General features: G+C 48.3%; 1 long non-coding RNA gene across 1 annotated transcript; it reads right to left on the bottom strand.

The window, feature by feature from the left end:
* Positions 1–12,308: 12,308 nt before the first annotated feature.
* Positions 12,309–40,611, bottom strand: LOC138854059 (uncharacterized). The gene is made up of 3 exons (XR_011393255.1): positions 40,476–40,611; positions 12,801–12,952; positions 12,309–12,667 (listed from the first exon to the last, which is right to left on the bottom strand). It is a non-coding gene; the product is annotated as an uncharacterized lncRNA (long non-coding RNA).
* Between the last annotated feature and the right edge of the window lie 31,478 nt (positions 40,612–72,089).

Below are 72,089 nucleotides of genomic sequence, written 5' to 3'. Positions count from 1 at the left end.
ACCCACCACCAATGACGCACCAGTACTGACCCACCACCACTGAGACACAATTACAGACCCGCCACCACTGACACACCAGTACTGACCCACCACCACTGAGACACCAGTACTTACCCACCACCACTGGCACACCAGTACTGACCCACCACCACTGACACACCAATACTGACCCATCACCACTGACACACCACCACTGACACACCAGTATTGACCCACTACCACTGATACACGAGTACTGACCCACCACCACTGAGACCAGTACTGACCCACCACCACTGACACACCAGTAATGACCCACCACCACTGAGACACCAGTACTGACACACCACCACTGACACACCAGTACTGGCCCACCACCACTGACACGCCAGTACTGGTTCACCACCACTGACCCACCACCACTAACACACCAGTACTGACCCACCACCACTGACACACCAGTACTGACCCACCACTTCTGACACCCTCCACTGACCTATCACCACTAACCCACTACCACTGACCCACCACTACCACTGACCCACCACTACCACTGACCCACCATTACCACTGACCCACCATGACCACTGACCCACCACTACCACTGACCCACCACCACTGACCCACCACTACCACTAACCCACCACTGTCACTAACGCACCACTACCACTGACCCACCACCACCACTAACCCACCACTACCACTGACCCACCACCACCACTGACTCAACACTACCACTGACCCACCACCACTAACCCACCACCACTAACCCACCACCACTGACCCACCACTACCACTGACCCACCACTGCCACTGACTCACCACCACCACTAACCCACTACCACTGACCCACCACTACCACTGACCCACCACTACCACTGATCCACCACTACCACTGACCCACCACTACAACTGACCCACCACCACCACTGACTCAACACTACCACTGACCCACCACCACTAACCCACCACCACTGACCCACTACCACTGACCCACCACTGCCACTGACTCACCACCACCACTAACCCACCACCACTGACCCACCACTACCACTAACCCACCACCACTGACCCACCACTACCACTAACCCACCACCACTGACCCACCACTACCACTGACCCACCACCACCACTGACCCACCACTACCACTGACCCACCACTACCACTAACCCACCACCACTGACCCACCACTACCACTGACCCACCACCACCACTGACCCACCACTACCACTGACCCACCACTACCACTGACCCACCACTGGTCTCGCTACATTAACGTCTGGCCAGAGATTGCAGTTCCGCTCAATTTCGTTGTGATCTTTGTTATTCCAGCGTACCGGAAGTTAGCCGGTGCAGAGCGCTGCGGCTTGATAGTTCGGTAGCGGAAAAAAGCGGCATGGGTAAGGCCGGTATCGAAAAAAGTTGTACCGGTGAAGCCGGTAGCTAAAAAAAAAATGGCAGGTACCAGGTTCTTCAGGTACCGAGGGAAAACCTGTACCAGCAAGACTAGAAGTAATTGACTGTGTGTGACCCGTTCACTACCAGTCAAGAATACTCTCACCCCTGAAATAGAGATTACAGTGTATATATACTGAGATGTACACACACACAGTTTTAAGAAGAGGTATGATCAAGCTCGTGGAGCAGGAAGAGAGTGACCTAGTAGCGACCAGTGAAGAGGCAGGGCCAGGAGTTATGAATTGACCCCTGCAACCACAATTAGATGAGTACACGCACATAAGAAGGAGCACCGCAGCAGGCCTACTGCCCTATGCTACACAAGTCCAAGCCACCTATTGGCCCAAGCCACCTACTGGTCCAACTCATCTACTGGCCCAAGCCAGTCAGGTCCAAGCCACCTACTGGTCCAAGCCACCTACTAGTCCAAATCACCTACTGACCCAAGCGAGTCAGGTCCAAGTCACCTACTGGCCCAAGCCACCTACTGGTCCAAGTCACCTACTGGCCCAAGCCACCTACTGGTCCAAATCACCTACTGGCTAAAGCCAGTCAGGTCCAAGTCACCTACTGGCCCAAGCCAGTCAGGTTCAAGCCACCTACTGGCCCAAGCCACCTACTGGTCCAAGTGACCTACTGGCCCAAGCCACCTACTGGTCCAAGTCACCTACTGGCCCAAGTCAGTCAGGTCCAAGTCACCTACTGACCCAAGCCAGTCAGGTCCAAGTCATCTACTGGCCCAAGCCACGTACTGGTCCAAGTCACCCTCTGGCCCAAGGCAGTCAGGTCCAAGTCACCTGCTGGCCCAACCCAGTCAAATCCAAGACACTTACTGGCCCAAGCCACCTACTGGTCCAAGTCACGTACTGGTCCAAGTCACCTACTGGCCCAAGGCACCTACTGGTCCAAGTCACCCTCTGGTCCAAGTCACCTACTGGCCCAAGCCAGTCAGGTCCAAGTCACCTACTGGCCCAAGCCACCTACTGGTCCAAGTCACGTACTGGTCCAAGTCACCTACTGGCCCAAGGCACCTACTGGTCCAAGTCACCCTTTGGCCCAAGCCAGTCAGGTCCAAGTCACCTACTGGCCCAAACCAGTCAGGTCCAAGTCACCTACTGGCCCAAGCCACCTACTGGTCCAAGTCACCTACTGGCCCAAGTCAGTCAGGTCCAAGTCACCTACTGACCCAAGCCAGTCAGGTCCAAGTCATCTACTGGCCCAAGCCACGTACTGGTCCAAGTCACCCTCTGGCCCAAGCCAGTCAGGTCCAAGTCACCTGCTGGCCCAACCCAGTCAAATCCAAGTCACTTACTGGCCCAAGCCACCTACTGGTCCAAGTCACCTACTGGTCCAAGTCACCTACTGGCCCAAGGCACCTACTGGTCCAAGTCACCCTCTGGTCCAAGTCACCTACTGGCCCAAGCCAGTCAGATCCAAGTCACCTACTGGCCCAAGCCACCTACTGGTCCAAGTCACGTACTGGTCCAAGTCACCTACTGGCCCAAGGCACCTACTGGTCCAAGTCACCCTCTGGTCCAAGTCACCTACTGACCCAAGCCAGTCAGATCCAAGTCACCTACTGACCCAAGCCACCTACTGGTCCAAGTCACGTACTGGTCCAAGTCACCTACTGGCCCAAGGCACCTACTGGTCCAAGTCACCCTCTGGCCCAAGCCAGTCAGGTCCAAGTCACCTACTGGCCCAAGCCAGTCAGGTCCAAGTCACCTACTGGCCCAAGCCACCTACTGGTCCAAGTCACCTACTGGCCCAAGGCACCTACTGGTCGAACTCACCTACTGGCCCAAGTCACCTACTGGTCCAACTCACCTACTGGCCCAAGGCACCTACTGGTCCAAGTCACCTACTGGTCCAACTCACCTACTGGCCCAAGCCACCTACTGGTCCAACTCACCTACTGGCCCAAGGCACCTACTGGTCCAACTCACCTACTGGCCCAAGTCACCTACTGGTCCAAGTCACCTACTGGTCCAAGTCACCTACTGGTCCAAGCCAGTCAGGTGCAAGTCACATCTTGTTATGCTGTATAATATCACTAACTCGGACATAATTACCACATATTTGCAGTCTTCCTGACGACAGTGTCTTAAAAGAATCATAAATTAACCATCGCTAGGAGGCTGTTATATGTTTTTATTGTTTACAGTGGTAAAAAACAGAGGTGTCTGGACACCAGTCATCACTTTAACACAGCTCTACGTGGGTAGCTTTAACACAGCTCTACGTGGGTAGCTTTAACACAGCTGTACGTGGGTACCTTTAACACAGCTGTACGTGGGTAGCTTTAACACAGCTCTACGTGGGTAGCTTTAACACACCTCTACGTGGGTAGCTTTAACACACCTCTACGTGGGTAGCTTTAACACAGCTGTACGTGGGTACCTTTAACACAGCTGTACGTGGGTAGCTTTAACACAGCTCTACGTGGGTAGCTTTAACACACCTCTACGTGGGTAGCTTTAACACACCTCTACGTGGGTAGCTTTAACACAGCTCTACGTGGGTAGCTTTAACACAGCTCTACGTAGGTAGCTTTAACACAGCTCTACGTGGGTAGCTTTAACACACCTCTACTTGGGTAGCTTTAACACAGCTGTACGTGGGTACCTTTAACACAGCTCTACGTGGGTAGCTTTAACACAGCTCTACGTGGGTAGCTTTAACACACCTCTACGTGGGTAGCTTTAACACAGCTCTACGTGGGTAGCTTTAACACAGCTCTACGTGGGTAGCTTTAGCACACCTCTACGTGGGTAGCTTTAACACAGCTCTACGTGGGTAGCTTTAACACAGCTCTACGTGGGTAGCTTTAACACAGCTCTACGTGGGTAGCTTTAACACAGCTCTACGTAGGTAGCTTTAACACAGCTCTACGTGGGTAGCTTTAACACAGCTCTACTTGGGTAGCTTTAACACAGCTCTACTTGGGTAGCTTTAACACAGCTCTACGTGGGTAGCTTTAACACAGCTCTACGTGGGTAGCTTTAACACAGCTCTACTTGGGTAGCTTTAACACAGCTCTACGTGGGTAGCTTTAACACAGCTCTACGTGGGTAGCTTTAACACAGCTCTACGTGGGTAGCTTTAACACAGCTCTACGTGGGTAGCTTTAACACAGTTCTACGTGGATAGCTTTAACACAGCTCTACGTGGGTAGCTTTAACACAGCTCTACGTGGGTAGCTTTAACACAGCTCTACGTGGGTAGCTTTAACACAGCTCTACGTGGGTAGCTTTAACACAGCTCTACGTGGGTAGCTTTAACACAGCTCTGCGTGGGTAGCTTTAATACAGCTCTACATGGGTAGCTTTAACACAGCTCTACGTGTGTAGCTTTAACACAGCTCTACTTGGGTAGCTTTAACACAGCTCTACGTGGGTAGCTTTAACACAGCTCTACGTGGGTAGCTTTAACACAGCTCTACTTGGGTAGCTTTAACACAGCTCTACGTGGGTAGTTTTAACACAGCTCTACATGGGTAGCTTTAACACAGCTCTACATGGGTAGCTTTAACACAGCTCTACGTGGGTAGCTTTAACACAGCTCTACGTGGGTAGCTTTAACACAGCTCTACTTGGGTAGCTGTAACACAGCTCTACGTGGGTAGCTTTAACACAGCTCTACGTGGGTAGCTTTAACACAGCTCTACGTGGGTAGCTTTAACACAGCTCTACGTGGGTAGCTTTAACACAGCTCTACGTGGGTAGCTTTAACACAGCTCTACGTGGGTAGCCTTAACACAGCTCTACGTGGGTAGCTTTAACACAGCTCTACGTGGGTAGCTTTAACACAGCTCTACGTGGGTAGCTTTAACACAGCTCTACGTGGGTAGCTTTAACACAGCTCTACGTGGGTAGCTTTAACACAGCTCTACGTGGGTAGCTTTAACACAGCTCTACGTGGGTAGCTTTAACACAGCTCTACGTGGGTAGCTTTAACACAGCTCTACGTGGGTAGCTTTAACACAGCTCTACTTGGGTAGCTTTAACACAGCTCTACTTGGGTAGCTTTAACACAGCTCTACGTGGGTAGCTTTAACACAGCTCTACGTGGGTAGCTTTAACACAGCTCTACTTGGGTAGCTTTAACACAGCTCTACGTGGGTAGCTTTAACACAGCTCTACATGGGTAGCTTTAACACAGCTCTACGTGGGTAGCTTTAACACAGCTCTACGTGGGTAGCTTTAACACAGCTCTACGTGGGTAGCTTTAACACAGCTCTACGTGGGTAGCTTTAACACAGCTCTACGTGGGTAGCTTTAACGCAGCTCTACGTGGGTAGCTTTAACACAGCTCTACTTGGGTAGCTTTAACACAGCTCTACGTGGGTAGCTTTAACACAGCTCTACGTGGGTAGCTTTGACACAGCTCTACTTGGGTAGCTTTAACACAGCTCTACGTGGGTAGCTTTAACACAGCTCTACATGGGTAGCTTTAACAGCTCTACGTGGGTAGCTTTAACACAGCTCTACGTGGGTAGCTTTAACACAGCTCTACGTGGGTAGCTTTAACACAGCTCTACTTGGGTAGCTTTAACACAGCTCTACGTGGGTAGCTTTAACACAGCTGTACGTGGGTAGCTTTAACACAGCTCTACGTGGGTAGCTTTAACACAGCTGTACGTGGGTAGCTTTAATACAGCTCTACGTGGGTAGCTTTAACACAGCTGTACGTGGGTAGCTTTAGCACAGCTCTACGTGGGTAGCTTTAACACAGCTCTACGTGGGTAGATTTAATACAGCTCTACGTGGGTAGCTTTAATACACCTCTTCGTGGGTAGCTTTAACACAGCTGTACGTGGGTAGCTTTAACACAGCTCTACGTGGGTAGCTTTAATACAGCTCTAGATGGGTAGCTTTAATACAGCTGTACGTGGGTAGCTTTAGCACAGCTCTACGTGGGTAGCTTTAACACAGCTCTACGTGGGTAGCTTAACACAGCTCTACGTGGGTAGCTTTAATACAGCTCTACGTGAGTAGCTTTAACACAGCTCTACTTGGGTAGCTTTAACACAGCTGTACGTGGGTAGCTTTAGCACAGCTCTACGTGGGTAGCTTAACACAGCTCTACGTGGGTAGCTTTAATACAGCTCTACGTGAGTAGCTTTAATACAGCTCTACATGGGTAGCTTTAACACAGCTGTACGTGGGTAGCTTTAGCACAGCTCTACGTGGGTAGCTTAACACAGCTCTACGTGGGTAGCTTTAATACAGCTCTACGTGAGTAGCTTTAACACAGCTCTACTTGGGTAGCTTTAACACACCTCTTCGTGGGTAGCTTAACACAGCTCTACGTGGGTAGCTTTAATACAGCTCTACGTGAGTAGCTTTAACACAGCTCTACTTGGGTAGCTTTAACACAGCTGTACGTGGGTAGCTTTAGCACAGCTCTACTTGGGTAGCTTTAACACAGCTGTACGTGGGTAGCTTTAGCACAGCTCTACTTGGGTAGCTTTAACACAGCTGTACGTGGGTAGCTCTGAATGATGGTCAACCCATGTACGTGTAGGGTTGTCCGCACATCGTCTTGGTGGATACATGGGTTGATCAGGTTGTATTAATGTTGGTAGAATTACGGACAGTATGTTAGGTAAGAGACACAAGTACAACTAATGTGACATTTTACTGTGGCAACGTTTCGCTCTCCAGGAGCTTTGTCAAGCCGTTACCTGGAGAAGAGTGAACATTAAAATGGTATGAAATACCGACAGATTGTTAGGTAAGACACATATGCAACAGTTAGGTATCTTTATTTCGAAACGTTTCGCCTACACAGTAGGCTTCTTCAGTCGAGTACAGAAAGGTTGATAGAAGCAGAAGATACTTGAAGACGATGTAATCAGTCCATCACCCTTAAAGTTTTGAGGTGGTCAGTCCCTCAGTCTGGAGAAGAGCATTGTTCCGTTGTCTGAAACAATATGAAGGCCCCATTCTGTCACTTCAACTTCATATTGTTTCAGACAACGGAACAATGCTCTTCTCCAGACTGAGGGACTGACCACCTCAAAACTTTAAGGGTGATGGACTGATTACATCGTCTTCAAGTATCTTCTGCTTCTATCAACCTTTCTGTACTCGACTGAAGAAGCCTACTGTGTAGGCGAAACGTTTCGAAATAAAGATACCTAACTGTTGCATATGTGTCTTACCTAACAACCTGGAGAAGAGTTCAACTCCGTGGAGCTGAACTCTTCTCCATGCTGAGGGACTGACCACCTCAAATACTTTTTCTCCAAGGTTGATGGACTGATTACATCATCTCCATTTCACCACTATTCCTGCTACCCCTGTATTTGACCAAAGAAGCCTACTGTTTAGGCGAAACGTTTCGCCAGTAAACATACCCAGCTGTTGCACATGTGTCTGAAACACAGGTGTCAGTATAAGTTGGCTGGGCTCCTGTGTGTTCCTCATCATGTCAGGTTTTACCACGGCCATGTATGTGACTTCCTGGTGTGATCTTCTTGTTCATTATCACCCAAAATGTTCTTGAACATCAAAATGGTATACAATACCGACAGATTGTTAGGTAAGACACATATGCAACAGTTAGACAACTTTATTCCGAAACGTTTCGCCTACACAGTAGGCTTCTTCAGTCGAATACAGAAAATAGGCAGGAACAGTAGAGATGTGAAGACGATGTAATCAGTCCATCACCCTTGTAGTCGTAGAATTTGAGGTTGTCAGTCCCTCGGCCTGGAGAAGTTCAGTTCCATACTCAGGAACTATCTGAAGATCAAGCGACAGTGCGGAGACTTAAATACTGTCGGAAGGAGAGGTGCAGAGTAGTAGTAGTAGTGAGAATGTAGTGGCTACATTCTCACTACTACTACTACTACTACTCTGCACCTCTCCTTCCGACAGTATTTAAGTCTCCGCACTGTCGCTTGATCTTCAGATAGTTCCTGACTATGGAACTGAACTTCTCCAGGCTGAGGGACTGACATATGTGTCTTACCTAACAAAATGTTCTTCATCGGAAGTTCTTAATATATGATCACACAAACAATATTATTATTATTATTATTATAGCCAAGGGGAAGAGCTAAACCCGTAGGATTATACAGCACACAAACAATAATCTTGTAAATGAATGGTGCAGAGAACCGACATGTTGATAAATTAGACACATGTGCAACTCTTGGGTATCTTTATTGAGGAAACGTTTCGCCACACAGTGGCTTCATCAGTCCATGCAAAGGAGAATCTTGAACAGGAGGAGAATGAGGTAATCAGTCCCTCAGCCTTGAGTCGATGTGACACCACCTACGAGTGCTGCACCTCTCCTGCCTAAGGTTTATAAGCTCCTTCTCCACACTTATGCTATATTCTATTCAAGATTGATGGACTGAACACATCGACTCAAGGCTGAGGGACTGATTACCTCATTCTCCTCCTGTTCTTCAAGATTCTCCTTTGTATGGACTGATGAAGCCACTGTGTGGCGAAACGTTTCCTCAATAAAGATACCCAAGAGTTGCACATGTGTCTAATTTATTAACAATAATCTTCATAGAGCCTATTTACACTTCACCTGTTTTCATTTTGCTGCATTTATCGATTATTTCTTTGTGTAATTTATCATTATTAAATTTCATTCATGGGAAATTTACTTCATATTCTCAGTTTATGTAAATTCTTTTATCAGATTTTGCGGTCATCTTGAGTTTTTTTTTTTCATTATCTGCAAACATATTCGAATATTTTTTTATTCGCTCTGTTAGATCAGTTAAACTAAAAACATCACCGGCACCAGCACTGACCCTTGTGGGAGCCCACTAATTATATTACCCCAGGGAAGGAAGGAGGGAGTGAGAGGGAGAGGGTGTGAAGGAAGTAAAATAGGAAGGAAAGAAGGAGGAAGGGATGGATTGACGGAGAAAATGTTTATTCATTGAGGGAGAAGGTGGCGTAGGTCAGGGGTGACGTAGGTCAGGAGTGACGTAGGTCAGGAGTGACGTAGGTCAGGAGTGACGTAGGTCAGGAGTGGTTTAGGTCAGGAGAACAGAGCGTCAGGTAATGACGTACAAGGCTGATCTAGCTAGTTGTTGTGTTGTACCGTGGTTCCTGCTAGTGAGCTCGTGGCGCTAACTTCTCTTACGGTACTCTTCTTCCTTTGTAAATACTTCCAGAAAGTGTGATAAATTTAGAGGTGAGTATTGGCTTCAGTGTTGAGTGGTGGGAGAGTCTTGTAGTGAGACAGGGTGGGTGGTGTGAGACAGTCTTGAAGGCATGGAGCGGGACACCTTAGATATAGATTGTGTCAGTCTTGAAAGGGTGGAGTGAGACAGTTTTGGAGTAGTGGAGTAAGACAGTCGTGCATTCAAAGAGACTGGAGGAATGGCTGGCTGGAGTGAGAGTTGGGGTAAGGAACATCATCACTCCAGGAAGTGGCTGGGCTGGTGTCAACATTCACTATTTGTTAATGAACTTGCATGTTGGCTCAACATTTTTTGCTAACATCTACGCGAAGCTGCAATTCCTGGATAACACAATGGTAATAGCAATCAGCGATGGTGCCATCCTCACCATTGTGTTGAGAGTGGCCGCTTGTATTGTACTTCACGATGCGCTAAACTCAAGTCGGTCATCCAGCGAAACGAGTGTTGGAGGCTTGATCCACCGTTTCGCCAACCAGGGGTTCACCAGTCTGAACACGGAGGCGTGAGGACGGAGCCTTCTACAGTGGAAAACTATAAAAGACACGTAGAGATGCAGCAATTGTGGACGTGGTCACATGTGGGTGGGGGCTGTCAGAGGGTCCACAGTTTAAGTATTAGATTGATAAATACCCTGGTGGGTGAAAGTGTCTCTCAGTAGAAACCCAGGTATTACACCTGTGTCTTAATCATCAACCTCTCATTGTGTACCTTTGAACTAATGAGGTTAACAGTAGTTGAGATAGATGTAGGAAAGGCAGAGGTAGTTGAGGTAGATGTAGGAAAGGCAGAGGTAGTTGAGGTAGATGTAGGAAAGGCAGAGGTAGTTGAGGTAGATGTAGGAAAGGCAGAGGTAGTTGAGGTAGATGTAGGAAAGGCCGAGGTAGTTGAGGTAGATGTAGGAAAGGCAGAGGTAGTTGAGGTAGATGTAGGAAAGGCAGAGGTAGTTGAGGTAGATGTAGGAAAGGCAGAGGTAGTTGAGGTAGATGTAGGAAAGGCAGAGGTAGTTGAGGTAGATGTAGGAAAGGCAGAGGTAGTTGAGGTAGATGTAGGAAAGGACCATAGTGGTCCTCTACACAGTGCAAGATAACTCAAAGCTCTACACACCGCGAGATAACTAGATAAAGCTCTATAAAGCGCGAAACTTTTGTTCTTCAGCACTGGTGTTTGTACCATGCCCGGGACGCCACTAACCTCTGAAGACCACAGGTAGGAGAGTAAAAGCCATGGCCGCCAGTGTTTCTGATAGAGGCATTTCATTTGCGGCTCCTGAATACCCGTGAATCTTTCTTGCATAATTGATCATATATATCGCTAGTGTTTCCTTATCGTGGAAATCTATGGTTCCGCTCATGCGATTTTTTATTTCTCTTCGCGGGTGACAGCGCCAGCATATAGTCGGTCGGCGGCGGTCGGTCAAAACTGTTGACTGAACGAAATGGTCGGGAATTACACGTGTTCCGAGGTTAATTGTTATATATGAGGCTCGCAGCGGAGACGGAACCCCTCTTTACTTGTCGTATTAGGAATTTATCACATGCTATGGGGTTTCAATTATATATATATGTGCTGTGAAATGAATGTATGTGTGGTCATCTTTTATTGGGCTGGCGAACACTTGACTTCTTCTTGGCTTCTAAAACTCTTAGGAAGCGCACAATATCTGGGTTTTATTTCATTGTAATATTAGTTCATTAGTGTGCAAACCTTTAACTTTAGACTGTTTCCTCCCCTGATGATTATTTCATATTTGAACTCTGGAGAAAATATTGTTTTTGATTGTTGCCCTAACGAGTGGGTGAGCACCTGGCTGTCTCCCAGAGTCTAAGTCAGACTGTTGAAACCAACGAGTGGGTGAGCACCTGGCTGTCTCCCAGAGTCTAAGTCAGACTGTTGAAACCAACGAGTGGGTGAGCACCTGGCTGTCTCCCAGAGTCTAAGTCAGACTGTTGAAACCAACGAGTGGGTGAGCACCTGGCTGTCTCCCAGAGTCTAAGTCAGGCTGTTGAAACCAACGAGTGGGTGAGCACCTGGCTGTCTCCCAGAGTCTAAGTCAGGCTGTTGAAACCAACGAGTGGGTGAGCACCTGGCTGTCTCCCAGAGTCTAAGTCAGGCTGTTGAAACCAACGAGAGGGTGAGCACCTAGCTGTCTCCCAGAGTCTAAGTCAGGCTGTTGAAACCAACGAGAGGGTGAGCACCTGGCTGTCTCCCAGAGTCTAAGTCAGGCTGTTGAAACCAACGAGAGGGTGAGCACCTGGCTGTCTCCCAGAGTCTAAGTCAGACTGTTGAAACCAACGAGTGGGTGAGCACCTGACTGTCTCCCAGAGTCTAAGTCAGACTGTTGAAACCAACGAGTGGGTGAGCACCTGACTGTCTCCCAGAGTCTAAGTCAGACTGTTGAAACCAACGAGTGGGTGAGCACCTAGCTGTCTCCCCCGGAGACTAAGTCAGACTGTTAGACCACTGTTGTCTGCACCATAAAAACTACACGTACCCTGGACCAACATTCCTGGCTGCATCCACCCTCTCCTTCGTGCCATAATACTGGTACTTATTATTATCAGCTAGTTGAAATTTAACACATAAAGGAAAAAATAGAGCATTATATATTGTGGGAGAATTATCAGAGTTTGTTGATTCTTATATCGCTGTATATTTTACTGATATCACTGTATATTTGATAAAATTGGCAAATTGGGACTTAACAGGCAAATTGGGACCCTTGAAGGTTGAAAATTTGAAGGCGATCAGAAGAGGCATTCTCCAGTTTTGACATGAACTCCAGGACCACAACTCTTCAGCTCCCTCCCTACACGCTTAAGGGCAATTACCAACAAACCTTTAGTTGTCTTCAAGAGGGAACTTGACGGATTCTTTAAAACCGTTCCTGATCAGCCGGGTTGTGGTGCATTCGCTGAAGTGCAGGCGACAGGCACCTACAGCTTGATCGATCAGGTCAGCAACCAAGCGTGGTCTGGGACCGGGTCGCGGTGGTATTGACCTCCAGAAGCAACTCCAGGGAAATTCCAAATAAACACGTATTATCCTGACTGTAAGATTCATAAGCCATTAAATACTGAAGCCATTCAGAAAAGGAAGACTTAAATATATCTAACCTGATTTAACGGGAATAAATTTCTCGCTATATTACACAAAAAAAATTGCAGATGTGTTCTTACTCACTTGATTGTGAGTCTCCTTAGTCGTCACCTGTTGTTTAATGTTTGAAACTCCGCCGCAGAAGCTTTTGTAAGTTTATCAAAATTATTCCAGGATGTCGGGTATGGGCGCTACAATTTTAGTCATAGTGCACCTGTGCCATGACCAAAGTTGTCCTGAAAATTAAATGACAATCTAACGAGGCCTCACACATGAGCGAAATAAAAAACGAAAAGTTTGAGGTAGAAAAAATAATGTATGTATATATATATATATATATATATATATATATATATATATATATATATATATATATATATATATATATATATATATATATATATATATCGAACTTTTTGACCTGCCAGGCTGTTGGTGATGGCGTACCTTGTGAGGCAGTAGCCAAGTTGCAGGTGTGTAGAATTAAGGCAGACCTGTAATTAAAAACCTGTGTATGAGTGTCGGCATGTAGTCTTGGTTTTATTGCTGCTGCTGCTGAAGAAATGAAAAATAAAAGTATAGACAAACTGGTTGTCTGAGACAATAATAGCTTTCATGTTGCAAGAAGTGCAGGCAGCTTCCTGCAGCCAGCGCTCCTTCACCGTCTCACACGCTAAAAAGGTTAATTAGAAGGTAGTCGACCGTAGATAAAGAGAGGATATTGAAATCTGTTAATATTTATGTTCGTTCATTCTGGTCGTGACCTGTAAGAAATGTGCTACTTAACACTGACTGTTGTTGCTGGGTGAGGGTCACAGGTGATTGTTGGTGTTATTGTGTGTTTCCTGATACCTTATGAAACTTATGGTGTTTGTTCAGAGGTTTAAAAAAAAGACACATATGCCAACTCTAGGACCTGTGTGTACGTAAATGGCTCAGAGAGCCGACATGTTGATAAATTAGACCCATGTGTTTAGAACTTGTGGCCCTGATCACTTCTAACATACAAAGGTCAAGAATAATAGTGTTACGAGAGACTGGTCCTGACCTCATGAAAGCGCAAGTAAGATTTTGAGTAGGGGTCAGGCCCCATATGGTCACGTGATTCCTGTGTTATGAAGTAGGTAGGGCTTAGCCTGGTTAAGTATCATGTATGCTAGTCTTTTTATTTCTGTTCCTTACGGTATTTTGTTCTATGGTGTTCAGTGACAATGATCAGTGAGGCTTCCAGGTATCTTCGACGGCTAAGCTTGGGTTCAGGGAGGACGAATTGTGCCACATTTCATCTCATCTAATGTTCCGTTGAGTGTCTGTGAAGGACACAAGCGTTCTTTAGTCATCCGTGTTGCAGGCGTTTCTATGTTCATTTAGGAGGACAGCTAAGGCCTTGCCTGTTTCACTTACAAATTTCTTGACACAGTGTCCAAAGGGACGGTGTAGACGCCTGTCGTGGAAAGGGTCATTGATGGTGGATGTATTCATGGTGGATACATTGATGTTGCTTCTGGCGGGTATTCCTGGCAAGATCTCCACACGAGAGCACTAAGAACGGTGGGGGATTTGTTGATGAGGGGTTGTGTCTTGAGCCAGCAGTCCCGAGTGAAGAAAGAGGGGAAGATGAAGACGTGTGAAGGCCAGTGGCGGACTTACATTTTTGGGGCCCCTGAAGCTTGAACTATTATGGGGACCCCTTCGCAACCCCTTCTCATACAGTAGTCCCAGAATTCTTAAGCAGTGTGGACTAAAGTGGCTTCTGGACCCCTCCGGGATCAGGGGAACTGAAGCTTAAGCTTCATTAGTTTCATAGTAAATCTGCCCCTGGTGAAGGCCAGTGTTAAATAGGCACATTCCTCTTCAAGGAAACAAGAGCTGGAGATGCAAGCAGCTCTCAGAAAGAAACCAATAAGGACACTTCTTGTAGTGTCAGTGCCGTGTTGTGATTTCAAGTGTACAAGATGAGGGTGCTGACTTTGTCTCCAGGTTCTCAATGAAGAGGGTTAGCAAGCACAGCACTGGGGGGATTGCCCATTGTTCATCTTACATTATACAGTGTTCACGTCATTGTTCATCTTATACGGTGTTCACATTATGTTGTCCCGGATACAAGAACCTGTCGGCCCCGGAGGAGATAAACGCAAGCAACCGGTTTTTCCCCGTGATCTCTAGTGATATGCTGCAGAAGACAGTGGTAGACGGCAGTAGATGACAGGACACAGCATGAGACGGCAGGAGACAGCAAGACACAGCAGTAGAGGGCAGGAGACGGCAAGACACGGCAGGAGACAGTAACACACGGCAGGAGACGGCAAGACACGGCAGTAGACGGCAGGAGACAGCAAGAGACGGCGGTAGACTGCAGGAGACGGTAAGAGACGGAAGGAGACATCAAGAGACGGCAGGAGACAGCAAGAGGCGCCAGGAGACAGCAAGAGACGACAGGAGACAGCAAGAGACGACAGGAGACAGCAAGAGACGGCAGGAGACAGCAAGAGACGACAGGAGACAGCAAGAGACGACAGGAGACAGCAAGAGACGACAGGAGACAGCAAGAGACGACAGGAGACAGCAAGAGACGACAGGAGCCAGCAAGAGACGGCAGGAGACAGCAAGAGACGACAGGAGACAGGAAGAGACGGCAGGAGACAGCAAGAGACGGCAGGAGACAGCAAGAGACGACAGGAGACAACAATACACGACAGGAGACAGCAAGAGACGACAGGAGACAGCAAGAGACGACAGGAGACAGCAAGAGACGACAGGAGACAGCAAGAGACGACAGGAGACAGTAAGAGACGGCAGGAGACAGCAAGAGACGACAGGAGACAGCAAGAGACGGCACGAGAGAGCAAGAGACGACAGGAGACAGCAAGAGACGACAGGAGACAGCAGTAGACAACAGGAGACAGCAAGAAACGACAGGAGACAGCAAGAGACGACAGGAGACAGCAAGAGACGACAGGAGACAGCAAGAGACAGCAAGAGACGGCAGGAGACAGCAAGAGACGACAGGAGACAGCAGGAGATGACAGGAGACAGCAAGAGACGACAGGAGACAGCAAGAGACGGCAGGAGACAGGAAGAGACGACAGGAGATAGCAAGAGACGACAGGAGACAGCAGGAGACAGGAAGAGACGGCAGGAGACAGGAAGAGACGACAGGAGACAGCAAGAGACGACAGGAAACAGCAAGAGACGGCAGGAGACAGCAAGAGACGACAGGAGACAACAAGAGATGACAGGAGACAGCAAGAGACGACAGGAGACATCAAGAGACGGCAGGAGACAGGAAGAGACGACAGGAGATAGCAAGAGACGACAGGAGACAACGAGATGACAGGAGACAGCAAGAGACGACAGGAGACATCAAGAGACGGCAGGAGACAGGAAGAGACGACAGGAGATAGCAAGAGACGACAGGAGACAGCAGGAGACAGGAAGAGACGACATGAGACAGCAAGAGACGACAGGAGACAGCAAGAGACGACAGGAGACAGCAAGAGACGACAGGAGACAGCAAGAGACGGCAGGAGACAGGAAGAGACGACAGGAGACAGCAAGAGACGGCAGGAGACAGCAAGAGACGGCAGGAGACAGCAAGAGACGACAGGAGACAACGAGATGACAGGAGACAGCAAGAGACGACAGGAGACATCAAGAGACGGCAGGAGACAGGAAGAGACGACAGGAGATAGCAAGAGACGACAGGAGACAGCAAGACACGGCACGAGAGAGCAAGAGACGACAGGAGAAAGCAAGAGACGACAGGAGACAGCAGTAGACAACAGGAGACAGCAAGAGACGACAGGAGACAGCAAGAGACGACAGGAGACAGCAAGAGACGACAGGAGACAGCAAGAGACGGCAGGAGACAGCAAGAGACGACAGGAGACAGCAGGAGATGACAGGAGACAGCAAGAGACGACAGGAGACAGCAAGAGACGGCAGGAGACAGGAAGAGACGACAGGAGATAGCAAGAGACGACAGGAGACAGCAAGAGACGACAGGAGACAGGAAGAGACGGCAGGAGACAGGAAGAGACGACAGGAGACAGCAAGAGACGACAGGAAACAGCAAGAGACGGCAGGAGACAGCAAGAGACGACAGGAGACAACAAGAGATGACAGGAGACAGCAAGAGACGACAGGAGACATCAAGAGACGGCAGGAGACAGGAAGAGACGACAGGAGATAGCAAGAGACGACAGGAGACAGCAAGAGACGACAGGAGACAGCAAGAGACGACAGGAGACAGCAAGAGACGACAGGAGCCAGCAAGAGACGGCAGGAGACAGCAAGAGACGACAGGAGACAGGAAGAGACGGCAGGAGACAGCAAGAGACGGCAGGAGACAGCAAGAGACGACAGGAGACAACAATACACGACAGGAGACAGCAAGAGACGACAGGAGACAGCAAGAGACGACAGGAGACAGCAAGAGACGACAGGAGACAGCAAGAGACGACAGGAGACAGTAAGAGACGGCAGGAGACAGCAAGAGACGACAGGAGACAGCAAGAGACGGCACGAGAGAGCAAGAGACGACAGGAGACAGCAAGAGACGACAGGAGACAGCAGTAGACAACAGGAGACAGCAAGAGACGACAGGAGACAGCAAGAGACGACAGGAGACAGCAAGAGACGACAGGAGACAGCAAGTGACAGCAAGAGACGGCAGGAGACAGCAAGAGACGACAGGAGACAGCAGGAGATGACAGGAGACAGCAAGAGACGACAGGAGACAGCAAGAGACGGCAGGAGACAGGAAGAGACGACAGGAGATAGCAAGAGACGACAGGAGACAGCAAGAGACGACAGGAGACAGGAAGAGACGGCAGGAGACAGGAAGAGACGACAGGAGACAGCAAGAGACGACAGGAAACAGCAAGAGACGGCAGGAGACAGCAAGAGACGACAGGAGACAACAAGAGATGACAGGAGACAGCAAGAGACGACAGGAGACATCAAGAGACGGCAGGAGACAGGAAGAGACGACAGGAGATAGCAAGAGACGACAGGAGACAACGAGATGACAGGAGACAGCAAGAGACGACAGGAGACATCAAGAGACGGCAGGAGACAGGAAGAGACGGCAGGAGACAGGAAGAGACGACAGGAGATAGCAAGAGACGACAGGAGACAGCAGGAGACAGGAAGAGACGACATGAGACAGCAAGAGACGACAGGAGACAGCAAGAGACGACAGGAGACAGCAAGAGACGACAGGAGACAGCAAGAGACGACAGGAGACAGCAAGAGACGGCAGGAGACAGGAAGAGACGACAGGAGACAGCAAGAGACGGCAGGAGACAGCAAGAGACGGCAGGAGACAGCAAGAGACGACAGGAGACAACGAGATGACAGGAGACAGCAAGAGACGACAGGAGACATCAAGAGACGGCAGGAGACAGGAAGAGACGACAGGAGATAGCAAGAGACGACAGGAGACAGCAAGAGACGGCACGAGAGAGCAAGAGACGACAGGAGACAGCAAGAGACGACAGGAGACAGCAGTAGACAACAGGAGACAGCAAGAGACGACAGGAGACAGCAAGAGACGACAGGAGACAGCAAGAGACGACAGGAGACAGCAGGAGATGACAGGAGACAGCAAGAGACGACAGGAGACAGCAAGAGACGGCAGGAGACAGGAAGAGACGACAGGAGATAGCAAGAGACGACAGGAGACAGCAAGAGACGACAGGAGACAGGAAGAGACGGCAGGAGACAGGAAGAGACGACAGGAGACAGCAAGAGACGACAGGAAACAGCAAGAGACGGCAGGAGACAGCAAGAGACGACAGGAGACAACAAGAGATGACAGTAGACAGCAAGAGACGACAGGAGACATCAAGAGACGGCAGGAGACAGGAAGAGACGACAGGAGATAGCAAGAGACGACAGGAGACAACGAGATGACAGGAGACAGCAAGAGACGACAGGAGACATCAAGAGACGGCAGGAGACAGGAAGAGACGACAGGAGATAGCAAGAGACGACAGGAGACAGCAAGAGACGATAGGAGACAGGAAGAGACGACATGAGACAGCAAGAGACGACAGGAGACAGCAAGAGACGACAGGAGACAGCAAGAGACGACAGGAGACAGCAAGAGACGGCAGGAGACAGGAAGAGACGACAGGAGACAGCAAGAGACGGCAGGAGACAGCAAGAGACGGCAGGAGACAGCAAGAGACGACAGGAGACAACGAGATGACAGGAGACAGCAAGAGACGACAGGAGACATCAAGAGACGGCAGGAGACAGGAAGAGACGACAGGAGATAGCAAGAGACGACAGGAGACAGCAAGAGACGACAGGAGACAGGAAGAGACGACATGAGACAGCAAGAGACGACAGGAGACAGCAAGAGACGACAGGAGACAGCAAGAGACGACAGGAGACAGCAAGAGACGAAAGGAGACAGCAAGAGACGACAGGAGACAGCAAGAGACGACAGGAGACAGCAAGAGACGACAGGAGACAGCAAGAGACGACAGGAGACAGCAAGAGACGACAGGAGACAGCAAGAGACGACAGGAGACAGCAAGAGACGACAGGAGACAGCAAGAGACGACAGGAGACAGCAAGAGACGGCAGGAGACAGCAAGAGACGACAGGAGACAGCAAGAGACGACAGGAGACAGCAAGAGACGACAGGAGACAGCAAGAGACGACAGGAGACAGCAAGAGACGACAGGAGACAGCAAGAGACGACAGGAAACAGTAAGAGACGGCAGGAGACAGCAACAGACGACAGGAGACAGCAAGAGACGACAGGAGACAGCAAGAGACGACAGGAGACAGCAAGAGACGACAGGAGACAGCAAGAAACGGCAGGAGACAGCAAGAGACGACAGGAGACAGCAAGAGACGAGAGGAGACAGCAAGAGACGGCAGGAGACAGCAAGAGACGACAGGAGACAGTAAGAGACGACAGGAGACAGCAAGAGACGACAGGAGACAGCAAGAGACGACAGGAGACAGCAAGAGACGGCAGGAGACAGCAAGAGACGACAGGAGACAGCAAGAGACGACAGGAGACAGCAAGAGACGACAGGAGACAGCAAGAGACGACAGGAGACAGCAAGAGACGACAGGAGACAGCAAGAGACGACAGGAGACAGCAAGAGACGACAGGAGACAGCAAGAGACGACAGGAGACAGCAAGACACGACAGGATACAGCAAGAGACGACAGGAGACAGCAAGAGACGAAAGGAGACAGCAAGAGACGACAGGAGACAGCAAGAGACGACAGGAGACAGCAAGAGACGACATGAGACAGCAAGAGAAAGGCAGGAGACAGCAAGAGACGACAGGAGACAGCAAGAGACGACAGGAGACAGCAAGAGACGGCAGGAGACAGCAAGAGACGACAGGAGACAGCAAGAGACGACAGGAGACAGCAAGAGACGACAGGAGACAGCAAGAGACGACAGGAGACAGCAAGAGACGACAGGAGACAGCAAGAGACGGCAGGAGACAGCAAGAGACGACAGGAGACAGCAAGAGACGACAGGAGACAGCAAGAGACGACAGGAGACAGCAAGAGACGACAGGAGACAGCAAGAGACGACAGGAGACAGCAAAAGACGGCAGGAGACAACAAGAGACGACAGGAGACAGCAAGAGACGACAGGAGACAGCAAGAGACGGCAAGAGACGACAGGAGACAGCAAGAGACGACAGGAGACAGCAAGAGACGACAGGAGACAGCAAGAGACGACAGGAGACAGCAAGAGACGACAGGAGACAGCAAGAGACGACAGGAGACAGCAAGAGACGACAGGAGACAGCAAGAGACGACAGGAGACAGCAAGAGACGACAGGAGACAGCAAGAGACGACAGGAGACAGCAAGAGACGGCAGGAGACAGGAAGAGACGACAGGAGATAGCAAGAGACGACAGGAGACAGCAAGACACGGCACGAGAGAGCAAGAGACGACAGGAGAAAGCAAGAGACGACAGGAGACAGCAGTAGACAACAGGAGACAGCAAGAGACGACAGGAGACAGCAAGAGACGACAGGAGACAGCAAGAGACGACAGGAGACAGCAAGAGACGACAGGAGACAGCAAAAGACGGCAGGAGACAACAAGAGACGACAGGAGACAGCAAGAGACGACAGGAGACAGCAAGAGACGGCAAGAGACGACAGGAGACAGCAAGAGACGACAGGAGACAGCAAGAGACGACAGGAGACAGCAAGAGACGACAGGAGACAGCAAGAGACGACAGGAGACAGCAAGAGACGACAGGAGACAGCAAGAGACGACAGGAGACAGCAAGAGACGACAGGAGACAGCAAGAGACGACAGGAGACAGCAAGAGATGACAGGAGACAGCAAGAGACGACAGGAGACATCAAGAGACGGCAGGAGACAGGAAGAGACGACAGGAGATAGCAAGAGACGACAGGAGACAGCAAGACACGGCACGAGAGAGCAAGAGACGACAGGAGAAAGCAAGAGACGACAGGAGACAGCAGTAGACAACAGGAGACAGCAAGAGACGACAGGAGACAGCAAGAGACGACAGGAGACAGCAAGAGACGACAGGAGACAGCAAGAGACGACAGGAGACAGCAAAAGACGGCAGGAGACAACAAGAGACGACAGGAGACAGCAAGAGACGACAGGAGACAGCAAGAGACGGCAAGAGACGACAGGAGACAGCAAGAGACGACAGGAGACAGCAAGAGACGACAGGAGACAGCAAGAGACGACAGGAGACAGCAAGAGACGACAGGAGACAGCAAGAGACGACAGGAGACAGCAAGAGACGACAGGAGACAGCAAGAGACGACAGGAGACAGCAAGAGACGACAGGAGACAGCAAGAGACGACAGGAGACAGCAAGAGACGGCAGGAGACAGCAAGAGACGACAGGAGACAGCAAGAGACGGCAGGAGACAGCAAGAGACGACATGAGACAGCAAGAGAAAGGCAGGAGACAGCAAGAGACGACAGGAGACAGCAAGAGACGACAGGGGACAGCAAGAGACGGCAGGAGACAGCAAGAGACGACAGGAGACAGCAAGAGACGACAGGAGACAGCAAGAGACGACAGGAGACAGCAAGAGACGACAGGAGACAGCAAGAGACGACAGGAGACAGCAAGAGACGACAGGAGACAGCAAGAGACGGCAGGAGACAGCAAGAGAGGACAGGAGACAGCAAGAGACGACAGGAGACAGCAAGAGATGACAGGGGACAACAAGAGACGACAGGAGACAGCAAGAGACGACAGGAGACAGCAAGAGACGACAGGAGACAGCAAAAGACGACAGGAGACAGCAAGAGACGACAGGAGACAGCAAGAGACGACAGGAGACAGCAAGAGACGACAGGAGACAACAAGAGACGACAGGAGACAGCAAGAGACGACAGGAGACAGCAACAGACGGCAGGAGACAGCAAGAGACGACAGGAGACAGCAAGAGACGGCACGAGACAGCAAGAGACGACAGGAGACAGCAAGAGACGACATGAGACAGCAAGAGACGACAGGAGACAGCAAGAGACGACAGGAGACAGGAAGAGACGACAGGAGACAGCAAAAGACGGCAGGAGACAACAAGAGACGACAGGAGACAGCAAGAGACGACAGGAGACAGCAAGAGACGACAGGAGACAGCAAGAGACGACAGGAGACAGCAAGAGACGACAGGAGACAGCAAGAGACGACAGGAGACAGCAAGAGACGACAGGAGACAGCAAGAGACGACAGGAGACAGGAAGAGACGGCAGGAGACAGCAAGAGACGGCAGGAGACAGCAAGAGACGACAGGAGACAACAATACACGACAGGAGACAGCAAGAGACGACAGGAGACAGCAAGAGACGACAGGAGACAGCAAGAGACGACAGGAGACAGCAAGAGACGACAGGAGACAGTAAGAGACGGCAGGAGACAGCAAGAGACGACAGGAGACAGCAAGAGACGGCACGAGAGAGCAAGAGACGACAGGAGACAGCAAGAGACGACAGGAGACAGCAGTAGACAACAGGAGACAGCAAGAAACGACAGGAGACAGCAAGAGACGACAGGAGACAGCAAGAGACGACAGGAGACAGCAAGAGACGGCAGGAGACAGCAAGAGACGACAGGAGACAGCAGGAGATGACAGGAGACAGCAAGAGACGACAGGAGACAGCAAGAGACGGCAGGAGACAGGAAGAGACGACAGGAGATAGCAAGAGACGACAGGAGACAGCAGGAGACAGGAAGAGACGGCAGGAGACAGGAAGAGACGACAGGAGACAGCAAGAGACGACAGGAAACAGCAAGAGACGGCAGGAGACAGCAAGAGACGACAGGAGACAACAAGAGATGACAGGAGACAGCAAGAGACGACAGGAGACATCAAGAGACGGCAGGAGACAGGAAGAGACGACAGGAGATAGCAAGAGACGACAGGAGACAACGAGATGACAGGAGACAGCAAGAGACGACAGGAGACATCAAGAGACGGCAGGAGACAGGAAGAGACGACAGGAGATAGCAAGAGACGACAGGAGACAGCAGGAGACAGGAAGAGACGACATGAGACAGCAAGAGACGACAGGAGACAGCAAGAGACGACAGGAGACAGCAAGAGACGACAGGAGACAGCAAGAGACGGCAGGAGACAGGAAGAGACGACAGGAGACAGCAAGAGACGGCAGGAGACAGCAAGAGACGGCAGGAGACAGCAAGAGACGACAGGAGACAACGAGATGACAGGAGACAGCAAGAGACGACAGGAGACATCAAGAGACGGCAGGAGACAGGAAGAGACGACAGGAGATAGCAAGAGACGACAGGAGACAGCAAGACACGGCACGAGAGAGCAAGAGACGACAGGAGAAAGCAAGAGACGACAGGAGACAGCAGTAGACAACAGGAGACAGCAAGAGACGACAGGAGACAGCAAGAGACGACAGGAGACAGCAAGAGACGACAGGAGACAGCAAGAGACGGCAGGAGACAGCAAGAGACGACAGGAGACAGCAGGAGATGACAGGAGACAGCAAGAGACGACAGGAGACAGCAAGAGACGGCAGGAGACAGGAAGAGACGACAGGAGATAGCAAGAGACGACAGGAGACAGCAAGAGACGACAGGAGACAGGAAGAGACGGCAGGAGACAGGAAGAGACGACAGGAGACAGCAAGAGACGACAGGAAACAGCAAGAGACGGCAGGAGACAGCAAGAGACGACAGGAGACAACAAGAGATGACAGGAGACAGCAAGAGACGACAGGAGACATCAAGAGACGGCAGGAGACAGGAAGAGACGACAGGAGATAGCAAGAGACGACAGGAGACAGCAAGAGACGACAGGAGACAGCAAGAGACGACAGGAGACAGCAAGAGACGACAGGAGCCAGCAAGAGACGGCAGGAGACAGCAAGAGACGACAGGAGACAGGAAGAGACGGCAGGAGACAGCAAGAGACGGCAGGAGACAGCAAGAGACGACAGGAGACAACAATACACGACAGGAGACAGCAAGAGACGACAGGAGACAGCAAGAGACGACAGGAGACAGCAAGAGACGACAGGAGACAGCAAGAGACGACAGGAGACAGTAAGAGACGGCAGGAGACAGCAAGAGACGACAGGAGACAGCAAGAGACGGCACGAGAGAGCAAGAGACGACAGGAGACAGCAAGAGACGACAGGAGACAGCAGTAGACAACAGGAGACAGCAAGAGACGACAGGAGACAGCAAGAGACGACAGGAGACAGCAAGAGACGACAGGAGACAGCAAGTGACAGCAAGAGACGGCAGGAGACAGCAAGAGACGACAGGAGACAGCAGGAGATGACAGGAGACAGCAAGAGACGACAGGAGACAGCAAGAGACGGCAGGAGACAGGAAGAGACGACAGGAGATAGCAAGAGACGACAGGAGACAGCAAGAGACGACAGGAGACAGGAAGAGACGGCAGGAGACAGGAAGAGACGACAGGAGACAGCAAGAGACGACAGGAAACAGCAAGAGACGGCAGGAGACAGCAAGAGACGACAGGAGACAACAAGAGATGACAGGAGACAGCAAGAGACGACAGGAGACATCAAGAGACGGCAGGAGACAGGAAGAGACGACAGGAGATAGCAAGAGACGACAGGAGACAACGAGATGACAGGAGACAGCAAGAGACGACAGGAGACATCAAGAGACGGCAGGAGACAGGAAGAGACGGCAGGAGACAGGAAGAGACGACAGGAGATAGCAAGAGACGACAGGAGACAGCAGGAGACAGGAAGAGACGACATGAGACAGCAAGAGACGACAGGAGACAGCAAGAGACGACAGGAGACAGCAAGAGACGACAGGAGACAGCAAGAGACGACAGGAGACAGCAAGAGACGGCAGGAGACAGGAAGAGACGACAGGAGACAGCAAGAGACGGCAGGAGACAGCAAGAGACGGCAGGAGACAGCAAGAGACGACAGGAGACAACGAGATGACAGGAGACAGCAAGAGACGACAGGAGACATCAAGAGACGGCAGGAGACAGGAAGAGACGACAGGAGATAGCAAGAGACGACAGGAGACAGCAAGAGACGGCACGAGAGAGCAAGAGACGACAGGAGACAGCAAGAGACGACAGGAGACAGCAGTAGACAACAGGAGACAGCAAGAGACGACAGGAGACAGCAAGAGACGACAGGAGACAGCAAGAGACGACAGGAGACAGCAGGAGATGACAGGAGACAGCAAGAGACGACAGGAGACAGCAAGAGACGACAGGAGACAGGAAGAGACGACAGGAGATAGCAAGAGACGACAGGAGACAGCAAGAGACGACAGGAGACAGGAAGAGACGGCAGGAGACAGGAAGAGACGACAGGAGACAGCAAGAGACGACAGGAAACAGCAAGAGACGGCAGGAGACAGCAAGAGACGACAGGAGACAACAAGAGATGACAGTAGACAGCAAGAGACGACAGGAGACATCAAGAGACGGCAGGAGACAGGAAGAGACGACAGGAGATAGCAAGAGACGACAGGAGACAACGAGATGACAGGAGACAGCAAGAGACGACAGGAGACATCAAGAGACGGCAGGAGACAGGAAGAGACGACAGGAGATAGCAAGAGACGACAGGAGACAGCAAGAGACGATAGGAGACAGGAAGAGACGACATGAGACAGCAAGAGACGACAGGAGACAGCAAGAGACGACAGGAGACAGCAAGAGACGACAGGAGACAGCAAGAGACGGCAGGAGACAGGAAGAGACGACAGGAGACAGCAAGAGACGGCAGGAGACAGCAAGAGACGGCAGGAGACAGCAAGAGACGACAGGAGACAACGAGATGACAGGAGACAGCAAGAGACGACAGGAGACATCAAGAGACGGCAGGAGACAGGAAGAGACGACAGGAGATAGCAAGAGACGACAGGAGACAGCAAGAGACGACAGGAGACAGGAAGAGACGACATGAGACAGCAAGAGACGACAGGAGACAGCAAGAGACGACAGGAGACAGCAAGAGACGACAGGAGACAGCAAGAGACGAAAGGAGACAGCAAGAGACGACAGGAGACAGCAAGAGACGACAGGAGACAGCAAGAGACGACAGGAGACAGCAAGAGACGACAGGAGACAGCAAGAGACGACAGGAGACAGCAAGAGACGACAGGAGACAGCAAGAGACGACAGGAGACAGCAAGAGACGACAGGAGACAGCAAGAGACGGCAGGAGACAGCAAGAGACGACAGGAGACAGCAAGAGACGACAGGAGACAGCAAGAGACGACAGGAGACAGCAAGAGACGACAGGAGACAGCAAGAGACGACAGGAGACAGCAAGAGACGACAGGAAACAGTAAGAGACGGCAGGAGACAGCAAGAGACGACAGGAGACAGCAAGAGACGACAGGAGACAGCAAGAGACGACAGGAGACAGCAAGAGACGACAGGAGACAGCAAGAAACGGCAGGAGACAGCAAGAGACGACAGGAGACAGCAAGAGACGAGAGGAGACAGCAAGAGACGGCAGGAGACAGCAAGAGACGACAGGAGACAGTAAGAGACGACAGGAGACAGCAAGAGACGACAGGAGACAGCAAGAGACGACAGGAGACAGCAAGAGACGGCAGGAGACAGCAAGAGACGACAGGAGACAGCAAGAGACGACAGGAGACAGCAAGAGACGACAGGAGACAGCAAGAGACGACAGGAGACAGCAAGAGACGACAGGAGACAGCAAGAGACGACAGGAGACAGCAAGAGACGACAGGAGACAGCAAGAGACGACAGGAGACAGCAAGACACGACAGGATACAGCAAGAGACGACAGGAGACAGCAAGAGACGAAAGGAGACAGCAAGAGACGACAGGAGACAGCAAGAGACGACAGGAGACAGCAAGAGACGACATGAGACAGCAAGAGAAAGGCAGGAGACAGCAAGAGACGACAGGAGACAGCAAGAGACGACAGGAGACAGCAAGAGACGGCAGGAGACAGCAAGAGACGACAGGAGACAGCAAGAGACGACAGGAGACAGCAAGAGACGACAGGAGACAGCAAGAGACGACAGGAGACAGCAAGAGACGACAGGAGACAGCAAGAGACGGCAGGAGACAGCAAGAGACGACAGGAGACAGCAAGAGACGACAGGAGACAGCAAGAGACGACAGGAGACAACAAGAGACGACAGGAGACAGCAAGAGACGACAGGAGACAGCAAGAGACGACAGGAGACAGCAAAAGACGACAGGAGACAGCAAGAGACGACAGGAGACAGCAAGAGACGACAGGAGACAGCAAGAGACGACAGGAGACAGCAAGAGACGACAGGAGACAGCAAGAGACGGCAGGAGACAGCAAGAGACGACAGGAGACAGCAAGAGACGGCAGGAGACAGCAAGAGACGACATGAGACAGCAAGAGAAAGGCAGGAGACAGCAAGAGACGACAGGAGACAGCAAGAGACGACAGGGGACAGCAAGAGACGGCAGGAGACAGCAAGAGACGACAGGAGACAGCAAGAGACGACAGGAGACAGCAAGAGACGACAGGAGACAGCAAGAGACGACAGGAGACAGCAAGAGACGACAGGAGACAGCAAAAGACGGCAGGAGACAACAAGAGACGACAGGAGACAGCAAGAGACGACAGGAGACAGCAAGAGACGGCAAGAGACGACAGGAGACAGCAAGAGACGACAGGAGACAGCAAGAGACGACAGGAGACAGCAAGAGACGACAGGAGACAGCAAGAGACGACAGGAGACAGCAAGAGACGACAGGAGACAGCAAGAGACGACAGGAGACAGCAAGAGACGACAGGAGACAGCAAGAGACGACAGGAGACAGCAAGAGACGACAGGAGACAGCAAGAGACGGCAGGAGACAGCAAGAGACGACAGGAGACAGCAAGAGACGGCAGGAGACAGCAAGAGACGACATGAGACAGCAAGAGAAAGGCAGGAGACAGCAAGAGACGACAGGAGACAGCAAGAGACGACAGGGGACAGCAAGAGACGGCAGGAGACAGCAAGAGACGACAGGAGACAGCAAGAGACGACAGGAGACAGCAAGAGACGACAGGAGACAGCAAGAGACGACAGGAGACAGCAAGAGACGACAGGAGACAGCAAGAGACGACAGGAGACAGCAAGAGACGGCAGGAGACAGCAAGAGAGGACAGGAGACAGCAAGAGACGACAGGAGACAGCAAGAGATGACAGGGGACAACAAGAGACGACAGGAGACAGCAAGAGACGACAGGAGACAGCAAGAGACGACAGGAGACAGCAAAAGACGACAGGAGACAGCAAGAGACGACAGGAGACAGCAAGAGACGACAGGAGACAGCAAGAGACGACAGGAGACAACAAGAGACGACAGGAGACAGCAAGAGACGACAGGAGACAGCAACAGACGGCAGGAGACAGCAAGAGACGACAGGAGACAGCAAGAGACGGCACGAGACAGCAAGAGACGACAGGAGACAGCAAGAGACGACATGAGACAGCAAGAGACGACAGGAGACAGCAAGAGACGACAGGAGACAGGAAGAGACGACAGGAGACAGCAAAAGACGGCAGGAGACAACAAGAGACGACAGGAGACAGCAAGAGACGACAGGAGACAGCAAGAGACGACAGGAGACAGCAAGAGACGACAGGAGACAGCAAGAGACGACAGGAGACAGCAAGAGACGACAGGAGACAGCAAGAGACGACAGGAGACAGCAAGAGACGACAGGAGACAGCAAGAGACGACAGGAGACAGCAAGAGACGACAGGAGACAGCAAGAGACGGCAGGAGACAACAAGAGACGACAGGAGACAGCAAGAGACGACAGGAGACAGCAAGAGACGACAGGAGACAGCAAGAGACGACAGGAGACAGCAAGAGACGACAGGAGACAGCAAGAGACGACAGGAGACAGCAAGAGACGACAGGAGACAGCAAGAGACGACAGGAGACAGCAAGAGACGGCAGGAGACAGCAAGAGACGACAGGAGACAGCAAGAGACGACAGGAGACAGCAAGAGACGACAGGAGACAGCAAGAGACGACAGGAGACAGCAAGAGACGACAGGAGACAGCAAGAGACGACAGGAGACAGCAAGAGACGGCAGGAGACAGCAAGAGACGACAGGAGACAGCAAGAGACGACAGGAGACAGCAAGAGACGACAGGAGACAGCAAGAGACGACAGGAGACAGCAAGAGACGACAGGAGACAGCAAGAGACGACAGGAGACAGCAAGAGATGACAGGAGACAGCAAGAGACGACAGGAGACAGCAAGAGACGACAGGAGACAGCAAGAGACGACAGGAGACAGCAAGAGACGACAGGAGACAGCAAGAGATGACAGGAGACAGCAAGAGACGACAGGAGACAGCAAGAGACGACAGGAGACAGCAAGAGACGACAGGAGACAGCAAGAGACGACAGGAGACAGCAAGAGATGACAGGAGACAGCAAGAGACGACAGGAGACAGCAAGAGACGACAGGAGACAGCAAGAGACGACAGGAGACAGCAAGAGACGACAGGAGACAGCAAGAGATGACAGGAGACAGCAAGAGACGACAGGAGACAGCAAGAGACGACAGGAGACAGCAAGAGACGACAGGAGACAGCAAGAGACAACAGGAGACAGCAAGAGACGACAGGAGACAGCAAGAGACGACAGGAGACAGCAAGAGATGACAGGAGACAGCAAGAGACGACAGGAGACAGCAAGAGACGACAGGAGACAGCAAGAGACGACAGGAGACAGCAAGAGACGACAGGAGACAGCAAGAGACGACAGGAGACAGCAAGAGACGACAGGAGACAGCAAGAGATGACAGGAGACAGCAAGAGACGACAGGAGACAGCAAGAGACGACAGGAGACAGCAAGAGACGACAGGAGACAGCAAGAGACGACAGGAGACAGCAAGAGACGACAGGAGACAGCAAGAGACGACAGGAGACAGCAAGAGATGACAGGAGACAGCAAGAGACGACAGGAGACAGCAAGAGACGACAGGAGACAGCAAGAGACGACAGGAGACAGCAAGAGATGACAGGAGACAGCAAGAGACGACAGGAGACAGCAAGAGACGACAGGAGACAGCAAGAGACGACAGGAGACAGCAGTTCTCTTAATGAAAATAAGAAAGATAATAGCTTTACCCTGGCCAACTTTTTCCTTCGTTCTTAAGCGGAAATTCAGTATTACCAGTCAATCAGGTCGGTGTACGTGCGTCCGTGTGTACGTGCATTCGTGTGTACACCCGTCCGTAGGTGGGTACGTGCGCGTTTGCTTCCGTATGCGAATAAGTGTCAGCGTTCGAACCTACATACATTCAGTAGTACATAGGGATGTTCTTGTTTTCGTCTGAGAGTACATTGGTCCGTCCGTGTCTACGTCTGAGAGTACATTGGTCCGTCCGTGTCTACGTCTGAGAGTACACTGGTCCGTCCGTGTCTACGTCTGAGAGTACATTGGTCCGTCCGTGTCTACGTCTGAGAGTACACTGGTCCGTCCGTGTCTACGTCTGAGAGTACATTGGTCCGTCCGTGTCTACGTCTGAGAGTACATTGGTCCGTCCGTGTCTACGTCTGAGAGTACACTGGTCCGTCCGTGTCTACGTCTGAGAGTACATTGGTCCGTCCGTGTCTACGTCTGAGAGTACATTGGTCCGTCCGTGTCTCCATCTGAGAGTACATTGGTCCTTCCGTGTCTACGTCTGAGAGTACATTGGTCCTTCCGTGTCTACGTCTAAGAGTACATTGGTCCTTCCGTGTCTACGTCTAAGAGTACATTAGTCCTTCCGTGTCTACGTCTGAGAGTACATTGGTCCTTCCGTGTCTACGTCTGAGAGTACATTGGTCCTTCCGTGTCTACGTCTGAGAGTACATTAGTCCTTCCGTGTCTACGTCTGAGAGTACATTGGTCCTTCCGTGTCTACGTCTGAGAGTACAATGGCCCTTCCATGTCTACATCTGAGAGTACATTGGTCCTTCCGTGTCTACGTCTGAGAGTACATTGGTCCTTCCGTGTCTACGTCTGAGAGTACATTGGTCCTTCCGTGTCTACGTCTGTGAGGACATTGGTCCTTCTGTGTCTACGTCTGAGAGTACATTGGTCCTTCTGTGTCTACGTCTGAGAGTACATTGGTCTTTCTGTGTCTACGTCTGAGAGTACATTGGTCCTTCCGTGTCTACGTCTGAGAGTACATCGGTCCTTCCGTGTCTACGTCTGAGAGTGCACTGGTTCATCCGTGTCTACGTCTGAGAGTACATTGGTCCTTCTGTGTCTACGTCTGAGAGTACATTGGTCCTTCCGTGTCTACGTCTGAGAGTACATTGGTCCTTCCGTGTCTACGTCTGAGAGTACATTGGTCCTTCCGTGTCTACGTCCGAGAGTACATTGGTCCTTCCGTGTCTACGTCTGAGAGTACATTGATCTTTCCGTGTCTGCGTCTGAGAGTACATTGGTCCTTCCGTGTCTACGTCTGAGAGTACACTGGTTCATCCGTGTCTACGTCTGAGAGTACATTGGTCTATCCGTGTCTACAGTACCTCTGAGCATACTTATATTCGTCCTTGTGTGTAAGTTTGAATAATATATTCGTCCGTTCGTGAATATACTAACCCAGCATGTTGATTAGTTCAGCTATAGACCCCACACTCCCGGTAGTGTGTCAAGCCTCTCCCGGTAGTGTCAGGCTTCTCCCGGTAGTGTGTCAAGCCTCTCCCGGTAGTGTCAGGCTTCTCCCGGTAGTGTCAAGCCTATCCCAGTAGTGTCAGGCCTCTCCCGGTAGTGTGTCAAGCCTCTCCCGGTAGTGTCAGGCTTCTCCCGGTAGCCCTAATCTATTGGCAGTCTCTTCCGGTAGCCCCGGTCTAGTGGCAGTCATTTCCGGTAGTCCCAACTTGTTGACATTCTCCCCTGGTAGTCCCAGTGTACTGACAAGTCAGAGGAACAACTACACACTAATACATTAGTCTAGTTCAGATGAAGAGTGACACAGCACCATAATTAAGACTGTGCCATCTTCAACAGTCACACATTCAAGGTTCTTCACCTCATGTCAGAGTCCTACAGAACCTGGTAGACCGGTAAATACCCAGGTTAGGTTAGGTAAGGTTTGTCAGGAAACAGTGCAAGTGTCGGGTCTTAGTCATATGATGAACCGCAGCAGGAGGTTTTGGTCATCTGACCGAGGCCTTCCGCTGGCTTACCCCCACCCCCTTTAAAAATTGTGGTTATGATTGTACCCATTATATTTTCTTCTCATGGTAAATACCGTTGAGTTATAGTGACAAATAACGAAGATGACTGTGTGGTGGAGCACACACCAGAGGGTTGGATCACAGATGATGACTGTGTGGTGGAGCACACACCAGAGGGTTGGATCACAGATGATGACTGTGTGATGGAGCACACACCAGAGGGTTGGATCACAGATGATGACTGTGTGGTGGAGCACACACCAGAGGGTTGGATCACAGATGATGACTGTGTGGTGGAGCACACACCAGAGGGTTGGATCACAGATGATGACTGTGTGGTGGAGCACACACCAGAGGGTTGGATCACAGATGATGACTGTGTGATGGAGCACACACCAGAGGGTTGGATCACAGATGATGACTGTGTGGTGGAGCACACACCAGAGGGTTGGATCACAGATGATGACTGTGTGGTGGAGCACACACCAGAGGGTTGGATCACAGATGATGACTGTGTGGTGGAGCACACACCAGAGGGTTGGATCACAGATGATGACTGTGTGGTGGAGCACACACCAGAGGGTTGGATCACAGATGATGACTGTGTGGTGGAGCACACACCAGAGGGTTGGATCACAGATGATGACTGTGTGATGGAGCACACACCAGAGGGTTGGATCACAGATGATGACTGTGTGATGGAGCACACACCAGAGGGTTGGATCACAGATGATGACTGTGTGATGGAGCACACACCAGAGGGTTGGATCACAGATGATGACTGTGTGATGGAGCACACACCAGAGGGTTGGATCACAGATGATGACTGTGTGGTGGAGCACACACCAGAGGGTTGGATCACAGATGATGACTGTGTGGTGGAGCACACACCAGAGGGTTGGATCACAGATGATGACTGTGTGGTGGAGCACACACCAGAGGGTTGGATCACAGATGATGACTGTGTGGTGGAGCACACACCAGAGGGTTGGATCACAGATGATGACTGTGTGGTGGAGCACACACCAGAGGGTTGGATCACAGATGATGACTGTGTGGTGGAGCACACACCAGAGGGTTGGATCACAGATGATGACTGTGTGGTGGAGCACACACCAGAGGGTTGGATCACAGATGATGACTGTGTGGTGGAGCACACACCAGAGGGTTGGATCACAGATGATGACTGTGTGATGGAGCACACACCAGAGGGTTGGATCACAGATGATGACTGTGTGATGGAGCACACACCAGAGGGTTGGATCACAGATGATGACTGTGTGGTGGAGCACACACCAGAGGGTTGGATCACAGATGATGACTGTGTGATGGAGCACACACCAGAGGGTTGGATCACAGATGATGACTGTGTGATGGAGCACACACCAGAGGGTTGGATCACAGATGATGACTGTGTGATGGAGCACACACCAGAGGGTTGGATCACAGATGATGACTGTGTGATGGAGCACACACCAGAGGGTTGGATCACAGATGATGACTGTGTGATGGAGCACACACCAGAGGGTTGGATCACAGATGATGACTGTGTGATGGAGCACACACCAGAGGGTTGGATCACAGATGATGACTGTGTGATGGAGCACACACCAGAGGGTTGGATCACAGATGATGACTGTGTGGTGGAGCACACACCAGAGGGTTGGATCACAGATGATGACTGTGTGGTGGAGCACACACCAGAGGGTTGGATCACAGATGATGACTGTGTGATGGAGCACACACCAGAGGGTTGGATCACAGATGATGACTGTGTGATGGAGCACACACCAGAGGGTTGGATCACAGATGATGACTGTGTGGTGGAGCACACACCAGAGGGTTGGATCACAGATGATGACTGTGTGATGGAGCACACACCAGAGGGTTGGATCACAGATGATGACTGTGTGGTGGAGCACACACCAGAGGGTTGGATCACAGATGATGACTATGTGATGGAGCACACACCAGAGGGTTGGATCACAGATGATGACTGTGTGGTGGAGCACACACCAGAGGGTTGGATCACAGATGATGACTGTGTGGTGGAGCACACACCAGAGGGTTGGATCACAGATGATGACTGTGTGATGGAGCACACACCAGAGGGTTGGATCACAGATGATGACTGTGTGATGGAGCACACACCAGAGGGTTGGATCACAGATGATGACTGTGTGGTGGAGCACACACCAGAGGGTTGGATCACAGATGATGACTGTGTGATGGAGCACACACCAGAGGGTTGGATCACAGATGATGACTGTGTTGTGGAGCACACACCAGAGGGTTGGATCACAGATGATGACTGTGTGATGGAGCACACACCAGAGGGTTGGATCACAGATGATGACTGTGTGGTGGAGCACACACCAGAGGGTTGGATCACAGATGATGACTGTGTGGTGGAGCACACACCAGAGGGTTGGATCACAGATGATGACTGTGTGGTGGAGCACACACCAGAGGGTTGGATCACAGATGATGACTGTGTGATGGAGCACACACCAGAGGGTTGGATCACAGATGATGACTGTGTGGTGGAGCACACACCAGAGGGTTGGATCACAGATGATGACTGTGTGGTGGAGCACACACCAGAGGGTTGGATCACAGATGATGACTGTGTGGTGGAGCACACACCAGAGGGTTGGATCACAGATGATGACTGTGTGATGGAGCACACACCAGAGGGTTGGATCACAGATGATGACTGTGTGGTGGAGCACACACCAGAGGGTTGGATCACAGATGATGACTGTGTGGTGGAGCACACACCAGAGGGTTGGATCACAGATGATGACTGTGTGGTGGAGCACACACCAGAGGGTTGGATCACAGATGATGACTGTGTGGTGGAGCACACACCAGAGGGTTGGATCACAGATGATGACTGTGTGATGGAGCACACACCAGAGGGTTGGATCACAGATGATGACTGTGTGGTGGAGCACACACCAGAGGGTTGGATCACAGATGATGACTGTGTGATGGAGCACACACCAGAGGGTTGGATCACAGATGATGACTGTGTGATGGAGCACACACCAGAGGGTTGGATCACAGATGATGACTGTGTGGTGGAGCACACACCAGAGGGTTGGATCACAGATGATGACTGTGTGGTGGAGCACACACCAGAGGGTTGGATCACAGATGATGACTGTGATGGAGCACACACCAGAGGGTTGGATCACAGATGATGACTGTGTGGTGGAGCACACACCAGAGGGTTGGATCACAGATGATGACTGTGTGGTGGAGCACACACCAGAGGGTTGGATCACAGATGATGACTGTGTGATGGAGCACACACCAGAGGGTTGGATCACAGATGATGACTGTGTGATGGAGCACACACCAGAGGGTTGGATCACAGATGATGACTGTGTGGTGGAGCACACACCAGAGGGTTGGATCACAGATGATGACTGTGTGGTGGAGCACACACCAGAGGGTTGGATCACAGATGATGACTGTGTGGTGGAGCACACACCAGAGGGTTGGATCACAGATGATGACTGTGTGGTGGAGCACACACCAGAGGGTTGGATCACAGATGATGACTGTGTGGTGGAGCACACACCAGAGGGTTGGATCACAGATGATGACTGTGTGGTGGAGCACACACCAGAGGGTTGGATTATTATTATTATTATAATCAAGGGGAAGCGCTAAACCCGGAGGATTATACAGCGCCTGGGGGGGGGGGATGTGGAAGGCATTCAGGCTTAATTCGGGGAACTGGAGCACAGATCCAATTCCCTAAATCAAGAGCCCCTCACCAACATCAAGGAACCTTCCTTGAGGGGACCAGAGGGTTGGATCACAGATGATGACTGTGTGGTGGAGCACACACCAGAGGGTTGGATCACAGATGATGACTGTGTGGTGGAGCACACACCAGAGGGTTGGATCACAGATGATGACTGTGTGGTGGAGCACACACCAGAGGGTTGGATCACAGATGATGACTGTGTGGTGGAGCACACACCAGAGGGTTGGATCACAGATGATGACTGTGTGGTGGAGCACACACCAGAGGGTTGGATCACAGATGATGACTGTGTGGTGGAGCACACACCAGAGGGTTGGATCACAGATGATGACTGTGTGATGGAGCACACACCAGAGGGTTGGATCACAGATGATGACTGTGTGATGGAGCACACACCAGATGGTTGGATCACAGATGATGACTGTGTGATGGAGCACACACCAGAGGGTTGGATCACAGATGATGACTGTGTGATGGAGCACACACCAGAGGGTTGGATCACAGATGATGACTGTGTGGTGGAGCACACACCAGAGGGTTGGATCACAGATGATGACTGTGTGATGGAGCACACACCAGAGGGTTGGATCACAGATGATGACTGTGTGATGGAGCACACACCAGAGGGTTGGATCACAGATGATGACTGTGTGGTGGAGCACACACCAGAGGGTTGGATCACAGATGATGACTGTGTGATGGAGCACACACCAGAGGGTTGGATCACAGATGATGACTGTGTGATGGAGCACACACCAGAGGGTTGGATCACAGATGATGACTGTGTGATGGAGCACACACCAGAGGGTTGGATCACAGATGATGACTGTGTGATGGAGCACACACCAGAGGGTTGGATCACAGATGATGACTGTGTGATGGAGCACACACCAGAGGGTTGGATCACAGATGATGACTGTGTGGTGGAGCACACACCAGAGGGTTGGATCACAGATGATGACTGTGTGATGGAGCACACACCAGAGGGTTGGATCACAGATGATGACTGTGTGATGGAGCACACACTAGAAGGTTGGATCACAGATGATGACTGTGTGGTGGAGCACACACCAGAGGGTTGGATCACAGATGATGACTGTGTACACAGGTGGAGCACACACCAGAGGGTTGGATCACAGATGATGACTGTGTGATGGAGCACACACCAGAGGGTTGGATCACAGATGATGACTGTGTGGTGGAGCACACACCAGAGGGTTGGATCACAGATGATGACTGTGTACACAGGTGGAGCACACACCAAAGAGTTGAAAAAAAAAAGTTGAAGATTGAGACACTTATGCAGCATATGGGAATCTTCTTACAATCTTCAACTTGTCGGTTTTTCAAACCATTCATCACAAAAAAAAAAAAAAGTATTCTTGAAATTTGAACAATTACCGAAGAATACCTTTTCTGATAGGCTTTAAACTTTCATTGTTGATAGGCTTTATTAAATGAAAGTGAGAGTGTGCAATAACACAGGTGAGTGACCAGGTGAAAGTTCAACAATGAGTTGAATGTTGGTTTTCTTTTTCCACAGGTGAGAAATGTGAATCATCAGTCAAAACACACACACACACACACACACATACAGGAGGAGAGAAGGACAGGAGGGTTAGGGGAGACATGATAACAACATACAAAATACTGCGTGGAATAGACAAGGTGGACAGAGACAGGATGTTCCAGAGATGGGACACAGAAACAAGGGGTCACACGTGGAAGTTGAAGACTCAGATGAGTCAGAGGGATGTTAAGAAGTATTTCTTCAGTCATAGAGTAGTCGGGAACTGGAATAATCTAGCAAGTGAGGTAGTGGAGGCAGGAACCATACATAGCCTTTAGATGAGGTATGATAAATCTCATTGAGCAGGGAGAGAGAGGACCTAGTAGTGTTCATTGAAGAGACGGGGCCAGGAGCTGAGTCTCGACCCCTGCAACCACAATTAGGTGAGTATACACACACACACACACACACACACACACACACACACACACACACGTCTCAAATTACCACTACTGGAGGTAAGTACATACCGGGAGGTATCTCTTAAGAACACTGTATTATTATTGACACCCACAAGTGTATGATGTTAAGCGTCTTCCTCACACACTCACACACACTCACACACACACACACACACACACACTCATACACAAACTCACACACACACACACACACTCACACACACACACTCATACACAAACTCACACACACACTCACACACACACTCACACACACACACTCATACACAAACTCACACACACACTCACACACACACTCACACACACACACACTCATACACAAACTCACACACACACACACACACACACACACACACTCACACACTCACACACACACACACACTCATACACAAACTCACACACACACACACACTCACACACACACACACTCATACACAAACTCACACACACACACACACACACACACACACACACACACACACACACACACACACACACACACACACACACACACACACACACACACACACACACTCATACACAAACACACACACTCACACACACACTCACACACACACACTCATACACACGCTCACACACTCACACACACACTCACACACACTCACACACTCACACACACACTCACACACACACACACACACACACACACACACACTCATACACAAACACACACACACACTCACACACACTCTCACACACACACACACTCACACACACACACACACACACACACACACACACACACACACACACACTCACACACTCACACACACACACACACACACACACACTCACACACTCACACACTCACACACACACACACACACACACACACACACACACACACACACACACACACACACACACACACACACACACGCTACCACACACACTACCACACACACTACCACACACACTACCACACACACTACCACACACACACTACCACACACACACACACACACACACACACACACACACACACACACACACACACACACACACACACACACACACACACACACACACACACACACACTACCACACACACTACCACACACACTACCACACACACTACCACACACACTACCACACACACACTACCACACACACTACCACACACACTACCACACACACTACCACACACACTACCACACTCACTACCACACTACCACACTCACTACCACATACACACACACACACACACACAAACACACACACACACACACACACACACACACGTACTCATATACAACAGGCCTAGTGTCTAATCGACATGTGCCTAGGACAAAGTGGTAACTAACACACACACACACACACAACGTCTTTGAAGGGACTTGAGCTAGAGCTTGCTGCAGTTATGTTGGCGTGAGATTCGCTGTGAAAAATCTGCAGTGATGGTCACACTGGGGTCCATGTTAACTTTTTTAGTTTGTATGAATGTTATTAGGCGAGCATAGTAGAGTAGTTAACACACTGGCGTCTTAGTGCTAGCACTGGCTTGTCATGTCTTCCAGCCTCATTCCATTCATTGAAAATAGTAAGCGTATGTTGTGAGAGACAGATGTGTCACCGGTGTTAGTACAGTGTTGTGAAGTATTCTGTAATGACGACCCCTTGATGCTTCACCACCCTTTTCCCCTACCCCTTCCCATTCTCCCTCTTCTCCCCTACCTTCCTCCGCTCTTATTTCCCCCTCCTGCTTAACTCTCCCACCAAGTGCAGCTGTCGATCACCCCTCCTTCCCTGCTACCCATGTACTTCACCCCCACTCGTCGTCACACCACTCACCCCCCCCCTCCAATCACTACCACCATTCTCATCAGAACTACCACTCCCACAATTACCAAAACTAGGAAAAACACCACTAGGACCACTGTTATTTTAGACACTGCATTATATGTTTTATATAGCAACAGTACATTATATAGCAACAGTACATTATATAGCAACAGTACATTATATAGCAACAGTACATTATATAGCAACAGTACATTATATAAAAACAGTACATTATATAGCAACAGTACACTGTAACAGTATTGGAGAGATTTTCTCTGAATGAAAAAAATGTGAACAGTGATAAGAGGAAAAATGTACTAGTGGGGTGAAGTTACTGTTACTAGTGGGGTGATGTTACTGTTAGTAGTGGGGTGATGTTACTAGTGAGGTGATGTTACTGTTAGTAGTGGGGTGATGTTACTAGTGAGGTGATGTTACTGTTAGTAGTGGGGTGATGTTACTGTTAGTAGTGGGGTGATGTTACTAGTGAGGTTACCTAGAGGTTACCTGGAGGTTATTCCGGGGATCAACGCCCCCGCGGCCCGGTCCACGACCAGGCCTCCCGATGGATCAGGGCCTGATCAACTAGGCTGTTACTCCTGGCCGCACGCAGTCCGACGTACGAGCCACAGCCCGGCTGATCCGGCACTGACTTTAGGTATCTGTCCAGCTCTCTCTTGAAGGCAGCCAGGGGTTTATTGGCAATTCCCCTAATGCTTGATGGGAGGCTGTTGAACAGTTTTGGGCCCCGGACACTTATGGTGTTTTCTCTTAGTGTACCAATGGCGCCCCTACTTTTTATTGGCGGCATTTTGCATCGCCTGCCCAGTCTTTTACTTTCGTAGGGAGTGATTTCTGTGTGCAGATTTGGGACCATTCCTTCCAAGATTTTCCAAGTGTAGATTATGATATATCTCTCCCTCCTGCGTTCCAACGAGTACAAGTCAAGTGCTTTCAAGCGTTCCCAGTAGTTAAGGTGCTTGACAGAACTTATACGTGCAGTAAAGGATCTCTGTACACTCTCTAGATCTGCGATTTCACCTGCTTTGTATGGAGATGTTAATGTACAGCAGTATTCCAGCCTAGAGAGAACAAGTGATTTGAAAAGGATCATCATGGGTGATGTTACTGTTAGTAGTGGGGTGATGTTACTAGTGAGGTGATGTTACTGTTAGTAGTGGGGTGATGTTACTAGTGAGGTGATGTTACTGTTAGTAGTGGGGTGATGTTACTGTTACTAGTGGGGTGATGTTACTGTTAGTAGTGGGGTGATGTTACTAGTGAGGTGATGTTACTGTTAGTAGTGGGGTGATGTTACTAGTGAGGTGATGTTACTGTTAGTAGTGGGGTGATGTTACTAGTGAGGTGATGTTACTGTTAGTAGTGGGGTGATGTTACTAGGGGAGGTGATGTTATTGTTAGTAGTGGGGTGATGTTACTAGTGAGGTGATGTTACTGTTAGTAGTGGGGTGATGTTACTAGTGAGGTGATGTTATTGTTATTAGTGGGGTGATGTTACTAGTGAGGTGATGTTACTGTTAGTAGAGGGGTGATGTTACTAGTGAGGTGATGTTACTGTTAGTAGTGGGGTGATGTTACTGTTAGTAGTGGGGTGATGTTACTAGCGGGGTGATGTTACTAATGAGGTGATGTTACTAGTGGGGTGATGTTACTAGCGAGGTGATGTTACTAGTTGGATGATGTTACTAGTGAGGTGATGTTACTGTTATTAGTGGGGTGATGTTACTGTTATTAGTGGGGTGATGTTATTAGTGGGGTGATGTCACTAGTAGGGTGATGTCACTAGTAGGGTGACTTAATACAGCTCACTGTCTGGCCTCACAGGACTCGTCTACGTCGCTAGGACATCCCTCCATCTCCTTACCTTGCCTCAGTTTTGGGGGTCACCGCCCCCGCGGCCCGGTCCTGGACCAGACCTAATTTTATGTCATGTTTCCCTCGCCCAGGAAGAAAGTATTGTGACAAGGAAGGTTCAGAAGCTACTGCGTTGTACACATATCCATCTTCATCGTCTTTGTCCTCCTCAGCGGAGCATTATCGACAAAATCTACATGGCTTCTTTCGTAAATTATATTGGACATGTGACCAAAGGGTCTAGCCAGCCAATTATCCAGCATTCAGTCCAAGATGGTTGAAATTGCTTCTGTCAGGCTGTAGACCTCTTCAGTGAGCGCCTCATAGCCAATCAGAGGTTCTAGTTTGGTCAACTTGGGTTCCGATAGGTCTTCTTGGTGACGTGGTGGAGGGAAATGTCTGTTTAGTGGTGTGGTGGGTCTAGTGTGGTTCCCCACTGTGTGGGTGGTGTGTTGTGGATGAGGGTGGCGCTGTAGTGAGTGGGTGACACCTGGGCGGGGCCACCCACCACCACCCATTCTTGATGTGTCTATTTGGTCACCTTTGTGGTTCTTCCTGGGTGATTGTTGTGTGTGGGAGTATCCTCCCACCCCCCACACAGACCTCCCACACTCACCAACACTCTTCTAATGTGTGGGGGGTACCGTCCCACCCCCCCACACACCAACACTTCTAGTATGTGGGAGTACCGTCCCACCTTCACACACACACCAGCGCTAATAGTGTGTGGGAGTAACGTCCCACCCCCACACACACTAACACTTCTGATATGTGGGAGTACCGTCCCACCCACACACACGTCAACACTACTAGTATGTGGGAGTACCGTCCCACCCACACACGACTCCCACAATGTTAAGGCAACTTGCTAATTTAGTTTTAGGGTAAATTAAAAAGAAAATCGTGCCATGTTAGTACACACGAATATATTTTATCAGTTCGTAAACAAAATACGTATTCGAAAGACTCCATTATTACTATTAAGGTCGCCTTCTTTGACCAACCTGACTTAATAGTACGACTCTCTCTCTCTCTCTCTCTCTCTCTCTCTCTCTCTCTCTCTCTCTCTCTGTCTCTCTCTCTCTGTCTCTCTCTCTCTGTCTCTCTCTCTCTCTCTCTCTCTCTCTCTCTCTCTCTTTTACATAGGGTTTTACAAGGTTAGGTTTAGGATTCCTAATTTTATTTAGAAGCGAAGAGCTGTTACCTACATCAGCTCTCTTTCTCTCTCTCTCTCTCTCTCTCTATCACTGGCTGTCCCTCACTCCAGTGAAGACATCCCCTGGGATGTACGTATATATATATATATATATATATATATATATATATATATATATATATATATATATATATATATATATATATATATAATCGCAGACGGGCGATCTTAACTATGCAGGGGACAAGCCACGGGGGGGGGGGATCTTTAGCTCAAGTACTTTCACATTTCTCTGTGCGTCATCAGCTGTGCAATGTTGCAAGGGAGCAACCCAAGCAGGGTTGATCCCCGGAATGTCCTCCAGGAAGCCCCCCTCCACGTAGGGAGAGAGGTCTCAGAGTAGCGTAGGTGTCACCGGCCACGGTTACCCTTAGACTGGGTTAGTGGTCGGTGCCAACCCCACCCTACCATCATCCCCCTACTCCCCGTATGGGGTAGGAGGGTTTCTGAGATGTCAAGTGTGAAATTATAAGTTATAAAAAGCCAGCCCTAAGTTTTTTCTAATCGCTTATAACAGATCATGTGGTTTGAGAAAGGAATACAATGTGCTCTTCGTCCGTTTAAATGTCCTGCTCTGGGATACTGGAATGTTCTACCATGTACTCAGAAGTATCTCTTCCTAAATATTGTCTACTATTTTTCTCAGTGTCGGTTAATATGCCATACATGGGCATCTTATATGCCTATCCAATAATAATATTTATATGATCTAAATTCTACTAATACCCTTTAACCTCTCCTAAGGAGAGGTTAAAAGGTATTCTGATATCACAGTAAACAGGTGATATCACAATATGCAAAACTACTTTGAAAGTATAGTGAAATTCCAAGCGATTTCGTGACTTCTCACATTATCAAGGAACTATAAAAACAATACATCAATGGAAGGCATATAAAGTGTCGAGACCACACCTCACTATTACGTCCCACAACAAAGCAACACCTGATATGTTATATATATATATATATATATATATATATATATATATATATATATATATATATATATATATATATATATATATATATATATATAATGTGTGTGTGTCTAAAAGTATGTTAAAATTTATAAGGTACAAATGGCATATTATATACATACATTATTTACTTGGCATTTGCCTTGGGTGGTGGTGGCGGGATGGTGGGGCAGGTGCAGGGGGGGGAGTGAAGAAGTGTGGGGATGGATGTGTGGTGGGGTCGTGTGAGGGGTGGGGTTACCCCACCACCACAACCTGCATCACAGATTGTATCATTCATCAAGACAGACCTCATACTGACACACACACCCACCAACCACCCCTTCTCCCTCAACTCTCTCAGTACCTCAATCCTAACACACTTGTCCACACCCCTTCCTACACCCTTCATCATTTCTCTCCCCATACCCCTGAACACTCCACACTCCATTCCCCCATTCACCCCTCCCCACTCCCCTCTAAACACCCCTTCACACATCTTTCTCCCCTTACCCTTAACCACACCTCCCTAAACCCTACCCATTCCGCCTACTCCCACCCCTTTCACATAACCCGTGTCTCCACCCCGTCCCGCTGATAAAGATATTGTGTGTGTGTGGGTGTGTGTGTGTGTGTGTATTCACCTAGTTGAGGTTGCAGGGGTCGAGTCCTAGCTCCTGGTGTGTGTGTGTGTGTGTGTGTGTGTGTGTGTGTGTGTGTGTGTGTGTATTCACCTATTTGTACTCACCTGTTTGGTTACAGGGGTCGATTCACAGCTCCTGGTCAAGCTTCTTCGCTGGTCGCTACTAGAGCCACTCCTTGCACCATGAGCTTTATCTTATCTCTTCTTAAAGCTATGTATGGATACTGCCTCCAGTACATCATTCTCCAGATTGTTCCATTTCCTGACAACTCTGTGACTGAAGAAATACTTCCTAACATCCCTGTGGCTCATCTGAGTCTTCAACTTCCAGTTGTGACCCCTTCCTGCTGTGTCCCATCTCAGAAACATCTTGTCTTTATCCACCTTGTCTTTATCATGTCCCCCATATCCCTAATGTCTTACAGTGTTGTCAGGTTGATTTCCCTTAACCTCTCCTCGTAGGACACCACTGTAGCTCTGGGACTAGTCTTGTTGCAAATTTTTGCACTTTCTCTAATTTCTTGACGTACTTGACCAGGTGTGGGTTCCATACTGGCGCTGCATACTCCAATATGGGCCTGACGTACATAGTGTACAGAGTCTTGAACGATTCCTTATTAAGGTGTCGAAACGCTAGTCTTAGGTTTGCCAGGCGCCCATATGCTGCAGCAGTTATTTGGTTGATGTGCGCCTCCAGAGATGTGCTCAGTATTATACTCACCCCAAAATCCTTTTCCTTGAGTGAGGTTTGCAGTCTTCGGCCCCCTAGCCTGTACTCTGTCTGCGGTCTTCTTGGACCTTCTCCAATCTTCATGACTTTGTACTTCGTGGGGTTAAACTCCAGGAGTCAGTTGCTGGACTTGGCTTGCAGTCTGTCCAGATTCCTTTGTAGTCTTACCTGATCCTCATTCACATTAGCGTTACATCGTCTGCAAACAGGGACACTTCTAAATCTATCCGTTCCGTCATGTCATTCACATATACCAGAAATAGCACTGGTCCTAAGACTAACCCTTGTGGAACACCCACTCATCACAGGTGCCCAATCTGACAACTCGTCACTCGTTGTTTTCTTCCTGTCAAGTATTCTCTGATCCATTGCAGTGCCTTTTCTGTTATTTCTGCCTGGCCCTCCAATTTTTGCACTAATCTCTTGTGTGGAACTGTGTCGAAAGCCTTACAGTCCAAGAAAATGTAATCTACCTCTCTCTCTCTCTCTCTCTCTCTCTCTCTCTCTCTCTCTCTCTCTCTCTCTCTCTCTCTCTCTCTCTCTCTCTCTCTCTCTCTCTCTCTCTCTCTCTCTCTCTCTCTCGTGTGTGTGTGTACCCATAGGAAAAATGTGTAATTATTATCATTAGAAAACAGCAGTTACAATCTTTATGTAGTAGATAAGAAACTGCTGCCACTACTACCACTACTACAACTACTACTACCACTACTACAACTACTACTACTACCACTACTACAACTACAACTACTACTACCACTACTACAACTACTACTACTACTACCACTACTACAACTACCACTACTACCACTACTACAACTACTACTACCACTACTACAACTACTACTACTACCACTACTACAACTACAACTACTACTACCACTACTACAACTACTACTACTACTACCACTACTACAACTACTACCACTACTACAACTACTACTACTACTACCACTACTACAACTACCACTACTACTATTGCTACGGCTGGTGCTGCTACTACTACAACTTATGCCACCACCACCATTAACAACAACAACCGCAATAACAGTCTTTAACTATTTTTGAAGTTCCGCCAACCATTGTCTCATTTCCTGGAAAATGTCTTGATATCCTGTTCTCTCGAAACATACGATAATATATATATATATATATATATATATATATATATATATATATATATATATATATATATATATATATATATATATATATATATATATAATGTGCCGAATAGGTAAAACTAGTCAGTTAGCAAGAACTCACTTAAAATAAGTCCTTTCTTAAATTTTCTCTTATCGTTTAAAAATGTATTTTTTTTATTTATATTAATATAAAAGTTAATAATTTTGTACCATAAGTACCTTAGAAAACTTACCTAATCGTATTATAACAAGCGCAATTTAATTTAGCCTAATCCAACTAAATATATTTCATGTAACTTTACAATAATTTAATAATAAATAAACACAATGAAATATATTTTTCTCGTTAGGTTCACAATGATTTTTGCGAAATTATTGCATACACAAATTTTCGCTTGCCTTATTCGGCAAGAACAGTGTTGTAGTTTGAGCCAAAATCTCAAGTTTTACCTATTCAGATATATATATATATATATATATATATATATATATATATATATATATATATATATATATATATATATATATATATATATATATATATATATATACATATATATACATTGGTGTTGAGAGAGTGAGTCCCAGACAGTGTTGTATACACCAGGTGTGGAACATGGCGGATGGATCTGGCACCGAGGGGGGTCACTGCCCCACCCAGTGCCCCCTCGACCCCCACTGCGTGCCCGGCTGTGCCTCGATACCCCCCACGGGGAAGCACAGAGCCCCTACAGCGGCTCCTGGGGTGTCCCTGACTCCATCCTAGCCTTGTACCACCCCTGCTGTGTGTGTGTGTGTGTGTGTGTGTGTGTACTCACCTAGTTGTACTCACCTAGTTGAGGTTGCGGGGGTCGAGTCCGAGCTCCTGGCCCCGCCTCTTCACTGATCGCTACTAGGTCACTCTCCCCGAGCCGTGAGCTTTATCATACCTCTGCTTAAAGCTATGTATGGATCCTGCCTCCACTACATCGCTTCCCAAACTATTCCACTTACTGACTACTCTGTGGCTGAAGAAATACTTCCTAACATCCCTGTGATTCATCTGTGTCTTTAGCTTCCAACTGTGTCCCCTTGTTACTGTGTCCAATCTCTGGAACATCCTGTCTTTGTCCACCTTGTCAATTCCCCTCAGTATTTTGTATGTCGTTATCATGTCCCCCCTATCTCTCCTGTCCTCCAGTGTCGTCAGGTTGATTTCCCTTAACCTCTCCTCGTAGGACATGTGTGTGTGTGTGTGTGTGTGTGTGTGTGTGTACTTACCAATTTGCGTTTGCGAGGGTCGAGACTTAGTTCCTGGTCCCACCTAGACTGGCATTACTGGCTGTTAGTCTCTTGAGCCTTATCATATCTGCTTTTCAAATTGTGCGTGAAGTTGCCTCCACCATTGCCTCATTCAAGTCATTCCACTTCAACCATCTGTGTTTCCATATTCCACTCGTGTCCCTTTGATCCTGGTCCTCTTAATTCAAAAAGTTTATGCCAATCTGCCTTTTAACTCTGCTTGTTCTTATAATTACTGGACTCGTCTATGCTGTAGTGCTGTATCAAATGCTTTTATGTAGCTCAAGAAAATACAGTCCACCCAACTTTGTCTTTTTTGTTTTATTACTGTGACTGTCTTATAGTTCCAATGAATTCGTAAGACAGAATTTGCCATCTCTAAATCCACACTGGTTTTCCACGACGACTCTTTTTATCTCCAGTGTTCCAATATCCTCTTTCCTTACTATCTTGTCCAGACCTTTTGACAGTATGTATGTTAGAGACAAAGACCTGTAATTCATAACCTCATGTCTGTTCCCCCCTTTTTATAATAAATAACAACCACATTTACCATTTTAAAATTATTTGGGATTTGTCCTGATTGGAAAGATTGGCTGAATACGTTCGCTGTTGGGTCACGGTTGATTTGCATCTTCTCTCATCACCCACACCCCTCAAGGAAGGCTCCTTGACGCTGGTGAGGGGCTCTTGATCTAGGGAATTGGATCTGTGCTCCAGTTGGATCTGTGCTCCAGTTCCCTGAATTAAGCCTGAATGCCTTCCATCCCCCCATAGGCGCTGTATAATCCTACGGGTTTAGTGCTTCCCCCTTGATTATAATAATAATAATCTCATCACCCACGGAGATATGTTATCTGGTTCTCTTGCTTTGGCTAGTAACGTTAAAGTCATGTAGTAGGCTCATCAGTTTTCTTGTTGTGATGATACTCTCCAGTAGCTGTTGGTCTGTTTTGAGTATTGTGCGTTTCAGTAGTTCTCCACTTTATTCTGTGAAGACATCATTGAGTCTTGTTCCACTGTGAATACCTCTCTAAATGTTTTATAAAGTTCTCCACATACTTCCTGGTCAGTGTTTGTGAGCTCCCCTCCTTCCTTCCACAGCCTGATTACCTGCTCCTTGACCGCTGTTTTCCTCCTGCTGTGACTGTACAACAACTTAGGGTCAGATTTGGCTTTTGATACTATGTTATTCTCATATTGCTGCTGGGCCTCTCTCCTTATCCATCCATATTAATTTCTGGTTCTTCTGCTCATCTTCTTTATATAATTGTGTCATTCTCTGTTGGTGCCCCTTCCTTCTTCCTCAGCTTTATCACTTATCCTTCTTCCTCAGCTTTATCACTTATCCTTCTTCCTCAGCTTTATCACTTTATCCTTCTTCCTCAGCTTTATCACTTTATCCTTCTTCCTCAGCTTTATCACTTTATCCTTCTTCCTCAGCTTTATCACTTACCCTTCTTCCTCAGCTTTATCACTTTATCCTTCTTCCTCAGCTTTATCACTTTATCCTTCTTCCTCAGCTTTATCACTTATCCTTCTACCTCAGCTTTATCACTTTATCCTTAACATTCATCTTTTTTATCAAGTGTCTGTAGAGTAACTTTGACCTTGTATCACTTTAAAGCTGCCTTTCAGCCTCCCTTCTTATTCTTGCATATTCATTATTATTATCTCCTGCTGGCCTCTCGATTTTCTCCTCCTCGCCTTGGTCTTCCTGCATGATTGATTAAACCATGGCATCTATGTTTTTCTGGCTTCTTGTGTGTGTGTGTGTGTGTGTGTGTGTGTGTGTGTGTGTGTGTGTGTGTGTGTGTGTGTGTGTGTGTGTGTGTGTGTGTGTGTGTGTGTGTCTATGTGTCTGTGTGTGTGTGTCTGTGTGTGTGTGTGTGTGTGTGTGTGTGTGTGTGTGTGTGTGTGTGTGTGTGTGTGTGTGTGTCTTTCTGTCTGTGTGTGTGTGTCTGTGTGTGTGTGTGTGTGTGTGTGTGTGTGTGTGTGTGTGTGTGTGTGTGTGTGTGTGTGTCTGTGTGTGTGTGTGTGTGTGTGTGTGTGTGTGTGTGTGTGTGTGTGTGTGTGTGTGTGTGTGTGTGTGTGTGTCTGTGTGTGTGTGTGTGTCTATGTGTCTGTGTGTGTGTGTCTGTGTGTGTGTGTGTGTGTGTGTGTGTGTGTGTGTGTGTGTGTGTGTGTGTGTGTGTGTGTGTGTGTGTGTGTGTGTCTATGTGTCTGTCTCTGTGTGTGTCTGTGTGTGTGTGTGTGTGTGTGTGTGTGTGTGTGTGTGTGTGTGTGTGTGTGTGTGTGTGTGTGTGTCTGTGTGTGTGTGTGTGTGTGTGTGTGTGTGTGTGTGTGTGTGTGTGTGTGTGTGTGTGTGTGTCTGTGTGTGTGTGTGTGTGTGTGTGTGTGTGTGTGTGTGTGTGTGTGTGTGTGTGTGTGTGTGTGTGTGTCTATGTGTCTGTGTGTGTGTGTGTGTGTGTGTGTGTGTGTGTGTGTGTGTGTGTGTGTGTGTGTGTGTGTGTGTGTGTGTGTGTGTGTGTCTGTGTGTGTCTGTGTGTGTGTGTGTGTGTGTGTGTGTGTGTGTGTGTGTGTGTGTGTGTGTGTGTGTGTGTGTGTGTGTGTGTGTGTGTGTGTGTGTGTGTGTGTGTCTATGTGTCTGTGTGTGTGTGTCTGTGTGTGTGTGTGTGTGTGTGTGTGTGTGTGTGTGTGTGTGTGTGTGTGTGTGTGTGTGTGTGTGTGTGTGTGTGTGTGTGTGTGTGTGTATATATACTCGCCTAGTAGTTGCGGGGGTCGAATCACAGCCCCTAGCCTCGCCTCCTCAACTGGCCGCTACCCGGTCACTCTCTCCGCTCCGTGAGCTTTATCAAACCTCTTCTTAAAGCTATGTATGGATCCTGTCTCCACTACATCACTTCCCAGGCCATTCCGCTTCCTGACAACTCTATGACTGAAGAAATACTTCGTAACATCCCTGTGGTTCATCTTAGTCTTCAGCTTCCAACTGTGACCCCTTGCTGCTGTGTCCCATCTCTGGAACATCCTGTCTCTGTCCACCTTGCCTATACCTCTCAGTATTTTATATGTCGTTATCATATCCCTCTAACTCTCCTGTCTTCCAGTGTCGTCAGGTCGACAAAGCGTGTGTGTGTGTATGTGTGTACTCACCTATTTGTACTCACCTATTTGTGGTTGCAGGGGTCGAGTCCTAGCTCCTGGCCCCGCCTCTTCACCGGTTGCTACTAGGCCCTCTCTCTCCCCGCTCCATGAGCTTTATCAAACCTCGTCTTAAAACTGTGTATGGTTCCTGCCTCCACTACGTCATTTTCTAGGCTATTCCACTGCCTTACAACTCTATGACTGAAGAAATACTTCCTACTATCTCTCTGACTCATTTGTGTCTTCAACTTCCAATTGTGGCCTCTTGTTTCTGTGTCCCCTCCCTGGAACATCCTGTCTTTGTCCACCTTGTCTATTCCACGCAGTATTTTATATGTCGTTATCATGTCTCCCCTTACCCTCCTGTCCTCCAGTGTCGTCAGGCCGATTTCCCTTAATCTTTCTTCATAGGACATTCCCCTTAGCTCTGGAACTAACCTTGTCGCAAACCTTTGTACTTTCTCTAGTTTCTTGACGTGCTTTATCAAGTGCGGGTTCCAAACAGGTGCTGCATACTCCAGTATGGGCCTGACATACACGGTGTACAGTGTCTTGAATGATTCCTTACTAAGGTATCGGAATGCTGTTCTCAGGTTTGCCAGGCGCCCATATGCTGCAGCAGTTATCTGATTGATGTGTGCTTCCGGAGACATGCTCGGTGTTATACTCACCCCAAGATCTTTCTCCTTGAGTGAGGTTTGCAGTCTTTGGCCACCTAGCCTATACTCTGTCTGTGGTCTTCTGTGCCCTTCCCCTATCTTCATGACTTTGCATTTGGCAGGATTAAATTCGAGAAGCCATTTGCTGGACCAGGTGTCCAGTCTGTCCAGGTCTCTTTGAAGTCCTGCCTGGTCTTCATCAGATTTAATTCTCCTCATTAACTTCACATCATCTGCAAACAGGGACACTTCTGAGTCTAACCCTTCCGTCATGTCGTTCACATATACCAAAAATAGCACTGGTCCTAGGACCGACCCCTGTGGGACCCCGCTCGTCACAGGTGCACACTACACACACACACACACACACACACACACACACAGGTGTGTGTGTGTGTGTGTGTGTGTGTGTGCTGACCTATTTGTGGTTGCAGATGCCGAATTGCAGCTCCTGGCCCCAGTGGGTTTTTTTGTGTGTGTGTGTTTTAACATAACAGGTGTCGAGTCATAGTTCCTGGTTCCACATCGTAGCTTGTATACACTGGATGTACTTATTGCTGGCCCTCACAGACTTATCATACTTGATCTTAAAACTGCAACAACTATTCGTCTGGTTCACCCCTCTTCCTACCTTGTGCTATTACCTAACGTCCATGTGTACTGGTTTTCCTCTGATTTCAGACACCCTGACCCTGGCCTCTACCTAAACATGTATTTTTGTTCTGTCCTAATCATGTCTCCTCTGGTCCGCTTCTCTTCTGGTGTTATTAGTTGAGTTCCTTAACGTGTCTCCTCATAGGTCTTCAACTCAGCTCCAGCACCAGTCTTCTTGTAAACCTTTGAAACTTTTCTGGCTTGTGTTTTATTACGTGGGATCTCCATGCTGGGGCCGCGTACTCCAACATGGCACTGACCTCACGTGTATGTAGTTCAATGAATGAATCTCGTTGAAAATTAAAGCAACATCAAGATAAGATAGGTCTGCATATGCAGCTGGCGACGTCATTGTTGCAACGCTTCGTAAGATAGTTTCTCCATGTAAGTTGTCTGCAGTCGCATACCCCAGCCTGTATGAAGTGTGGTCTTCTCACTCACTGTTCTCATTAACTGTCACCTTTCCGACAATGTTTGTATTATGTTCAGGTCATCCTGGAGCCTCTCCGTGTTCTGTCCCTTTACAGTAGTGTGCATATTAATTGGGACGTTGATGAAATAAGACATTTATTTGGAAACTTAATGTTTAATTGGAAGATACACAGTAATGATATGACAGATAATTGATTTAGTAAGAGATATGGCTACCCTTTGCTTTTATAAGCATTGCTACTGGCATGGAATTGACCAAAGTTGAATACATTTGGGCAAGTTCTTCGGCCTGGTACCAGGTCCTAATAACAGCAGCAGTTACTCTCTCCACAGTTGAACAGTCCTGTTTCACGATCCTGCGTTTGCTTATTGCCCATAGATTCTCATTTGGGTTGAGGACAAGAGAGTTTCCAGGTCAGTTTAAAATATTTAGCCCACTCTCTTCGAAAAATTACAACATTTTCTGGAAGTGTGGCACGGAGCAAGACCCTGTTGGAAAATGCCTTCTCCATCAAGAAAGTCTCTTTCCACAATGGTATACAATACCGACAGGTTGTTAGGTAAGACACATATGCAACAGTTAGACAACTTTATTCCGCCTGGAGAAGTTCAGTTCCATAGTCAGGAACTATCTGAAGATCAAGCGACAGTGCGGAGACTTAAATACTGTCGGAAGGAGAGGTGCAGAGTAGTGGTAGTAGTAGTAGTGAGAATGTAGTGGCTACATTCTCACTACTACTACTACTACTCTGCACCTCTCCTTCCGACAGTATTTAAGTCTCCGCACTGTCGCTTGATCTTCAGATAGTTCCTGACTATGGAACTGAACTTCTCCAGGCGGAATAAAGTTGTCTAACTGTTGCATATGTGTCTTACCTAACAAAGTCTCTTTCCACAATGGGAAGCAAATACGTTACAAGGATTACATTGTATTTTTAATTGTTCATCGTTCCTTCAACACTAACAAGCCGAGATAATCACAAAACATACGCCTGTCCCAATTAATTTGCAGACTACTGTAATTTCGCATAATCTAACATTAAAACAGAATTCAGTTTCCTTTGGCAAGTCTTGTGTGTGTGTGTGTGTGTGTGTGTGTGAGAGGAGCTGATATATCATAGTCCCTTACATCGTTCTTATCCTCACGCACGCTGTATATCCCGAATGACAGACTGGTACTGTAGTACCTCACACACGCTCTATAACCCCACATTAGTACCTCACTCACGCTCATAACCTCACATTACTGTCTCACATACGCTCTGTAACCCCACGTTAGTGCCTCACTCACGCTCTATAACCCTACGTTAGTGCCTCACGCTCTATAACCCCACGTTAGTACCTCACTCACGCTCTATAACCCCACGTTAGTACCTCACACACGCTCTACAACCCCACGTTAGTACCTCACTCACGCTCTATAACCCCACGTTACTGCTTCACTCACGCTCTATAACCCCACGTTAATACCTCACTCACGCTCTATAACCCTACGTTATTGCCTCACGCTCTATAACCCCACGTTAGTGCCTCACGTCCTATAGCCCCACGTTAGTGCCTCACGCTCTATAACCCCACGTTAGTACCTCACTCACGCTCATAACCCCACGTTACTGTCTCACATACGCTCTATAACCCCACGTTAGTGCCTCACTCACGCTCTATAACCCCACGTTAGTACCTCACTCACCCTCTATAACCCCACGTTAGTGCCTCACGCTCTATAACCCCACGTTACTGCTTCACTCACGCTCTATAACCCCACGTTAATACCTCACTCACGCTCTATAACCCTACGTTATTGCCTCACGCTCTATAACCCCACGTTAGTGCCTCACGTCCTATAGCCCCACGTTAGTGCCTCACGCTCTATAACCCCACGTTAGTACCTCACTCACGCTCATAACCCCACGTTACTGTCTCACATACGCTCTATAACCCCACGTTAGTGCCTCACTCACGCTCTATAACCCCACGTTAGTACCTCACTCACCCTCTATAACCCCACGTTAGTGCCTCACGCTCTATAACCCCACGTTAGTGCCTCACTCACGTCCTATAACCCCACGTTAGTGCCTCACGCTCTATAACCCCACGTTAGTACCTCACTCACGCTCATAACCCCACGTTACTGTCTCACATACGCTCTATAACCCCACGTTAGTGCCTCACTCACGCTCTATAACCCCACGTTAGTACCTCACTCACCCTCTATAACCCCACGTTAGTGCCTCACGCTCTATAACCCCACGTTAGTGCCTCACTCACGTTCTATAACCCCACGTTAGTGCCTCACGCTCTATAACCCCACGTTACTGTCTCACATACGGTATATAACCCCACGTTAGTACCTCACGCTCTATAACCCCACGTTAGTGCCTCACACACGCTCTATAACCCCACATTAGTACCTCACACACGCTCTATAACCCCACATTAGTACCTCACACACGCTCTATAACCCCACGTTAGTACCTCACACACGCTCTGTAACCCCACGTTAGTACCTCACACACGCTCTATAACCCCACGTTAGTACCTCACACACGCTCTGTAACCCCACGTTAGTACCTCACACACGCTCTATAACTTACGTTAGTACCTCACACACGCTCTATAACCCCACGTTAGTACCTCACACACGCTCTATAACCCCACGTTAGTACCTCACACACGCTCTATAACCCCACGTTAGTACCTCACACACGCTCTGTAACCCCACGTTAGTACCTCACACACGCTCTATAACCCCACGTTAGTACCTCACACACGCTCTGTAACCCCACGTTAGTACCCCACACACGCTCTATAGCCCCACGTTAGTACCTCACACACGCTCTGTAACCCCACGTTAGTACCACACACACGCTCTATAGCCCCACGTTAGTACCTCACACACGCTCTGTAACCCCACGTTAGTACCTCACACACGCTCTGTAACCCCACGTTAGTACCTCACACACGCTCTATAGCCCCACGTTAGTACCTCACACACGCTCTGTAACCCCACGTTAGTACCTCACACACGCTCTGTAACCCCACGTTAGCACCTCACACACGCTGTGTAACCCCACGTTAATACCTCACACACGCTCTGTAACCTCACGTTAGTACCTCACACACGCTCTATAACCCCACGTTAGTACCTCACACACGCTCTGTAACCCCACGTTAGTACCACACACACGCTCTGTAACCCCACGTTAGTACCTCACACACGCTTTGTAACCCCACGTTAGCACCTCACACACCCTGTGTAACCCCATGTTAATACCTCACACACGCTCTGTAACCCCACGTTAGCACCTCACACACGCTCTGTAACCCCATGTTAATACCTCACACACGCTCTGTAACCCCACGTTAGTACCTCACACACGCTCTGTAACCCCACGTTAGCACCTCACACACGCTCTGTAACCCCATGTTAATACCTCACACACGCTCTGTAACCCCACGTTAGTACCTCACACACGCTCTATAACCCCACGTTAGTACCTCACACACGCTCTATAACCCCACGTTAGTACCTCACACACGCTCTGTAACCCCATGTTAGTACCTCACACACGCTCTATAACCCCACGTTAGTACCTCACACACGCTCTGTAACCCCATGTTAGTACCTCACACACGCTCTATAACCCCACGTTAGTACCTCACACACGCTCTGTAACCCCATGTTAGTACCTCACACACCCTCTATAACCCCACGTTAGTACCTCACACACGCTCTGTAACCCCATGTTAGTACCTCACACACGCTCTATAACCCCACGTTAGTTCCTCACACACGCTCTGTAACCCCATGTTAGTACCTCACACACCCTCTATAACCCCATGTTAGTGTGCCACGATATAATTAACCTGCTCACTCGTAAAAATTTTACGACAACAGTTAAATCATTTTTTCCCTGATCAAGCGACGAGTAATAATCTGTTTGATTACGTTGGGCAGTGGTCGCGTGGACGGACGGACAGGCAGGCGAACCGACAGGTGAACGGACGGACGGAGGGGGGAAGGGCAGGGGGACAAATGGACTTGCAACCTGAAGCTACGGGTCTGTAGTCCCGTGTTACAATAACGTGACAACTAGACCACTTCAAAATACATTAATTAGACCACTACAAAATACAACTGCACTGCAACACATAACTACATCACTATAAAATACAACTACACCGTTACAACATACAACAACTATACCACTACAAAATGCAATAACTACATTACAAAATACAACTACACCATTACAAAATACAACAACTAGACCACTACAAAATACAACTATACCACTACAACCTACAATAACAGGCAGCCCACTACAAAACACAGCCAGTACCAGGAATATACTTATACCGAGGAAGAGAGCAGGAAAAATAACCAATAATGGAAGACCCACAAGAACAAGCGAAACACTTAGGAAGTGGTAGATAAGTGGAAGAGAAAGATAAGAGGATAAGATCAGAATAAATCATATTTCCACTGGTGAATTATCTGCATTATCTACAGTGTCAGCTTTAAACGTGTACACTGTAGTGATCCTTCCCAGTGGACTAAAGCCAGCAACGATTGTTGACCTGTTCAGTCCAAAGTAACTCCATTCACGTTGGCTGCTCAACTGTTTTCCTCTTCGAAGTAGCGGCACAGTCCTTGTTAAATTGATGTGCAGCCAGTCAACTACTGCTGGAATACCTCTTTCTCTTCACTGGAAAACATTCACATCTGGAGCCCGGCGATCCTGGCAACATGCACTGAAAATCATGTGCGATGCGGGAGACAGGATACACCAGCAGGGCGATTGACAAGAGAGTTTTACAGTTTTCAACAGTTGTATGGCAAAACGAGCTTATTCTCAAATTCGCAAAATTACCTGACAACAGGTGGACCTTCCTAAGGGTAATACCAGACTTCCTCAACAGCACCACTATTACCTGGTACTTGAACACAAACTCAACAGAGGCATTCACCCCACCAGGAGACGTTCCCCGAGGCTCCTGCCTGACTCCAGTATTCTTCAACACGTCAAGACTAAAAACGTACTCCCACTAGCAGTATAAGATTACACCAGCATCATACAGTTAGTAGCTGTAATCCATATGATGACGTCCACTTCAGTGGGATAAAAACCAACTTAATGTGCAGAAGTCACAAGGAAAATAAACGAAGACTTACAGCTATACAGACAAGTGGGAAAGGAAATGGGAAATCATTACCAACAGATACAATCTAAAACGAATAAGGCTCATCATTGGACCTCCTTCAGCCATCAATGGTACACACTCCTTGGATACGAAATAGACTAAAACACATGTGTAACATTTTGGAATCTTTATTTTCGAAATGTTTCGCTGCGCAGCAAGCTTCTTCAATCAAATACAGAATTGACTTAATATAGTGGAGACAGTTGAAAAAGAGATTTGATATACACGTTCAGTTCCTCAGCCTTGATACAGTAGAAGTCGAAAGGTAACTTGTGGTGTTTAGTAATTCAGCCTTAATGGCTGAATGGAATTGTATACCATTCCATATAGTGATTCGAAATAAAGTATTACACTCCACCTACCATGTGGCAACGAAGACAATTATAAACAACCACCATCCTAGACCAGCCTCAACGCATATCATGCTTCACCTCTAGTGGGTTATAATGGTACCCTCCTCCTCCTCCCTTCCCCGTCCTGGAAGATAAATACGTCCCTCAACCTCTCAACATCAAGACTAACACCATAGCGCTACAAAAAAAATACGAAACTGGGAGCTCACATTTATTACAAATGATATAATATATATATATATATATATATATATATATATATATATATATATATATATATATATATATATATATATATATATATATATATATATATATATATATATGTCGTGCCGAATTTGTAAAACTGCTCAATTAGTAAGAACTCATTTAAAATTAAGTCCTTTCTGAAATTTTCTTTTATACGTTTAATGATATATTTTTTCATTAATGTTAATGTAAAAAAATTTTAATTTTACACCAAAAGAATCTTAGAAAACTTACCTAACCTTATTATAACAAGATCAATTTATTTTAGCCTAAACCAACTAAATATATTTTAAATACGTTTACAATAATTTATTACTAAACAAACGATCAAATATATTTTTTTTCGTTAGGTTCAGAGTGATTTTGGCGAAATTATTGCATACACAAATTTTCACTTGTCCTATATGGCAAGATGAGCGTTGCTATTTAAGCCAAGATCGCAAATTCTGCCTATTCGGCACGACATATATATAATATATATATATATATATATATATATATATATATATATATATATATATATATATATATATATATATATATATATATATATATTAGGAATTAAAGTTTTTTGACTGGTGGTGTACAGGTGACATACAGGATAAATGACCCTTTGTGTAGTCTACAGGCTTTAAACCTTGTAAAGCAACCTTGTTAAAAATATCAGCCTAAGCCACAGAGTGAGGATATAACAAGTGCACACATCTCACAACATGAAGCAAATGAGTAAAAGATTGCTCCGTCTGACGGAATGACAACTTTACATAACGAAGCTGCTACACATCCTTGAGAGAGATGACCTTCTCACCATAAACAATACCGTCAGTAACAGATACATCATTCCCCTTCAAACACACAACTCCAGAGAGTCATTCCAGATTATTTTGCCAGGTTATTTAGCTTATGTAAATTTATCGAACTTGACCCCCCGTTGTTTCCACTTAGATTAATCTAGGTTAGGCTTGGTTAGGTTCGGTTTAACCAGTTGTAACATACCATGAAGTCAATGAATGTAACATTACCTAAAGGCGATTGAAACTTTCGGAGCGTGAGCATAAAACTAAACCACCGAGGTAATTAAACAAGTGAGAGCCACTGAGCGCAGAGTAAAACAGTCAGATAATCACGTTTTCATTCCAGTTTCACAGTCGCGCATTTGACGTTTCAAGCCAAAATGATATACTGACGTTAAGTAGAATCTTCTAAAGATAATAAGAATCCACTCCTTGCAATACATGAAATAATTCTGAACGATTTTTCAAGGCACACAAACAGTTGCAGTGTAATTATTTCCCAGAGCAACTGTTAACTTGTGTTAATGAGCCTATATGGTTGTCAGCTTATTATCTAATAATAATGTAGAACTCTATTACTTAGAGTTCTACACTAGAGTCTTGCGGTTCTACACTAGAGTCTTGCGGTTCTACACTAGAGTCTTGCAGTTCTACAGGATTTTTTCGCTTTCCAGTTGGCAACCACCGCTTGTTGCGGTCACCAATTATCCTATCTGCGGTTTGTCGCGGTGTTGTGTACACACACACACACACACACACACACACACACACACACACACACACACACACACACACACACACACACACACACACACACACACACACACACACACACACAAGCACCTGAAGACGGTTTCAGAGGTCAACGCTTCAGCGAGGCACCTGGTCTCTCTTTTGGTTGCAAATTGGTTACCCGAGAAATCTTTAATAGTATTTACCATCAGATGTCCCGTGGAGCAGTTGTAGTACCTATTTCACCTTCCTTGGGTCGAACCCGATTGCTTCCTATTCTTCCCTTCCAGATTCTGGATGACCCCTACGTGTTTAGCTCTTCCCCGTGTTAACGTAATTGTCTTCACATCTTCCTGCACGTCTCCTAAGACGTTTCTCTCATTCTGAACACACGCACTCAGACGTTTCCATCATCTTGGATACACATTCAGACGTTCCCTTTAATGCCATAGTTTATCTCATACCAATAGCAATTTAATTTAGGGTTTAATTCCATGTTTGTAGCACATTAAACGCTGCAAATCTTCTGTTTACCATATTGTTGATATAACTCTGGATGTTGTCCCGTTAATTTTTTCTTGGGTCTAGTTCCTAGGCCTTTTGTGTAACAGTATGCTCTTGCGCTAGGTGGCCCATGGCCTGGTAGGCAACGCTCTGGCCTGGCATGCAGAGTGTCTGTCCTTAGTTCGATCTACGGTAAGGGTAGAAACATTGGGCGTGTTTCCTTACATCTGTTGTCGCCATTTACCTAGCAAGTAGGTACCTGGGTGTTAGTCGACTGGTGTGGGTGGCGCCTTGGGGGACAAAATTGAAGGACCACAATGAAAATAAGACAGTCCTCAATGACACACTGACTTTTTTGGGTTATCCTAGGTGACTAACTCTCCGGGATTAAAAATTCGAACCAAATCTTATCTTACCCTCCACAGGATGGGTGTGGGGATGCACACTAAACTAGCTGGGTGATCCTGGTTTGTTATTAGCGTCCGCAGTTCACACACCGAAGGTCCAGGATCGATCCCCGGCACGGGTGAAACGTTGGACATATTTCCTTACACCTGGTGCTCCTGTTCACCTAGCAGTAAGTAGGTACCCGAGTGTTACACTGACTAGTTAATGGTCCAAGTCAGATCGAAACGTCGTCAATAAGTTTTATTCTCCTGTGCGGGTTACTTGTGTATTGTTCCAGTCACGGTATTGTGCCTTTTTATCCTCTGTACCCGGGTGGTAGGCGAACGTTGTAGGTCGCATCCTGGGGGACAAGATTAACCTGCAGTAAGTTGCCCCAGATACTCTGAATAATCAGGGGCTTTCTATATTGTATGCCAGTAATGTCAGCTACGTTACTCACGAAATCGTAATGACACGATTGCAAACAAACCATACCATGGGCGGGATTTGAACCCGCGACGGTCTGGAGTTTTGAGACTCTGACCGCGGGTTCAAATCCCGCCCGTGGTATGGTCAGCTACGTTTGTATCTGTTGTGTCGTGTACTTGTAAAAATAAAGATTTATTATTAGTAGTAGTAGTAGTAATTAGTAGTAGTATTATTATTGTTATTAAAATCTACAAAAATCTAATGGTCACTAGTACAGATTCCTTATTGTAGTTAACGAAACGCTTGACCCGTGTTGGATCAGTCAGTGCAGCAGACTCGATCCTCCTTCCACTCTTCGCAGTCCTGTGTGAAAGGTGTGGCTGGTTGGTGATAACCAGCTGTGAGCGTCACCACCTCTCACGTGTCTCACTCGTTTGGTAAACTGTCGGGAGAGCCAACCAGGCTGTCGTGCAGTGAATAAGATGATCGTGCAGTGAACGAAGCAGTCGTGGTCGTACAGTGAATGAGATGATCGTGCCACTGTACGAGGTCATATAGCGGAAAAGACTGTCATACAGTGAATAAAATCACGCAGTGACACAGCAGTCATACAGTGAACAACAAGGTCATGCAGTGAACAAGGTCATACAGTGAACAACAAGGACATACACTGAACAACAAGGTCATACAGTGGACAAGGTCATGCAGTGAACAAAGTCATACAGTGAACAAGGTCATACAGTGAACAAGGTCATACAGTGAACAAAGATATACAGTGAACAACAAGGTCATACAGTGAACAGGTCATACAGTGAACAAGGACATACACTGAACAACAAGGTTATACAGTGGACAAGGTCATACAATGAACAACAAGGTCATACAGTGAACAACAAGGACATACAGTGAACAAGATCATACAGTGAACAGCAAGGTCATACAGTGAGAAAAGACGGTGATAGAGCAAGTGGTAGAGCCACAAACAACTAGGAGAGTGACATCGTGTATGCAGGAGGCGACGCGACGCACCACAACGCGACGGGACACAGCACGACGCGACGCGACGCACCGCGACAACACAAGACTGGGGATTGTCTCTACATTGCCATAAGTGAGGTGTTCCGCGAGTGCTCTTTACGACAGGAAAATTGTGCGGTCCGTGCACGGACCCTGAGGAAGACCTTGACCACTCTTCTTCATCCCCACCTCCCCCTCCAACACCCCATCCTCCCTACCGTAATGGGGTCCCTGGGACCCAAGGGGCTTACTCAAACACAGTGATCTAAAGTACTGTCAGTGAGGGGGAAGAAAGGGGCCCTCCCTTCCGTCTGCAGGAAATGGTATGCGATCCCATCACCGTAGAGGTGGCTTGCATGCACCACCATGTTATTCTACTAAATTTGGTCACCCGAATCGTTCCTGACGGAGGGAGGAGGGAGGACCTTCCCCAGGCGCCCTCTAAACCACCCTCCACGGGTTATACTTTGTGACTGTTAGTGGTCTATCATATATTCTGGTACTGGCTGAGTTCCCTCGTATATTCTCAGACAGTCTAAGGTCCCACATATATTCGGCGTGTTTGTAGCCCAGGTTATATTCTGGATGTGTTTGTGGTCCAGGTTATATTCTGGATGTGTTTGTGGTCCAGGTTATATTCTGGATGTGTTTGTGGTAAAGGTTATATTCAGAATTTATGTGTGGTAAATGTTGTATCCTGGATGTGCTGTGGTCCAGGTTATATCCTGGATGTGCTGTAGTCCAGGTTATATTCTGGATGTGCTGTGGTCCAGGTTATATTCTGGATGTGCTGTAGTCCAGGTTATATTCTGGATGCGCTGTAGTTCAGGTTATATTCTGGATGTTTTGTGATCCAGGTTTTCGTGGTGGTGCTGGAAGTATGAGAGTGAAAATTCTTTTCTATACCTCCCTCAATACCCCCCCCCACACACACACAATACCCATGTAAAAACAGGTATGTAGGCGCAAATGAGCGCCTGGTTGTGATACCAGCAGGAGAGCTGCCTTCCGACCCTCCCCAGTGACATGTCTACACCCAGAACACCACCACAGTCACATTTCACCACCACTACAATAGCAGGTACGCTGTGAGCACCACTGATGTGACATGCAGTAGTGACATGATGGTCAGGAGTACCTCAGTGACTACCACTGACTTGCCTCTTAATTACCATTCCAACCTGAAAGTGACCCGAGACAAAGTAAGAGCATAAGAATGGAGGAACACTGCAGGAGGCCTACTGGCCCATGAAAGGCACGTCCTTCTTCAAAATCTGAATCTGAAACAGTTTTGATTTGATTATATACTTCTTTATTTATGATTAAAACTTACGATTATCAAGTCTACTAATTCATAATTGTCAGAATCTGTATTGTGGTCAGACTGGCATACATGACAGAACACAGCGACTAGCGAAGAGGCAAGGCCAGGAGCTGTGACTCGACTCCTGCAACCACAAATAAGTGAGTACAGATAGGTGAGTACAACACTTATCGACTTCTCTGTATTAATATCCTTTTGCAACTGAAGGTTTCTTGGTGCCGACGAGAGGCAGTTGATCTAAAAAATTGAGTCTGTGCTTCATTTCTTGGATGGAATATGAAGGCCTCCCAGTTCATGAGGGGCGCGCTAAACCTGTATGACCTCTACAGGTTTAGTGCGCGCCTCATAAATGTTGTAATTTGTAAATAGAAACAGATGCAACTAATAGGACATTTTATTGTGGCCACGTTTCGCTCTCCAGGAGCTTTATCAAGCCTTTACGTAACGGCTTGACAAAGCTCCTGCAGAGCGAAAAGTTGTCACAATAAAACGTCACAATAGTTGCATTTGTGTCCATTTATCTAACATTCTGACGCTAATTCTACATTATTAATAAGGTAATAATAGCAATAATAACTCGCACTGTGTTGAGACTTGTTGCTCCTGCACACACTCCGCTCACTGCTGATAACTCGCACTGTGTTGAGACCTGTTGCTCCTGCACAGACTCCGCTCACTGCTGATAACTCGCACTGTGTTGAGACCTGTTGCTCCTGCACACACTCCGCTCACTGCTGATAACTCGCACTGTGTTGAGACCTGTTGCTCCTGCACACACTCCGCTCACTGCTGATAACTCGCACTGTGTTGAGACCTGTTGCTCCTGCACAGACTCCGCTCACTGCTGATAACTCGCACTGTGTTGAGACTTGTTGCTCCTGCACACACTCCGCTCACTGCTGATAACTCGCACTGTGTTGAGACCTGTTGCTCCTGCACACACTCCGCTCACTGCTGATAACTCGCACTGTGTTGAGACCTGTTGCTCCTGCACAGACTCCGCTCACTGCTGATAACTCGCACTGTGTTGAGACCTGTTGCTCCTGCACACACTCCGCTCACTGCTAATAACTCGCACTGTGTTGAGACTTGTTGCTCCTGCACACACTCCGCTCACTGCTAATAACTCGCACTGTGTTGAGACTTGTTGCTCCTGCACACACTCCGCTCACTGCTGATAACTCGCACTGTGTTGAGACCTGTTGCTCCTGCACAGACTCCGCTCACTGCTGATAACTCGCACTGTGTTGAGACTTGTTGCTCCTGCACACACTCCGCTCACTGCTGATAACTCGCACTGTGTTGAGACCTGTTGCTCCTGCACACACTCCGCTCACTGCTGATAACTCGCACTGTGTTGAGACCTGTTGCTCCTGCACACACTCCGCTCACTGCTGATAACTCGCACTGTGTTGAGACCTGTTGCTCCTGCACACACTCCGCTCACTGCTGATAACTCGCACTGTGTTGAGACCTGTTGCTCCTGCACACACTCCGCTCACTGCTGATAACTCGCACTGTGTTGAGACCTGTTGCTCCTGCACACACTCCGCTCACTGCTAATAACTCGCACTGTGTTGAGACCTGTTGCTCCTGCACACACTCCGCTCACTGCTGATAACTCGCACTGTGTTGAGACCTGTTGCTCCTGCACACACTCCGCTCACTGCTAATAACTCGCACTGTGTTGAGACCTGTTGCTCCTGCACACACTCCGCTCACTGCTAATAACTCGCACTGTGTTGAGACTTGTTGCTCCTGCACACACTCCGCTCACTGCTAATAACTCGCACTGTGTTGAGACCTGTTGCTCCTGCACACACTCCGCTCACTGCTAATAACTCGCACTGTGTTGAGACCTGTTGCTCCTGCACACACTCCGCTCACTGCTAATAACTCGCACTGTGTTGAGACCTGTTGCTCCTGCACACACTCCGCTCACTGCTAATAACTCGCACTGTGTTGAGACCTGTTGCTCCTGCACAGACTCCGCTCACTGCTAATAACTCGCACTGTGTTGAGACCTGTTGCTCCTGCACAGACTCCGCTCACTGCTAATAACTCGCACTGTGTTGAGACTTGTTGCTCCTGCACACACTCCGCTCACTGCTAATAACTCGCACTGTGTTGAGACCTGTTGCTCCTGCACACACTCCGCTCACTGCTAATAACTCGCACTGTGTTGAGACTTGTTGCTCCTGCACACACTCCGCTCACTGCTAATAACTCGCACTGTGTTGAGACCTGTTGCTCCTGCACACACTCCGCTCACTGCTAATAACTCGCACTGTGTTGAGACCTGTTGCTCCTGCACACACTCCGCTCACTGCTAATAACTCGCACTGTGTTGAGACCTGTTGCTCCTGCACACACTCCGCTCACTGCTAATAACTCGCACTGTGTTGAGACCTGTTGCTCCTGCACAGACTCCGCTCACTGCTAATAACTCGCACTGTGTTGAGACCTGTTGCTCCTGCACAGACTCCGCTCACTGCTAATAACTCGCACTGTGTTGAGACTTGTTGCTCCTGCACACACTCCGCTCACTGCTAATAACTCGCACTGTGTTGAGACCTGTTGCTCCTGCACACACTCCGCTCACTGCTAATAACTCGCACTGTGTTGAGACTTGTTGCTCCTGCACACACTCCGCTCACTGCTGATAACTCGCACTGTGTTGAGACCTGTTGCTCCTGCACAGACTCCGCTCACTGCTAATAACTCGCACTGTGTTGAGACCTGTTGCTCCTGCACAGACTCCGCTCACTGCTAATAACTCGCACTGTGTTGAGACTTGTTGCTCCTGCACACACTCCGCTCACTGCTGATAACTCGCACTGTGTTGAGACCTGTTGCTCCTGCACACACTCCGCTCACTGCTAATAACTCGCACTGTGTTGAGACCTGTTGCTCCTGCACAGACTCCGCTCATTGCTGATAACTCGCACTGTGTTGAGACTTGTTGCTCCTGCACAGACTCCGCTCACTGCTAATAACTCGCACTGTGTTGAGACCTGTTGCTCCTGCACACACTCCGCTCACTGCTAATAACTCGCACTGTGTTGAGACCTGTTGCTCCTGCACACACTCCGCTCACTGCTAATAACTCGCACTGTGTTGAGACCTGTTGCTCCTGCACAGACTCCGCTCATTGCTGATAACTCGCACTGTGTTGAGACTTGTTGCTCCTGCACAGACTCCGCTCACTGCTAATAACTCGCACTGTGTTGAGACCTGTTGCTCCTGCACAGACTCCGCTCACTGCTAATAACTCGCACTGTGTTGAGACCTGTTGCTCCTGCACACACTCCGCTCACTGCTAATAACTCGCACTGTGTTGAGACCTGTTGCTCCTGCACACACTCCGCTCACTGCTAATAACTCGCACTGTGTTGAGACTTGTTGCTCCTGCACACACTCCGCTCACTGCTGATAACTCGCACTGTGTTGAGACCTGTTGCTCCTGCACAGACTCCGCTCACTGCTGATAACTCGCACTGTGTTGAGACCTGTTGCTCCTGCACAGACTCCGCTCACTGCTAATAACTCGCACTGTGTTGAGACCTGTTGCTCCTGCACACACTCCGCTCACTGCTAATAACTCGCACTGTGTTGAGACCTGTTGCTCCTGCACAGACTCCGCTCACTGCTAATAACTCGCACTGTGTTGAGACTTGTTGCTCCTGCACAGACTCCGCTCACTGCTGATAACTCGCACTGTGTTGAGACTTGTTGCTCCTGCACAGACTCCGCTCACTGCTGATAACTCGCACTGTGTTGAGACCTGTTGCTCCTGCACAGACTCCGCTCACTGCTAATAACTCGCACTGTGTTGAGACTTGTTGCTCCTGCACAGACTCCGCTCACTGCTGATAACTCGCACTGTGTTGAGACCTGTTGCTCCTGCACACACTCCGCTCACTGCTGATAACTCGCACTGTGTTGAGACCTGTTGCTCCTGCACAGACTCCGCTCACTGCTAATAACTCGCACTGTGTTGAGACTTGTTGCTCCTGCACACACTCCGCTCACTGCTGATAACTCGCACTGTGTTGAGACCTGTTGCTCCTGCACAGACTCCGCTCACTGCTGATAACTCGCACTGTGTTGAGACCTGTTGCTCCTGCACAGACTCCGCTCACTGCTGATAACTCGCACTGTGTTGAGACCTGTTGCTCCTGCACAGACTCCGCTCATTGCTGATAACTCGCACTGTGTTGAGACCTGTTGCTCCTGCACACACTCCGCTCACTGCTAATAACTCGCACTGTGTTGAGACCTGTTGCTCCTGCACACACTCCGCTCACTGCTAATAACTCGCACTGTGTTGAGACCTGTTGCTCCTGCACAGACTCCGCTCACTGCTAATAACTCGCACTGTGTTGAGACCTGTTGCTCCTGCACACACTCCGCTCACTGCTAATAACTCGCACTGTGTTGAGACCTGTTGCTCCTGCACACACTCCGCTCACTGCTAATAACTCGCACTGTGTTGAGACCTGTTGCTCCTGCACACACTCCGCTCACTGCTAATAACTCGCACTGTGTTGAGACCTGTTGCTCCTGCACAGACTCCGCTCACTGCTAATAACTCGCACTGTGTTGAGACCTGTTGCTCCTGCACACACTCCGCTCACTGCTAATAACTCGCACTGTGTTGAGACCTGTTGCTCCTGCACAGACTCCGCTCACTGCTAATAACTCGCACTGTGTTGAGACCTGTTGCTCCTGCACACACTCCGCTCACTGCTAATAACTCGCACTGTGTTGAGACCTGTTGCTCCTGCACACACTCCGCTCACTGCTAATAACTCGCACTGTGTTGAGACCTGTTGCTCCTGCACAGACTCCGCTCACTGCTAATAACTCGCACTGTGTTGAGACCTGTTGCTCCTGCACACACTCCGCTCACTGCTAATAACTCGCACTGTGTTGAGACCTGTTGCTCCTGCACAGACTCCGCTCACTGCTGATAACTCGCACTGTGTTGAGACCTGTTGCTCCTGCACACACTCCGCTCACTGCTAATAACTCGCACTGTGTTGAGACCTGTTGCTCCTGCACAGACTCCGCTCACTGCTAATAACTCGCACTGTGTTGAGACCTGTTGCTCCTGCACACACTCCGCTCACTGCTAATAACTCGCACTGTGTTGAGACCTGTTGCTCCTGCACACACTCCGCTCACTGCTAATAACTCGCACTGTGTTGAGACCTGTTGCTCCTGCACACACTCCGCTCACTGCTGATAACTCGCACTGTGTTGAGACCTGTTGCTCCTGCACACACTCCGCTCACTGCTAATAACTCGCACTGTGTTGAGACCTGTTGCTCCTGCACAGACTCCGCTCACTGCTAATAACTCGCACTGTGTTGAGACCTGTTGCTCCTGCACACACTCCGCTCACTGCTAATAACTCGCACTGTGTTGAGACCTGTTGCTCCTGCACACACTCCGCTCACTGCTCCCAACAACACATCATGTACACATCTTCATCTTTTAAAAATGCAACTCTGAAATATTTAGAAAGATTTTCTAGCCGCAAAATGAGTTTGTGAAATGAATGATTTTGAAGGGTCAAGTTGACTCATGAATAATTGTGGATAATGTTTATCCATGAAAATGTTGATGAGACAAATATTCAAACATACAGGTTTGTGTACACACACACACACACACACATACATACATACATACATACACACACACACACACACACACACACACACACACACACACACACACACACACACACACACACACACACACACACATACATACATACATACATACATACATACACACACACACACACACACACATACATACATACATACATACACACACACACACACACACACACACACACACACACACACACACATACATACATACATACATACATACACACACACACACACACACACACACACACACACACACACACACACACACACACACGTACACACACGTACACACACACACACACATACACACACATACACACACATACACATACACACACACACACACACACACACACACACACACACACACACACACACACACACACACACACACACACACACACACACACACACACACACACGTACACACACACGTACACACACACGTACACACACGTACACACACACACGTGAAGTTGATGAGAAGAATTCATTCGATCGAAGACCAGGCAGAACTACAAAGGGATCTGGACAGGCTGCAGACCTGGTCCAGCAATTGGCTCCTGGAGTTCAATCCCACCAAGTGCAAAGTCATGAAGATTGGGGAAGAGCAAAGAAGGCCGCAGACGGAGTACAGTCTAGGGGGCCAGAGACTGCAAGCCTCACTCAAGGAAAAAGATCTTGAGGTGAGTATAACACCAGGCACATCTCCTGAAGCGCACATCAACCAAATAACTGCTGCAGCATATGGGCGCCTAGCAAACCCCAGATCAGCATTCCGACATCTTAATAAGGAATCATTCAGGACCCTGTACACCGTGTACGTTAGGCCCATATTGGAGTATGCGGCACCAGTTTGGAACCCACACCTAGCCAAGCACGTAAAGAAACTAGAGAAAGTGCAAAGGTTTGCAACAAGACTAGTCCCAGAGCTAAGAGGTATGTCCTACGAGGAGAGGTTAAGGAAAATCAACCTGACGACACTGGAGGACAGGAGAGATAGGGGGGACATGATAACGACATACAAAATACTGAGAGGAATTGACAAGGTGGACAAAGACAGGATGTTCCAGAGATTGGACACAGTAACAAGGGGACACAGTTGGAAGCTGAAGACACAGATGAATCACAGGGATGTTAGGAAGTATTTCTTCAGCCACAGAGTAGTCAGTAAGTGGAATAGTTTGGGAAGCGATGTAGTGGAGGCAGGATCCATACATAGCTTTAAGCAGAGGTATGATAAAGCTCACGGCTCAGGGAGAGTGACCTAGTAGCGATCAGTGAAGAGGCGGGGCCAGGAGCTCGGACTCGACCCCCGCAACCTCAACTAGGTGAGTACACACATACACACACACACACACACACACACACACACACACACACACACACACACACACACACACACACACACACACACACACACACACACACACACACAGATATATATATATATATATATATATATATATATATATATATATATATATATAGATATTTAAACATTTACATAAACTACGTTGCAATATGTATTTGTTTGGGACTGAAACGGTGTGAACAAATCAGTAGTTGGCATTTTATTAACCAGGGGCCGCCAGTGTGTGTGCAACTCAATTTCACACACCAGTTGAGAGCAAGTGTACTCCCCTTCCTCCCCCGTCATCACTCTCTCTCTCTCTCTCTCTCTCTCTCTCTCTCACTCTCTCTCTCTCTCTCTCTCTCTCTCTCTCTCTCTCTCTCTCTCTCTCTCTCTCTCTCTCTCTCTCTCTCTCTCTCTCTCTCTCTCTCTCTCTCTCTCTCATGAAATACATTGGCTAATATAAATTATGTATGTTTTTTCACCATTCGCCAGTACTACTTACCTGCTTTTCGGTAAACAGTTTTTCCTTCCTTTTTTTCCTCCTTTCCTGTGCTTTTTCTCTCTGCTCCTTCCCATTGCTACTTTCTTTTATTTATTTTTTTCCGCCTCTATTCCTTCCCTTTCTTTTCCTACTCTCTATTCCTTCCATCTGTTCTTTCCCCTTCTTGATACTTTTGTGTATTCACCTTTTCTTACGAACCTTTGCACTTTCTGTTACCAAGCACCATGGCTTGTTGTAGTGTTTTAGAATCTCAGGTTCAAGTGTTAAAGAAGGAGATTCTACTTCTTCAGGAGGAAAATAGGAGGCTGAAGCTTCGCGTAGATGAGTTTGGGAGCGAGTGTGAGAAGGATTTAGCTGGTAAGGAGGAAATGGTCACCAGCAGTGATAGTGGCAGCCGCTTTAAGTGGCAAGTGGTTCACAGTTCAGGAAGAAGGAAGATGAGGAGAGTTAATAGAGAAGATGTGAAGGTAGGAAATCGATTCTCTGTTCTCCAAGACGAGTGTACTTCAGTGGTTAGTGAGGTTGAAGGTACCACTGATTCCCCTGCTAATCAAGGTAAGAATATTTTAATAGTAGGCGATTCTCAGGTAAGATATATGGACCGTGCATTTTGTAACAGAGACAGAAAGGTCAGACAGAGAGTGTGCCTTCCTGGAGCTGGTGTTGGTGACATAGTCAGCAGGTTGGATAATATTATGACAGGTAATGGGAACAAGCCCATTATCTGTCTTAGTGCTGGGGGTAATGGCATTGGGAAGGGCAGGAGAGAGGAGCTACTGGATAAGTACAGGTCAGCCATAGAAGTAGTTAGGTCTAAGGGAGGGATCCCAGTCATATGTAGCATCT

The sequence above is a fragment of the Cherax quadricarinatus genome, chromosome 48 (genome assembly GCF_038502225.1).
Source record: "Cherax quadricarinatus isolate ZL_2023a chromosome 48, ASM3850222v1, whole genome shotgun sequence".
NCBI lineage: Eukaryota > Metazoa > Arthropoda > Malacostraca > Decapoda > Parastacidae > Cherax > Cherax quadricarinatus.
Note: the sequence above shows the minus strand (reverse complement) of the source record. Positions and strands in the feature narration are given on the sequence as shown.